This window comes from Cinclus cinclus, unplaced genomic scaffold, assembly GCF_963662255.1.
Source record: "Cinclus cinclus unplaced genomic scaffold, bCinCin1.1 SCAFFOLD_36, whole genome shotgun sequence".
Lineage (NCBI taxonomy): Eukaryota > Metazoa > Chordata > Aves > Passeriformes > Cinclidae > Cinclus > Cinclus cinclus.
In genome coordinates, this window is record NW_026912055.1 from 597,612 (window position 1) to 667,187 (window position 69,576).

Below are 69,576 nucleotides of genomic sequence, written 5' to 3' on the forward strand. Positions count from 1 at the left end.
CCACCCCATCCCTTGTCTGTCTGTCTGTCTGTCTGTCTGTCTGTCTGCCCGTCCCCAAAGGGCCGCAGCCCCGGGCTGAGCTCGGCGGCAGTGCTGCCGCCTTGTGGGCACAGCGCGGTACTGCAGCCGTCGCCTGTCTCGGATGCAGCCCCACAGCGAGCAGTCCGCAGCAGAAGTGTGAAAGCTGGGATCCTTTGACTTCTGCAGGGGACTTCATTTTCTTTTCCTCTTCTTCTCTTCCAGGACCGGAGAAATGGTTCCACTCCTCCCATCTTTGCCAAAAGCTGTGGTGTTTGAGGAGCCAGAGCCAAGGTGCCTTCAGCACCAGGGCTCTGCACTGGGGGGCTCCCGGTCCTGACCGCGCAGGGTTCCCCTTTTCCTCCCCGCTGGGATGAAGTGTCTATGGAATCTGGGATCTGGGTGAAACTGCAGCTCTGCTGGTATCCAGGGACGTGAGGTTCCGGGGGACTGCGTTTCCCTGTGGCTTTCCAGGTCGGCAGCAGCCGGAGGAAATGGGGTGCCAGAGCCGTGCCCCATCAGGCCGTGTTTGCCTCTGAGGAACAGAGAGTCCGGGCTGAGGTGAGATTGCCGGGAGTGCTTGGATGGATGAGCCGTGCGGGGAACGGGGAGCTCGGAATCGCAGCTGCTGCTGGATCCATTGCCTTAGGTCTGCTCCGTCTGTGTCTGTGCCAAGTGGGATTTGTGCTGGGGAGAGAGGTGCTGTGGGGAGCCAAAGGTGGAGTAAATCCTCTGTGGGGATGGGCAGCGAAGGACTGAGTAGCAGGGGAAGGAGAGGATTTCTAAAGGATACGACTGTTTCTGCCAAGAGCGGGGTGGAGCAGCGATGGGGGTGGTTGGGTTTGGCCTGGGCTCTGTTATTCTTGGTGCCATTTTAAAATTCTGTCGTGTGATTTACTGTGCGGGAGCTTTCGAACGAGAGCTGACAGAAATGTAGGTTAAGGCTTGGAAGTTGGGTCCATTGACTGCAGCAGCTCGCCGAGGCTGGAGGACTGGGGTGATGGCTGCTCCCAGGAAAGGTCACTTATTTATTGATACTGTGTCACATTTCCCTCAGCCCGGAATGGCTGTGAGTTTGTGCTCTTCTCAGTGGGGGATTGGAGAAGGTTTTGGCTGTAATTAGCAGTCGGAGAAAAATCCTGCTAAATAAAAGTGTCTCACCTCTGTCCCCCCTAAGTTATCCCAGTTTGTCCCAGCTTGGAGCTGCGCAGAAGTCAGGCAGGGGAAATGACCTCAGGGATACAGCTGTCAGTTCCAAGGCAGCGAGAGAAGATGTAGCAGCCAAGGGCAGGGGAGGGGAAAGGTTTCAGAAAGCATTTCTGTGGTGTAATGAATGCCAATTTCTGCTTGCCCAGGGAGAAGAGGACGAACTCCCAGCCATTCAGGCCTGACAGTCCCCTGCAGCGAGGGCATACACTGGAAGAGTTCAGGGTCGAAGACAAGGCTGAGGGAAAATCCAGGGTATTTATAAGGGATGATGGGAGGTGGGTCCAGGGTGAGAATCCAGTGGGTAAAGGGAAAAGTGGTGTAAGGGAGGAGTAATACAGGGCAGGGGCCGATAAGGTAGGATGGGTGGAACAGTGCAGTGAACATAAACCAGTGGGGGGGGCGGGGGGGTACAGGGATACAAGAACTTTCCAGAGCTGGGAGGAGACAAGGGATGACATAACTGGGAATAGAGGCAACCAATGGGAAATGAGGGTTATAAAGCTTTACCTTAAAGCTTTGCCATAAAGAATTTTTAAAACCTTTGACAACCTTCTTAGGAGCTATTCTAAACTTAAACAAATGCCCTCCAAGGTCTGGGGCCATGGGCCAACTCCTCACCCAAAACACTGGTCTGGCTTGGCATGTTAGTCAGTCCAATTCCTACACTGGGCCTCTGCATGATATTCGCCCAGAAGCTGCCTTTCAAGGACTGAAGTGGAACAAAAAGTATAAAAGAAATGTCATTCCCAGAGGGAAAACAGTTTCATTTCTCTTGTGTCTACTTTTTTTTTTTTTTTTAACAGTTACCTCAAAATTCCCGGATCCAGAACAGCTACTCTGAGTTTTGGTAGAGATTCCAAAGCGGGATACAGTAGATTTCAAAGTACACCTTGGAAAATCAATCGTTTGTCTGCAGCATGCAGCATGTAGGTGTGATGTCTGTAACTGGTCTTAGTTGATGCAGAGGTACTTGGAAAAAAACGTTTAATCTTTCATCTCTCCCCACCTGCATTCTTCCTAAGTGTACTTTTTATTCAGCAGGACTCGGATGAGAGAGAGAGAGAGAGAGAGAGAGGGAGGAACTCTCTTCACATCAGCGTCAAAGGAAAAAGTGTTCAGCGACTTACAGTCCTAGTGACTGTTCTGTGTAAAAGCAGGATTGTTTTGCCATCAGACCTTGCGTGCCGTACCAGTCTGTGCGTTAACAGGTGCCTAAGAAAGGTCAAAAGGGAATAACTCCATGTCGTTCACTCGTGTGAATCTTGGTGGGGAGCAGAGGCGAGAGTGAACTGCAGTGAGGGGGAGGTTACTGAAGCCCCAGTTTGTTTCCAGCGAGCGTGGTGTTGTGGTGTTCAAAGTTACAGGTGCCTGCTGGCCTGGAGCTGGATACTTCTGCCTCTGCTTTCTTTGGGGGTTGATGATTCCTTATGTTTATGTTGGTGTGCCAGCATCTTAGATACTGACGACTCTTTCTCCTCTCAGTGTCTTCTCCCATGTGCTTATTTAGCTGCTTAGCTAAAGGATTTGTCTAATGGTAGTTAAGGAATTCAGGTGCAGACTCCAACAGGACAGTCGTAGCTGCAGATGAATCTCTTTAATGCTATCATCGAACCCCAGCATGGTTATTGCTCCCAGTTTTCCTTGTGGAAATGTGAAACAGGAATTCATGGGTTCTTCCTGCATGACTGAAGGTGTGTCCCACAGGATGCTTTTGTGCAAGCATAGGAGGATGTACAGCAAACATTTTTACTGCAGTGTTTTCCCCGTTGCCTGGTTCCAGGAGAGCAGAGCTCACTGTTCGTGCAGCAGACAGGTTTATCCAAGTGCTGGCTCAGTGGCTCCATGGTGAAATCATGTACTGCCTCTGGGCTTCAGAGTGTCATGTGCAGAGATTCGCTTTTAACACGACTTGAGTTAAAATTCCTCTAAGAACTAATCAGTCCAAGATCCATTCCACTACCGCTTTTTCATGTTCTTGTTTCACTTTTTCCTGTTTGTGTTTCACATCAGTTCTTTTCATCTCTGATTCCTTCACGGCACTTAGACCCCATCTTAATTTCAGGGAAGATATTTGGATGCAAATGAAGTTTTAATTGGGATGCTTTTCTAACTACTCTCCCTCCAGGAGAGCTGCCTCAGCCTGGATGAGTGTGAGGGTACCCAGCTCTCCTTTAGGGCTGGGAGCACGGCAGGGTGCAGAGCTCATGGTGAATCTTGTTTCAACACTGTCAATACCAAAAGATGTTAGAACACAGTCCTTGAAGGAATAACGTACAAAAGTCTACTGCAAGCCTAGGGACAAGCTGTCCTTCTTAAAGATGTGCACTGATGGATGTTTTGTCAAACCCCTCTGGGGACGGAATGTGTGCCAAAAGCTTGGTTAACCCCTTGTCTTCTGCTGCTAGGGCAGCGTCTTAGCCCAGGTCTCGGGGGCTGTGTGGAGGTTGCTCCCTGGAGCAGGGTCCCCCCGTGAGGAGGAGCCAGAGATTGGGTCACTGGAGCAGGTAAGGATCTGTTTCCATTTAGTCCTTGTTTTTGCTGGCTTTAACGTCACGGCTGCAGCGTTCCTTCGGACCTTGTGCCCCGCAGCAGCAGTTCCAGCTGCTGAGCTGGGTGGGGAGCCGTTCTGGGCTGGGGCTTTCAGCCTCCCGGGCGTCCATTGAAATCAGCCCTTTGTTTGATTTCCTTCAGTCTCTGGGGTTTGCCACCCTCGGTGCCACGGGACCGAGCTGTGCGAAGGCTCGATCCCGTCGGTCCAAAGTCCTGGGCAGCGTTTCCAGCAGCAGGGGCTGGAGGCATCGGGGGCTGCCTTTGGAGCCTTGTTCTCCCCTTGGCTTTTACAGAGGGTGCCAGACTCTGCCCTTAAGGATCCAGTGTTGCTTTTGGACGTTGATCCTGCAGCTGGACAGGTCAGGTAACAGGGATTAGAGTCAGTTCTTGGGCCCAGCGCGGGTCTTGTCCCACAAAGAGCACTCTGGTGCCAGGGGGCTTCCTGGGGGCACTGGGCTGGTGTTAGCATCTTCTCTCTTATCTTTTGCATGATGTGATTGTCCCTTGATGTGAGAAGGCAGAAAATGAGGCAGGAGGGGGAGCTCGTTTTGTTTTTGTGAACTCCAGGCTTGGGGCAGCTGCAGGGCACTTTGGTTTGAAAAAAGGCTGCCCCGACACAGTGAACTTGACCCTCTCTTGGGCACTTTGGGATCCCTCTGTGCCGCTCTTTCCCCCGATCCTTCACCTGCGAGGTGTGGGCTCAGAATCAGCTGCCCCTGCTGGACGGGTTTTTACATGTACAAATTAATTTTGTTAGAGAAGCCGTCAGGTGTAATGAGAATGTATGGAAAACAGGTGGTTGGTACACTAGCTGATACACTTTCTTCTTCATTTCTTTAACCTGTTCTTAAAAGAAGCCCTAAACTGGAAAACTGAATTGGGGGGGGGGGGGGGGGGGATGGGGGGATGGGGGGATGTTCAGGAGGTGCTTTTCATTTCTTTTGAAGTGTTGCTTTGGATTTTGGTATGTCAAGTGACACCAACAAAAGAAGATTGGAGGAACCGAGCTTCGGGACTCTGCAGTTAATTCTTTTAATGTGTTTGTGTGGGTGCAGAAAATGCCAAATCCCAAAGCAATTCTCTTACCTGTAACGTGAAGTGCAACAACATCTTTAAAGCCAAGTGCCCGGTGTGGGGTTCTCACGCAGGTTTTTATGGTCTGAAGGTTTTTCTTGCGTCCCAAAAGCCACAAGGAACCTGTCAGAAGCCGGCCTGCATTGCATATGTGGGATTTCAATTGGCTCTTGGATTCTTCCCTGCAACCTTCTCTGGAGTTTTTGTGCCAGAGGGGCTCCGACCCCAGAGCCGTACGGGGGGGGGGGTGCGTTGCCTTGATAGATGGGAATGAGATTGGCCAAGTCTGTCAGGAAAGGAAAACCATCCCCGAGGTTTGTTTGGCCAAAGATGGACCATGAAGACACCCGTACTGGCACTGGGTGTGAGCGCTGATGCTTTTGGGTGGTGTGGTGCCTGTGGCCCCTCAGAAGTCAGGGCGAGGCTGAAGGAGGGAGGGAAGCTGCCACAGCTGCAGGGGAGGGAAGTGCTGGCTGTTCCCAACTGCTTGGTGCAGAATTGGGAGAAGTGGGAGAGGAGCTTTCCTCCTTCTTTCTCTCCATCACTGGGCACGAAGAATATTAGGATGAAGCTGCACTAAGCTGTGTCATTTGTGGGCTGTTGACCGGTTGTTGCTTTTTCTGGCTTTTTCATGTATTTCCAGGCGGTGCAGTGAGGAGCAAGTTGCTGGCTTACGTGATTTCTGAGTGACCTGTCACAGAAACGGGCATCTGTGTGTGCAGGTGCTTCCTGGCAAATCCAGATGTGACGTGGAAATCCTAAGGGAGGAGTTCCAGCCTTGACCACGCGTGACACAGGCTTGTGGAAATGGAAATGGCCTTGGCAGAAGAGCAGCTGTGAGGTGAAGCAGGACTGCAATACAGGTAAGCAGAAGAACCAGGTGAGGTGTTACTTGTTGGTCCTGCGTGCACCTCGTGCCTCTGCCTGCTGCCAACACTTGGTGCTGCAGCTCCACAGAGCCCATTTCAGTGTTTGTTGGGTTTGATTTTTGCGGTCAGTTCCTGTAAACAACTCCCCTGCTTTACCTGACCCATCCCTGGGGTGTGGTCCAGGACTCACCCTTACCCTGGAGGAATTCTCTGCTCCCCTGGAGAGGGGCTGAAGGCCGGGCTTATGAGCAGAGGGAAAACAACCAAACCGTGGGCACTGTGTCCTGGATGCATGCAGCACCACGTGTTTTTTTCCAAGTTCCCAGCCCTGATGAATGTAAACAAGAAAATGCCTGTTCCTTGACTTGTCCAGCTCTCCCCCCTGCATCCCCTGCCCTTATCCCTTGCGTGCCAAGGTCCTGCATCTCCCTGGCTCTCCAGCTGCAGCCCACCTTGTCCTGCCTGTGGCTGAGAAAATATGGGCTGAGATTTTTTTTTAGCAGCTACCCATTCATTTAAAGAGCACAAAGAGCATACAGTGCAGAGAGTCTTTCGGAAAGACATCCAAAGTAGGGACTCTGCTTTTCCTGTAGTTCTCCTTCCTGTTTTCACCTGGGCTGGAAGGATGGGCATGGCCTGTATGTACCATATGAAAGTGATGTTACTAAATTTGTCCAGAAGTTCTGATGATGATGCTTGTTCCTCATTTTTTGACAGAAAACATTCTCATTTTGCCTTTCCCACATTGTTTCCAGGTGCTGCCCAGGGGGGACATCTGTGGCCTCAGACAGCGATGGCCTTGGAGCAAGGGGAGCCTTTGCACAGCTCACCTGCAGAGCTCAGGTGGATGGGACAGGATTGGTGTGGCCTGAGAAGTCCTGAACAGCTGTGTCTGTGTTCTGCAGTGCCTTGAAACCTTTCTCTGTCAGGTTTTGGAGGGGTTTCTCTTTAGGATTTCTTGTGATGCAGCACCCCGGGTGTCCCTTTGTGCAAAGTCCAGTGGTGAAGGAGGATTGAGTGAGTGACAAGTGGGGTCTGGCATGAAAATGGTTCTGTTAAAATGGAGCAAAGACTGCAATAAGAAAAACGAGCATCCCTTTACTGTCTGAAAGGGTTAGGAATAAAAATGCTGGAGAAGGGCACTTTTATATTTGAATTGGTGTCACCTGTCTTGGATCAAGCCCCACAGTGAGCAATCCAGATCAGAAGTGTGTAAGCTGGGATCCTTTGACTTCTGCAGGGGACTTCATTTTCTTTTCTTCTTCTTCTCTTCCAGGACCGGAGAAATGGTTGTGGAATTATTAGATGGCTTTTGTTAGATGCAGGTTTTATTTTTTCGGAAGTTTTTTTACTGCAGCCCTTTTAAGATGGTTTTCAATAATACAGTGTATAGTTTTATATTGTTTGTAGGTGGCATATGATAAGAGATGTTGTCTAGTTAATGCTGTATCTTTTAGTTTAGGTGTTGATAAGGTTTTTCTTGAGTTGAGTTTTGTTTTTGTGTGGTTTTTTTTTTTTTTTTGGTGGGGTCTTGTTTCTAAAGGATGCGTTGCTAAGGTTTCTGATGGTGTTAGGGGCTGTAGCGTAAAGCATAGGGCTGGTTTTCAGTTATTTTGTGATGGCTTTTATTATTGTGAGTATTCAGTGTTTGTTTTGGGGGTTTGAGGTAATGTCATGTAGCTGATTTATTTGTTTTTTACTCTTATAATTGGGATATTATATGGGTTATGTTATTTATATTGGCTTGTTATTATATCAAAGGGGTTTTATGTGTTTGGTTTGTTTGATTAGTAGTGTATGTTTTATTAGTTTTATTATTATATCATTGGGCTTTTGTTTATTAGCAGTATATGTTTTATAGTTGCAGATAATACGGGAGATATTGTTTATGGTTATATTTATCTTTTGGTTTTGTGTTTATCTGTAGGTGGTATTTGTGTATTGATGGTTTGAGACATAATGGGTTGATTGAGCTTGGAGTTAACTTCTTTTGGCGTAGTTAATTTAGGTTTATTTGTGCAATTTTTATTTTTGGGTTTGATTGGTTTGTTTGTTGTTTTGGTGTTTTTTATTATTTTTATTTTTTGGGAACATGGATATTTATAGAGTGGATTATTTTAGGTAGGTTTTTTTTTTACTGTAGTGGTTTTTTTTTTTTTTTAATATTTTAGTGCTTTTAGGTTCTTGTAATGTTGTCAATTAGTTTGGGTTTTTATATTTCTTTGGTTTTTTTGGAATGTTTAGGGTCAGTTGCCTTGTTCTGAGTTAAATAAGATGGTTTGATTTATTTTTTGTAGTAGTTCTTGTGATTTGTTATGAGGGTTTCTATACAGTTTTATTTCTGTTTCATATTTAGGATGTGATGGGAATTGTTAGTGACAAGAGTGTAGTGTGTTTCTTTTTTTATTGCTGGTAGTGGGTTGTATGGTGTAGGTTTTGTATTTTGCAGAGTATTTTTTGCTTTTATTTAGTGAGATCCAAGTTTTTGGTTTTAGGTTCATTTGTAATTATTTTCACCTCTTTGGGGATTTAGATTTTTGGTGTGAGTGCCCTGCCTGATGACAGTAATTGGTTGATTTCATGTGGTATTGGTGGCATGGTGGGTAGAGGGCATTTTTGTTTTGACTATTAATTTTAATATTGGTAGATGGGATAGTAGGAGGATTTGTGTTTTAGTGTTGATTGGTTTTGAGGTGGTTTGGATTTTTTGATAACTTAAGGTGTTTTGTGAGCTGGTGGATGTTTTATGCTCTTGGTAGGAACATGATGCTGTTTTCTCGAGTGTATCCTTAGGAAGTGGATTTTTTCATTAGGTTTTTTGTTTGTTTTTCACGGTAAAATGTGTTTTTAGGAGAACTTGGGTAACTTTAAATATATTTTTGTTGAAGTTTTTTGTGTACTGTAGATGATGTGGAGTTTTCTTTTAGTGTAATTTGTATATAATCTGTGGTAGCCAGTAGGATTGTGTTTTTAGTTTTGGGGTAGTTGTTTTTAGATGTATTGTACGTTTGTTTGGTGAAGGTAAATTGAGGTTTGTGTTGGGCTGTTGGAGGAACAGAGAAAAATGCTTTGGCCATGTTAATACGAGTGTGCAATTCAGTTTGGATTTTAGTTTGTATTGGAGTTTTAATACATTTGGTTCTGTGTTGTGTAATGGTGGAGTTCTTTAAGGAATGATAGCTGGTAGTAGTTTATTTTCTGTATGTTGGTGTATAGGTTGAATGGGGTTGTTGAAGGGCGTGTGGGTTTTGTTGCTTAGTTTTGGGTTTTGAGTTACGGAGTATTTTGTGGATGGGACAAGTATCTTGAGTTGGGTGCTGTTGGTAGTGTCTTGTTGAGGGGGTAATTGGTATTTGTTAGGGTTTTTTAAAGTAGCTTTATTACAGTTGTTTGGTAGTTGAGCTAAGGTGTTGATTTGTTTTCTCTTGGTTTGGCAGTAGATATATAAAATGCTTATTTGAGTTTTGAGGGCTTCTGGAACATTTGTACTGGAAGAGATTTAGAGTGTTTAGAATGCTTCACTTTTTGGGTTTGTTATAATGGGATTTAAATACTTCTCTAGCTACTTTGTTAGGTTTTATTACAGTTAAATATTGTGCTTCCTTGATTTAGATATTAACAGATATGGGATTAGTTTTTCTATGTCGTGATGGCTTTAGTGTGTGCTGTGTATGAGTGTTGACAAAGGTTTTATTGTTTCGGGTGTCCCTTTGTGCAAAGTCCAGTGGTGAAGGAGGATTGAGTGAGTGACAAGTGGGGCCTGGCATGAAAATGGTTCTGTTAAAATGGAGCAAAGACTGCAATAAGAAAAATGAGCATTCATTTTAATGTCTGAAAGGGTTAGGAACAAAAATGCTGGAGAGGGGCACTTTTATATTTGAATTGGTGTCACCTGTCTTGGATCAAGCCCCACAGCGAGCAGTCCAGATCAGAAGTGTGAAAGCTGGGATCCTTTGACTTCTGCAGGGGACTTCATTTTCTTTTCCTCTTCTTCTCTTCCAGGACCAGAGAAATGGTTCCACTCCTCCCATCTTTGCCAAAAGCTGTGCTGTTTGAGGAGCCAGAGCCAAGAGGCTTCAGCACCAGGGCTCTGCACTGGAGGGCTCCCGGTCCTGCCCCCGCAGGGTTCCCCTTTTCCTCCCCGCTGGGATGAAGTGTCTATGGAATCTGGGATCTGGGTGAAACTGCAGCTCTGCTGGTATCCAGGGACGTGAGGTTCCGGGGGACTGCGTTTCCCTGTGGCTTTCCAGGTCGGCAGCAGCCGGAGGAAATGGGGTGCCAGAGCCGTGCCCCATCAGGCCGTGTTTGCCTCTGAGGAACAGAGAGTCCGGGCTGAGGTGAGATTGCCAGGAGTGCTTGGATGGATGAGCCGTGCGGGGAACGGGGAGCTCGGAATCGCAGCTGCTGCTGGATCCATGGCCTTAGGTCTGCTCCGTCTGTGTCTGTGCCAAGTGGGATTTGTGCTGGGGAGAGAGGTGCTGTGGGGAGCCAAAGGTGGAGTAAATCCTCTGTGGGGATGGGCAGCGAAGGACTGAGTAGCAGGGGAAGGAGAGGATTTCTAAAGGATACGACTGTTTCTGCCAAGAGCGGGGTGGAGCAGCGATGGGGGTGGTTGGGTTTGGCCTGGGCTCTGTTATTCTTGGTGCCATTTTAAAATTCTGTCGTGTGATTTACTGTGCGGGAGCTTTCGAACGAGAGCTGACGGAAATGTAGGTTAAGCCTTGGAAGTTGGGTCCATTGACTGCAGCAGCTCGCCGAGGCTGGAGGACTGGGGTGATGGCTGCTCCCAGGAAAGGTCACTTATTTATTGATACTGTGTCACATTTCCCTCAGCCCGGAATGGCTGTGAGTTTGTGCTCTTCTCAGTGGGGGATTGGAGAAGGTTTTGGCTGTAATTAGCAGTCGGAGAAAAATCCTGCTAAATAAAAGTGTCTCACCTCTGTCCCCCCTAAGTTATCCCAGTTTGTCCCAGCTTGGAGCTGCGCAGAAGTCAGGCAGGGGAAATGACCTCAGGGATACAGCTGTCAGTTCCAAGGCAGCGAGAGAAGATGTAGCAGCCAAGGGCAGGGGAGGGGAAAGGTTTCAGAAAGCATTTCTGTGGTGTAATGAATGCCAATTTCTGCTTGCCCAGGGAGAAGAGGACGAACTCCCAGCCATTCAGGCCTGACAGTCCCCTGCAGCGAGGGCATACACTGGAAGAGTTCAGGGTCGAAGACAAGGCTGAGGGAAAATCCAGGGTATTTATAAGGGATGATGGGAGGTGGGTCCAGGGTGAGAATCCAGTGGGTAAAGGGAAAAGTGGTGTAAGGGAGGAGTAATACAGGGCAGGGGCCGATAAGGTAGGATGGGTGGAACAGTGCAGTGAACATAAACCAGTGGGGGGGGCGGGGGGGTACAGGGATACAAGAACTTTCCAGAGCTGGGAGGAGACAAGGGATGACATAACTGGGAATAGAGGCAACCAATGGGAAATGAGGGTTATAAAGCTTTACCTTAAAGCTTTGCCATAAAGAATTTTTAAAACCTTTGACAACCTTCTTAGGAGCTATTCTAAACTTAAACAAATGCCCTCCAAGGTCTGGGGCCATGGGCCAACTCCTCACCCAAAACACTGGTCTGGCTTGGCATGTTAGTCAGTCCGATTCCTACACTGGGCCTCTGCATGATATTCGCCCAGAAGCTGCCTTTCAAGGACTGAAGTGGAACAAAAAGTATAAAAGAAATGTCATTCCCAGAGGGAAAACAGTTTCATTTCTCTTGTGTCTACTTTTTTTTTTTTTTTTAACAGTTACCTCAAAATTCCCGGATCCAGAACAGCTACTCTGAGTTTTGGTAGAGATTCCAAAGCGGGATACAGTAGATTTCAAAGTACACCTTGGAAAATCAATCGTTTGTCTGCAGCATGCAGCATGTAGGTGTGATGTCTGTAACTGGTCTTAGTTGATGCAGAGGTACTTGGAAAAAAACGTTTAATCTTTCATCTCTCCCCACCTGCATTCTTCCTAAGTGTACTTTTTATTCAGCAGGACTCGGATGAGAGAGAGAGAGAGAGAGAGAGAGGGAGGAACTCTCTTCACATCAGCGTCAAAGGAAAAAGTGTTCAGCGACTTACAGTCCTAGTGACTGTTCTGTGTAAAAGCAGGATTGTTTTGCCATCAGACCTTGCGTGCCGTACCAGTCTGTGCGTTAACAGGTGCCTAAGAAAGGTCAAAAGGGAATAACTCCATGTCGTTCACTCGTGTGAATCTTGGTGGGGAGCAGAGGCGAGAGTGAACTGCAGTGAGGGGGAGGTTACTGAAGCCCCAGTTTGTTTCCAGCGAGCGTGGTGTTGTGGTGTTCAAAGTTACAGGTGCCTGCTGGCCTGGAGCTGGATACTTCTGCCTCTGCTTTCTTTGGGGGTTGATGATTCCTTATGTTTATGTTGGTGTGCCAGCATCTTAGATACTGACGACTCTTTCTCCTCTCAGTGTCTTCTCCCATGTGCTTATTTAGCTGCTTAGCTAAAGGATTTGTCTAATGGTAGTTAAGGAATTCAGGTGCAGACTCCAACAGGACAGTCGTAGCTGCAGATGAATCTCTTTAATGCTATCATCGAACCCCAGCATGGTTATTGCTCCCAGTTTTCCTTGTGGAAATGTGAAACAGGAATTCACGGGTTCTTCCTGCATGACTGAAGGTGTGTCCCACAGGATGCTTTTGTGCAAGCATAGGAGGATGTACAGCAAACATTTTTACTGCAGTGTTTTCCCCGTTGCCTGGTTCCAGGAGAGCAGAGCTCACTGTTCGTGCAGCAGACAGGTTTATCCAAGTGCTGGCTCAGTGGCTCCATGGTGAAATCATGTACTGCCTCTGGGCTTCAGAGTGTCATGTGCAGAGATTCGCTTTTAACACGACTTGAGTTAAAATTCCTCTAAGAACTAATCAGTCCAAGATCCATTCCACTACCGCTTTTTCATGTTCTTGTTTCACTTTTTCCTGTTTGTGTTTCACATCAGTTCTTTTCATCTCTGATTCCTTCACGGCACTTAGACCCCATCTTAATTTCAGGGAAGATATTTGGATGCAAATGAAGTTTTAATTGGGATGCTTTTCTAACTACTCTCCCTCCAGGAGAGCTGCCTCAGCCTGGATGAGTGTGAGGGTACCCAGCTCTCCTTTAGGGCTGGGAGCACGGCAGGGTGCAGAGCTCATGGTGAATCTTGTTTCAACACTGTCAATACCAAAAGATGTTAGAACACAGTCCTTGAAGGAATAACGTACAAAAGTCTACTGCAAGCCTAGGGACAAGCTGTCCTTCTTAAAGATGTGCACTGATGGATGTTTTGTCAAACCCCTCTGGGGACGGAATGTGTGCCAAAAGCTTGGTTAACCCCTTGTCTTCTGCTGCTAGGGCAGCGTCTTAGCCCAGGTCTCGGGGGCTGTGCGGAGGTTGCTCCCTGGAGCAGGGTCCCCCCGTGAGGAGGAGCCAGAGATTGGGTCACTGGAGCAGGTAAGGATCTGTTTCCATTTAGTCCTTGTTTTTGCTGGCTTTAACGTCACGGCTGCAGCGTTCCTTCGGACCTTGTGCCCCGCAGCAGCAGTTCCAGCTGCTGAGCTGGGTGGGGAGCCGTTCTGGGCTGGGGCTTTCAGCCTCCCGGGCGTCCATTGAAATCAGCCCTTTGTTTGATTTCCTTCAGTCTCTGGGGTTTGCCACCCTCGGTGCCACGGGACCGAGCTGTGCGAAGGCTCGATCCCGTCGGTCCAAAGTCCTGGGCAGCGTTTCCAGCAGCAGGGGCTGGAGGCATCGGGGGCTGCCTTTGGAGCCTTGTTCTCCCCTTGGCTTTTACAGAGGGTGCCAGACTCTGCCCTTAAGGATCCAGTGTTGCTTTTGGACGTTGATCCTGCAGCTGGACAGGTCAGGTAACAGGGATTAGAGTCAGTTCTTGGGCCCAGCGCGGGTCTTGTCCCACAAAGAGCACTCTGGTGCCAGGGGGCTTCCTGGGGGCACTGGGCTGGTGTTAGCATCTTCTCTCTTATCTTTTGCATGATGTGATTGTCCCTTGATGTGAGAAGGCAGAAAATGAGGCAGGAGGGGGAGCTCGTTTTGTTTTTGTGAACTCCAGGCTTGGGGCAGCTGCAGGGCACTTTGGTTTGAAAAAAGGCTGCCCCGACACAGTGAACTTGACCCTCTCTTGGGCACTTTGGGATCCCTCTGTGCCGCTCTTTCCCCCGATCCTTCACCTGCGAGGTGTGGGCTCAGAATCAGCTGCCCCTGCTGGACGGGTTTTTACATGTACAAATTAATTTTGTTAGAGAAGCCGTCAGGTGTAATGAGAATGTATGGAAAACAGGTGGTTGGTACACTAGCTGATACACTTTCTTCTTCATTTCTTTAACCTGTTCTTAAAAGAAGCCCTAAACTGGAAAACTGAATTGGGGGGGGGGGGATGGGGGATGGGGGGATGTTCAGGAGGTGCTTTTCATTTCTTTTGAAGTGTTGCTTTGGATTTTGGTATGTCAAGTGACACCAACAAAAGAAGATTGGAGGAACCGAGCTTCGGGACTCTGCAGTTAATTCTTTTAATGTGTTTGTGTGGGTGCAGAAAATGCCAAATCCCAAAGCAATTCTCTTACCTGTAACGTGAAGTGCAACAACATCTTTAAAGCCAAGTGCCCGGTGTGGGGTTCTCACGCAGGTTTTTATGGTCTGAAGGTTTTTCTTGCGTCCCAAAAGCCACAAGGAACCTGTCAGAAGCCGGCCTGCATTGCATATGTGGGATTTCAATTGGCTCTTGGATTCTTCCCTGCAACCTTCTCTGGAGTTTTTGTGCCAGAGGGGCTCCGACCCCAGAGCCGTACGGGGGGGGGGGTGCGTTGCCTTGATAGATGGGAATGAGATTGGCCAAGTCTGTCAGGAAAGGAAAACCATCCCCGAGGTTTGTTTGGCCAAAGATGGACCATGAAGACACCCGTACTGGCACTGGGTGTGAGCGCTGATGCTTTTGGGTGGTGTGGTGCCTGTGGCCCCTCAGAAGTCAGGGCGAGGCTGAAGGAGGGAGGGAAGCTGCCACAGCTGCAGGGGAGGGAAGTGCTGGCTGTTCCCAACTGCTTGGTGCAGAATTGGGAGAAGTGGGAGAGGAGCTTTCCTCCTTCTTTCTCTCCATCACTGGGCACGAAGAATATTAGGATGAAGCTGCACTAAGCTGTGTCATTTGTGGGCTGTTGACCGGTTGTTGCTTTTTCTGGCTTTTTCATGTATTTCCAGGCGGTGCAGTGAGGAGCAAGTTGCTGGCTTACGTGATTTCTGAGTGACCTGTCACAGAAACGGGCATCTGTGTGTGCAGGTGCTTCCTGGCAAATCCAGATGTGACGTGGAAATCCTAAGGGAGGAGTTCCAGCCTTGACCACGCGTGACACAGGCTTGTGGAAATGGAAATGGCCTTGGCAGAAGAGCAGCTGTGAGGTGAAGCAGGACTGCAATACAGGTAAGCAGAAGAACCAGGTGAGGTGTTACTTGTTGGTCCTGCGTGCACCTCGTGCCTCTGCCTGCTGCCAACACTTGGTGCTGCAGCTCCACAGAGCCCATTTCAGTGTTTGTTGGGTTTGATTTTTGCGGTCAGTTCCTGTAAACAACTCCCCTGCTTTACCTGACCCATCCCTGGGGTGTGGTCCAGGACTCACCCTTACCCTGGAGGAATTCTCTGCTCCCCTGGAGAGGGGCTGAAGGCCGGGCTTATGAGCAGAGGGAAAACAACCAAACCGTGGGCACTGTGTCCTGGATGCATGCAGCACCACGTGTTTTTTTCCAAGTTCCCAGCCCTGATGAATGTAAACAAGAAAATGCCTGTTCCTTGACTTGTCCAGCTCTCCCCCCTGCATCCCCTGCCCTTATCCCTTGCGTGCCAAGGTCCTGCATCTCCCTGGCTCTCCAGCTGCAGCCCACCTTGTCCTGCCTGTGGCTGAGAAAATATGGGCTGAGATTTTTTTTTAGCAGCTACCCATTCATTTAAAGAGCACAAAGAGCATACAGTGCAGAGAGTCTTTCGGAAAGACATCCAAAGTAGGGACTCTGCTTTTCCTGTAGTTCTCCTTCCTGTTTTCACCTGGGCTGGAAGGATGGGCATGGCCTGTATGTACCATATGAAAGTGATGTTACTAAATTTGTCCAGAAGTTCTGATGATGATGCTTGTTCCTCATTTTTTGACAGAAAACATTCTCATTTTGCCTTTCCCACATTGTTTCCAGGTGCTGCCCAGGGGGGACATCTGTGGCCTCAGACAGCGATGGCCTTGGAGCAAGGGGAGCCTTTGCACAGCTCACCTGCAGAGCTCAGGTGGATGGGACAGGATTGGTGTGGCCTGAGAAGTCCTGAACAGCTGTGTCTGTGTTCTGCAGTGCCTTGAAACCTTTCTCTGTCAGGTTTTGGAGGGGTTTCTCTTTAGGATTTCTTGTGATGCAGCACCCCGGGTGTCCCTTTGTGCAAAGTCCAGTGGTGAAGGAGGATTGAGTGAGTGACAAGTGGGGTCTGGCATGAAAATGGTTCTGTTAAAATGGAGCAAAGACTGCAATAAGAAAAACGAGCATCCCTTTACTGTCTGAAAGGGTTAGGAATAAAAATGCTGGAGAAGGGCACTTTTATATTTGAATTGGTGTCACCTGTCTTGGATCAAGCCCCACAGTGAGCAATCCAGATCAGAAGTGTGTAAGCTGGGATCCTTTGACTTCTGCAGGGGACTTCATTTTCTTTTCTTCTTCTTCTCTTCCAGGACCGGAGAAATGGTTGTGGAATTATTAGATGGCTTTTGTTAGATGCAGGTTTTATTTTTTCGGAAGTTTTTTTACTGCAGCCCTTTTAAGATGGTTTTCAATAATACAGTGTATAGTTTTATATTGTTTGTAGGTGGCATATGATAAGAGATGTTGTCTAGTTAATGCTGTATCTTTTAGTTTAGGTGTTGATAAGGTTTTTCTTGAGTTGAGTTTTGTTTTTGTGTGTTTTTTTTTTTTTTTGGTGGGGTCTTGTTTCTAAAGGATGCGTTGCTAAGGTTTCTGATGGTGTTAGGGGCTGTAGCGTAAAGCATAGGGCTGGTTTTCAGTTATTTTGTGATGGCTTTTATTATTGTGAGTATTCAGTGTTTGTTTTGGGGGTTTGAGGTAATGTCATGTAGCTGATTTATTTGTTTTTTACTCTTATAATTGGGATATTATATGGGTTATGTTATTTATATTGGCTTGTTATTATATCAAAGGGGTTTTATGTGTTTGGTTTGTTTGATTAGTAGTGTATGTTTTATTAGTTTTATTATTATATCATTGGGCTTTTGTTTATTAGCAGTATATGTTTTATACTTGCAGATAATACGGGAGATATTGTTTATGGTTATATTTATCTTTTGGTTTTGTGTTTATCTGTAGGTGGTATTTGTGTATTGATGGTTTGAGACATAATGGGTTGATTGAGCTTGGAGTTAACTTCTTTTGGCGTAGTTAATTTAGGTTTATTTGTGCAATTTTTATTTTTGGGTTTGATTGGTTTGTTTGTTGTTTTGGTGTTTTTTATTATTTTTATTTTTTGGGAACATGGATATTTATAGAGTGGATTATTTTAGGTAGGTTTTTTTTTTACTGTAGTGGTTTTTTTTTTTTTTAATATTTTAGTGCTTTTAGGTTCTTGTAATGTTGTCAATTAGTTTGGGTTTTTATATTTCTTTGGTTTTTTTGGAATGTTTAGGGTCAGTTGCCTTGTTCTGAGTTAAATAAGATGGTTTGATTTATTTTTTGTAGTAGTTCTTGTGATTTGTTATGAGGGTTTCTATACAGTTTTATTTCTGTTTCATATTTAGGATGTGATGGGAATTGTTAGTGACAAGAGTGTAGTGTGTTTCTTTTTTTATTGCTGGTAGTGGGTTGTATGGTGTAGGTTTTGTATTTTGCAGAGTATTTTTTGCTTTTATTTAGTGAGATCCAAGTTTTTGGTTTTAGGTTCATTTGTAATTATTTTCACCTCTTTGGGGATTTAGATTTTTGGTGTGAGTGCCCTGCCTGATGACAGTAATTGGTTGATTTCATGTGGTATTGGTGGCATGGTGGGTAGAGGGCATTTTTGTTTTGACTATTAATTTTAATATTGGTAGATGGGATAGTAGGAGGATTTGTGTTTTAGTGTTGATTGGTTTTGAGGTGGTTTGGATTTTTTGATAACTTAAGGTGTTTTGTGAGCTGGTGGATGTTTTATGCTCTTGGTAGGAACATGATGCTGTTTTCTCGAGTGTATCCTTAGGAAGTGGATTTTTTCATTAGGTTTTTTGTTTGTTTTTCACGGTAAAATGTGTTTTTAGGAGAACTTGGGTAACTTTAAATATATTTTTGTTGAAGTTTTTTGTGTACTGTAGATGATGTGGAGTTTTCTTTTAGTGTAATTTGTATATAATCTGTGGTAGCCAGTAGGATTGTGTTTTTAGTTTTGGGGTAGTTGTTTTTAGGTGTATTGTACGTTTGTTTGGTGAAGGTAAATTGAGGTTTGTGTTGGGCTGTTGGAGGAACAGAGAAAAATGCTTTGGCCATGTTAATACGAGTGTGCAATTCAGTTTGGATTTTAGTTTGTATTGGAGTTTTAATACATTTGGTTCTGTGTTGTGTAATGGTGGAGTTCTTTAAGGAATGATAGCTGGTAGTAGTTTATTTTCTGTATGTTGGTGTATAGGTTGAATGGGGTTGTTGAAGGGCGTGTGGGTTTTGTTGCTTAGTTTTGGGTTTTGAGTTACGGAGTATTTTGTGGATGGGACAAGTATCTTGAGTTGGGTGCTGTTGGTAGTGTCTTGTTGAGGGGGTAATTGGTATTTGTTAGGGTTTTTTAAAGTAGCTTTATTACAGTTGTTTGGTAGTTGAGCTAAGGTGTTGATTTGTTTTCTCTTGGTTTGGCAGTAGATATATAAAATGCTTATTTGAGTTTTGAGGGCTTCTGGAACATTTGTACTGGAAGAGATTTAGAGTGTTTAGAATGCTTCACTTTTTGGGTTTGTTATAATGGGATTTAAATACTTCTCTAGCTACTTTGTTAGGTTTTATTACAGTTAAATATTGTGCTTCCTTGATTTAGATATTAACAGATATGGGATTAGTTTTTCTATGTCGTGATGGCTTTAGTGTGTGCTGTGTATGAGTGTTGACAAAGGTTTTATTGTTTCGGGTGTCCCTTTGTGCAAAGTCCAGTGGTGAAGGAGGATTGAGTGAGTGACAAGTGGGGTCTGGCATGAAAATGGTTCTGTTAAAATGGAGCAAAGACTGCAATAAGAAAAATGAGCATTCATTTTAATGTCTGAAAGGGTTAGGAACAAAAATGCTGGAGAGGGGCACTTTTATATTTGAATTGGTGTCACCTGTCTTGGATCAAGCCCCACAGCGAGCAGTCCAGATCAGAAGTGTGAAAGCTGGGATCCTTTGACTTCTGCAGGGGACTTCATTTTCTTTTCCTCTTCTTCTCTTCCAGGACCAGAGAAATGGTTCCACTCCTCCCATCTTTGCCAAAAGCTGTGCTGTTGGAGGAGCCAGAGCCAAGGTGCCTTCAGCACCAGGGCTCTGCACTGGGGGGCTCCCGGTCCTGACCGCGCAGGGTTCCCCTTTTCCTCCCCGCTGGGATGAAGCGTCTATGGAATCTGGGATCTGGGTGAAACTGCAGCTCTGCTGGTATCCAGGGACGTGAGGTTCCGGGGGACTGCGTTTCCCTGTGGCTTTCCAGGTCGGCAGCAGCCGGAGGAAATGGGGTGCCAGAGCCGTGCCCCATCAGGCCGTGTTTGCCTCTGAGGAACAGAGAGTCCGGGCTGAGGTGAGATTGCCAGGAGTGCTTGGATGGATGAGCCGTGCGGGGAACGGGGAGCTCGGAATCGCAGCTGCTGCTGGATCCATGGCCTTAGGTCTGCTCCGTCTGTGTCTGTGCCAAGTGGGATTTGTGCTGGGGAGAGAGGTGCTGTGGGGAGCCAAAGGTGGAGTAAATCCTCTGTGGGGATGGGCAGCGAAGGACTGAGTAGCAGGGGAAGGAGAGGATTTCTAAAGGATACGACTGTTTCTGCCAAGAGCGGGGTGGAGCAGCGATGGGGGTGGTTGGGTTTGGCCTGGGCTCTGTTATTCTTGGTGCCATTTTAAAATTCTGTCGTGTGATTTACTGTGCGGGAGCTTTCGAACGAGAGCTGACAGAAATGTAGGTTAAGCCTTGGAAGTTGGGTCCATTGACTGCAGCAGCTCGCCGAGGCTGGAGGACTGGGGTGATGGCTGCTCCCAGGAAAGGTCACTTATTTATTGATACTGTGTCACATTTCCCTCAGCCCGGAATGGCTGTGAGTTTGTGCTCTTCTCAGTGGGGGATTGGAGAAGGTTTTGGCTGTAATTAGCAGTCGGAGAAAAATCCTGCTAAATAAAAGTGTCTCACCTCTGTCCCCCCTAAGTTATCCCAGTTTGTCCCAGCTTGGAGCTGCGCAGAAGTCAGGCAGGGGAAATGACCTCAGGGATACAGCTGTCAGTTCCAAGGCAGCGAGAGAAGATGTAGCAGCCAAGGGCAGGGGAGGGGAAAGGTTTCAGAAAGCATTTCTGTGGTGTAATGAATGCCAATTTCTGCTTGCCCAGGGAGAAGAGGACGAACTCCCAGCCATTCAGGCCTGACAGTCCCCTGCAGCGAGGGCATACACTGGAAGAGTTCAGGGTCGAAGACAAGGCTGAGGGAAAATCCAGGGTATTTATAAGGGATGATGGGAGGTGGGTCCAGGGTGAGAATCCAGTGGGTAAAGGGAAAAGTGGTGTAAGGGAGGAGTAATACAGGGCAGGGGCCGATAAGGTAGGATGGGTGGAACAGTGCAGTGAACATAAACCAGTGGGGGGGGCGGGGGGGTACAGGGATACAAGAACTTTCCAGAGCTGGGAGGAGACAAGGGATGACATAACTGGGAATAGAGGCAACCAATGGGAAATGAGGGTTATAAAGCTTTACCTTAAAGCTTTGCCATAAAGAATTTTTAAAACCTTTGACAACCTTCTTAGGAGCTATTCTAAACTTAAACAAATGCCCTCCAAGGTCTGGGGCCATGGGCCAACTCCTCACCCAAAACACTGGTCTGGCTTGGCATGTCAGTCAGTCCGATTCCTACACTGGGCCTCTGCATGATATTCGCCCAGAAGCTGCCTTTCAAGGACTGAAGTGGAACAAAAAGTATAAAAGAAATGTCATTCCCAGAGGGAAAACAGTTTCATTTCTCTTGTGTCTACTTTTTTTTTTTTTTTTAACAGTTACCTCAAAATTCCCGGATCCAGAACAGCTACTCTGAGTTTTGGTAGAGATTCCAAAGCGGGATACAGTAGATTTCAAAGTACACCTTGGAAAATCAATCGTTTGTCTGCAGCATGCAGCATGTAGGTGTGATGTCTGTAACTGGTCTTAGTTGATGCAGAGGTACTTGGAAAAAAACGTTTAATCTTTCATCTCTCCCCACCTGCATTCTTCCTAAGTGTACTTTTTATTCAGCAGGACTCGGATGAGAGAGAGAGAGAGAGAGAGAGAGAGGGAGGAACTCTCTTCACATCAGCGTCAAAGGAAAAAGTGTTCAGCGACTTACAGTCCTAGTGACTGTTCTGTGTAAAAGCAGGATTGTTTTGCCATCAGACCTTGCGTGCCGTACCAGTCTGTGCGTTAACAGGTGCCTAAGAAAGGTCAAAAGGGAATAACTCCATGTCGTTCACTCGTGTGAATCTTGGTGGGGAGCAGAGGCGAGAGTGAACTGCAGTGAGGGGGAGGTTACTGAAGCCCCAGTTTGTTTCCAGCGAGCGTGGTGTTGTGGTGTTCAAAGCTACAGGTGCCTGCTGGCCTGGAGCTGGATACTTCTGCCTCTGCTTTCTTTGGGGGTTGATGATTCCTTATGTTTATGTTGGTGTGCCAGCATCTTAGATACTGACGACTCTTTCTCCTCTCAGTGTCTTCTCCCATGTGCTTATTTAGCTGCTTAGCTAAAGGATTTGTCTAATGGTAGTTAAGGAATTCAGGTGCAGACTCCAACAGGACAGTCGTAGCTGCAGATGAATCTCTTTAATGCTATCATCGAACCCCAGCATGGTTATTGCTCCCAGTTTTCCTTGTGGAAATGTGAAACAGGAATTCATGGGTTCTTCCTGCATGACTGAAGGTGTGTCCCACAGGATGCTTTTGTGCAAGCATAGGAGGATGTACAGCAAACATTTTTACTGCAGTGTTTTCCCCGTTGCCTGGTTCCAGGAGAGCAGAGCTCACTGTTCGTGCAGCAGACAGGTTTATCCAAGTGCTGGCTCAGTGGCTCCATGGTGAAATCATGTACTGCCTCTGGGCTTCAGAGTGTCATGTGCAGAGATTCGCTTTTAACACGACTTGAGTTAAAATTCCTCTAAGAACTAATCAGTCCAAGATCCATTGCACTACCGCTTTTTCATGTTCTTGTTTCACTTTTTCCTGTTTGTGTTTCACATCAGTTCTTTTCATCTCTGATTCCTTCACGGCACTTAGACCCCATCTTAATTTCAGGGAAGATATTTGGATGCAAATGAAGTTTTAATTGGGATGCTTTTCTAACTACTCTCCCTCCAGGAGAGCTGCCTCAGCCTGGATGAGTGTGAGGGTACCCAGCTCTCCTTTAGGGCTGGGAGCACGGCAGGGTGCAGAGCTCATGGTGAATCTTGTTTCAACACTGTCAATACCAAAAGATGTTAGAACACAGTCCTTGAAGGAATAACGTACAAAAGTCTACTGCAAGCCTAGGGACAAGCTGTCCTTCTTAAAGATGTGCACTGATGGATGTTTTGTCAAACCCCTCTGGGGACGGAATGTGTGCCAAAAGCTTGGTTAACCCCTTGTCTTCTGCTGCTAGGGCAGCGTCTTAGCCCAGGTCTCGGGGGCTGTGTGGAGGTTGCTCCCTGGAGCAGGGTCCCCCCGTGAGGAGGAGCCAGAGATTGGGTCACTGGAGCAGGTAAGGATCTGTTTCCATTTAGTCCTTGTTTTTGCTGGCTTTAACGTCACGGCTGCAGCGTTCCTTCGGACCTTGTGCCCCGCAGCAGCAGTTCCAGCTGCTGAGCTGGGTGGGGAGCCGTTCTGGGCTGGGGCTTTCAGCCTCCCGGGCGTCCATTGAAATCAGCCCTTTGTTTGATTTCCTTCAGTCTCTGGGGTTTGCCACCCTCGGTGCCACGGGACCGAGCTGTGCGAAGGCTCGATCCCGTCGGTCCAAAGTCCTGGGCAGCGTTTCCAGCAGCAGGGGCTGGAGGCATCGGGGGCTGCCTTTGGAGCCTTGTTCTCCCCTTGGCTTTTACAGAGGGTGCCAGACTCTGCCCTTAAGGATCCAGTGTTGCTTTTGGACGTTGATCCTGCAGCTGGACAGGTCAGGTAACAGGGATTAGAGTCAGTTCTTGGGCCCAGCGCGGGTCTTGTCCCACAAAGAGCACTCTGGTGCCAGGGGGCTTCCTGGGGGCACTGGGCTGGTGTTAGCATCTTCTCTCTTATCTTTTGCATGATGTGATTGTCCCTTGATGTGAGAAGGCAGAAAATGAGGCAGGAGGGGGAGCTCGTTTTGTTTTTGTGAACTCCAGGCTTGGGGCAGCTGCAGGGCACTTTGGTTTGAAAAAAGGCTGCCCCGACACAGTGAACTTGACCCTCTCTTGGGCACTTTGGGATCCCTCTGTGCCGCTCTTTCCCCCGATCCTTCACCTGCGAGGTGTGGGCTCAGAATCAGCTGCCCCTGCTGGACGGGTTTTTACATGTACAAATTAATTTTGTTAGAGAAGCCGTCAGGTGTAATGAGAATGTATGGAAAACAGGTGGTTGGTACACTAGCTGATACACTTTCTTCTTCATTTCTTTAACCTGTTCTTAAAAGAAGCCCTAAACTGGAAAACTGAATTGGGGGGGGGGGGGGGGGGGATGGGGGGATGTTCAGGAGGTGCTTTTCATTTCTTTTGAAGTGTTGCTTTGGATTTTGGTATGTCAAGTGACACCAACAAAAGAAGATTGGAGGAACCGAGCTTCGGGACTCTGCAGTTAATTCTTTTAATGTGTTTGTGTGGGTGCAGAAAATGCCAAATCCCAAAGCAATTCTCTTACCTGTAACGTGAAGTGCAACAACATCTTTAAAGCCAAGTGCCCGGTGTGGGGTTCTCACGCAGGTTTTTATGGTCTGAAGGTTTTTCTTGCGTCCCAAAAGCCACAAGGAACCTGTCAGAAGCCGGCCTGCATTGCATATGTGGGATTTCAATTGGCTCTTGGATTCTTCCCTGCAACCTTCTCTGGAGTTTTTGTGCCAGAGGGGCTCCGACCCCAGAGCCGTACGGGGGGGGGGGGGGGGGGGTGCGTTGCCTTGATAGATGGGAATGAGATTGGCCAAGTCTGTCAGGAAAGGAAAACCATCCCCGAGGTTTGTTTGGCCAAAGATGGACCATGAAGACACCCGTACTGGCACTGGGTGTGAGCGCTGATGCTTTTGGGTGGTGTGGTGCCTGTGGCCCCTCAGAAGTCAGGGCGAGGCTGAAGGAGGGAGGGAAGCTGCCACAGCTGCAGGGGAGGGAAGTGCTGGCTGTTCCCAACTGCTTGGTGCAGAATTGGGAGAAGTGGGAGAGGAGCTTTCCTCCTTCTTTCTCTCCATCACTGGGCACGAAGAATATTAGGATGAAGCTGCACTAAGCTGTGTCATTTGTGGGCTGTTGACCGGTTGTTGCTTTTTCTGGCTTTTTCATGTATTTCCAGGCGGTGCAGTGAGGAGCAAGTTGCTGGCTTACGTGATTTCTGAGTGACCTGTCACAGAAACGGGCATCTGTGTGTGCAGGTGCTTCCTGGCAAATCCAGATGTGACGTGGAAATCCTAAGGGAGGAGTTCCAGCCTTGACCACGCGTGACACAGGCTTGTGGAAATGGAAATGGCCTTGGCAGAAGAGCAGCTGTGAGGTGAAGCAGGACTGCAATACAGGTAAGCAGAAGAACCAGGTGAGGTGTTACTTGTTGGTCCTGCGTGCACCTCGTGCCTCTGCCTGCTGCCAACACTTGGTGCTGCAGCTCCACAGAGCCCATTTCAGTGTTTGTTGGGTTTGATTTTTGCGGTCAGTTCCTGTAAACAACTCCCCTGCTTTACCTGACCCATCCCTGGGGTGTGGTCCAGGACTCACCCTTACCCTGGAGGAATTCTCTGCTCCCCTGGAGAGGGGCTGAAGGCCGGGCTTATGAGCAGAGGGAAAACAACCAAACCGTGGGCACTGTGTCCTGGATGCATGCAGCACCACGTGTTTTTTTCCAAGTTCCCAGCCCTGATGAATGTAAACAAGAAAATGCCTGTTCCTTGACTTGTCCAGCTCTCCCCCCTGCATCCCCTGCCCTTATCCCTTGCGTGCCAAGGTCCTGCATCTCCCTGGCTCTCCAGCTGCAGCCCACCTTGTCCTGCCTGTGGCTGAGAAAATATGGGCTGAGATTTTTTTTTAGCAGCTACCCATTCATTTAAAGAGCACAAAGAGCATACAGTGCAGAGAGTCTTTCGGAAAGACATCCAAAGTAGGGACTCTGCTTTTCCTGTAGTTCTCCTTCCTGTTTTCACCTGGGCTGGAAGGATGGGCATGGCCTGTATGTACCATATGAAAGTGATGTTACTAAATTTGTCCAGAAGTTCTGATGATGATGCTTGTTCCTCATTTTTTGACAGAAAACATTCTCATTTTGCCTTTCCCACATTGTTTCCAGGTGCTGCCCAGGGGGGACATCTGTGGCCTCAGACAGCGATGGCCTTGGAGCAAGGGGAGCCTTTGCACAGCTCACCTGCAGAGCTCAGGTGGATGGGACAGGATTGGTGTGGCCTGAGAAGTCCTGAACAGCTGTGTCTGTGTTCTGCAGTGCCTTGAAACCTTCCTCTGTCAGGTTTTGGAGGGGTTTCTCTTTAGGATTTCTTGTGATGCAGCACCCCGGGTGTCCCTTTGTGCAAAGTCCAGTGGTGAAGGAGGATTGAGTGAGTGACAAGTGGGGTCTGGCATGAAAATGGTTCTGTTAAAATGGAGCAAAGACTGCAATAAGAAAAATGAGCATTCATTTTAATGTCTGAAAGGGTTAGGAATAAAAATGCTGGAGAGGGGCACTTTTATATTTGAATTGGTGTCACCTGTCTTGGATCAAGCCCCACAGTGAGCAATCCAGATCAGAAGTGTGTAAGCTGGGATCCTTTGACTTCTGCAGGGGACTTCATTTTCTTTTCTTCTTCTTCTCTTCCAGGACCGGAGAAATGGTTGTGGAATTATTAGATGGCTTTTGTTAGATGCAGGTTTTATTTTTTCGGAAGTTTTTTTACTGCAGCCCTTTTAAGATGGTTTTCAATAATACAGTGTATAGTTTTATATTGTTTGTAGGTGGCATATGATGAGAGATGTTGTCTAGTTAATGCTGTATCTTTTAGTTTAGGTGTTGATAAGGTTTTTCTTGAGTTGAGTTTTGTTTTTGTGTGGTTTTTTTTTTTTTTGTGGGGTCTTGTTTCTAAAGGATGCGTTGCTAAGGTTTCTGATGGTGTTAGGGGCTGTAGCGTAAAGCATAGGGCTGGTTTTCAGTTATTTTGTGATGGCTTTTATTATTGTGAGTATTCAGTGTTTGTTTTGGGGGTTTGAGGTAATGTCATGTAGCTGATTTATTTGTTTTTTACTCTTATAATTGGGATATTATATGGGTTATGTTATTTATATTGGCTTGTTATTATATCAAAGGGGTTTTATGTGTTTGGTTTGTTTGATTAGTAGTGTATGTTTTATTAGTTTTATTATTATATCATTGGGCTTTTGTTTATTAGCAGTATATGTTTTATACTTGCAGATAATACGGGAGATATTGTTTATGGTTATATTTATCTTTTGGTTTTGTGTTTATCTGTAGGTGGTATTTGTGTATTGATGGTTTGAGACATAATGGGTTGATTGAGCTTGGAGTTAACTTCTTTTGGCGTAGTTAATTTAGGTTTATTTGTGCAATTTTTATTTTTGGGTTTGATTGGTTTGTTTGTTGTTTTGGTGTTTTTTATTATTTTTATTTTTTGGGAACATGGATATTTATAGAGTGGATTATTTTAGGTAGGTTTTTTTTTTACTGTAGTGGTTATTTTTTTTTTTTTAATATTTTAGTGCTTTTAGGTTCTTGTAATGTTGTCAATTAGTTTGGGTTTTTATATTTCTTTGTTTTTTGGAATGTTTAGGGTCAGTTGCCTTGTTCTGAGTTAAATAAGATGGTTTGATTTATTTTTTGTAGTAGTTCTTGTGATTTGTTATGAGGGTTTCTATACAGTTTTTTATTTCTGTTTCATATTTAGGATGTGATGGGAATTGTTAGTGACAAGAGTGTAGTGTGTTTCTTTTTTTATTGCTGGTAGTGGGTTGTATGGTGTAGGTTTTGTATTTTGCAGAGTATTTTTTGCTTTTATTTAGTGAGATCCAAGTTTTTGGTTTTAGGTTCATTTGTAATTATTTTCACCTCTTTGGGGATTTAGATTTTTGGTGTGAGTGCCCTGCCTGATGACAGTAATTGGTTGATTTCATGTGGTATTGGTGGCATGGTGGGTAGAGGGCATTTTTGTTTTGACTATTAATTTTAATATTGGTAGATGGGATAGTAGGAGGATTTGTGTTTTAGTGTTGATTGGTTTTGAGGTGGTTTGGATTTTTTGATAACTTAAGGTGTTTTGTGAGCTGGTGGATGTTTTATGCTCTTGGTAGGAACACGGTGCTGTTTTCTCGAGTGTATCCTTAGGAAGTGGATTTTTTCATTAGGTTTTTTGTTTGTTTTTCACGGTAAAATGTGTTTTTAGGAGAACTTGGGTAACTTTAAATATATTTTTGTTGAAGTTTTTTGTGTACTGTAGAGGATGTGGAGTTTTCTTTTAGTGTAATTTGTATATAATCTGTGGTAGCCAGTAGGATTGTGTTTTTAGTTTTGGGGTAGTTGTTTTTAGGTGTATTGTACGTTTGTTTGGTGAAGGTAAATTGAGGTTTGTGTTGGGCTGTTGGAGGAACAGAGAAAAATGCTTTGGCCATGTTAATACGAGTGTGCAATTCAGTTTGGATTTTAGTTTGTATTGGAGTTTTAATACATTTGGTTCTGTGTTGTGTAATGGTGGAGTTCTTTAAGGAATGATAGCTGGTAGTAGTTTATTTTCTGTATGTTGGTGTATAGGTTGAATGGGGTTGTTGAAGGGCGTGTGGGTTTTGTTGCTTAGTTTTGGGTTTTGAGTTACGGAGTATTTTGTGGATGGGACAAGTATCTTGAGTTGGGTGCTGTTGGTAGTGTCTTGTTGAGGGGGTAATTGGTATTTGTTAGGGTTTTTTAAAGTAGCTTTATTACAGTTGTTTGGTAGTTGAGCTAAGGTGTTGATTTGTTTTCTCTTGGTTTGGCAGTAGATATATAAAATGCTTATTTGAGTTTTGAGGGCTTCTGGAACATTTGTACTGGAAGAGATTTAGAGTGTTTAGAATGCTTCACTTTTTGGGTTTGTTATAATGGGATTTAAATACTTCTCTAGCTACTTTGTTAGGTTTTATTACAGTTAAATATTGTGCTTCCTTGATTTAGATATTAACAGATATGGGATTAGTTTTTCTATGTCGTGATGGCTTTAGTGTGTGCTGTGTATGAGTGTTGACAAAGGTTTTATTGTTTCGGGTGTCCCTTTGTGCAAAGTCCAGTGGTGAAGGAGGATTGAGTGAGTGACAAGTGGGGCCTGGCATGAAAATGGTTCTGTTAAAATGGAGCAAAGACTGCAATAAGAAAAATGAGCATTCATTTTAATGTCTGAAAGGGTTAGGAACAAAAATGCTGGAGAGGGGCACTTTTATATTTGAATTGGTGTCACCTGTCTTGGATCAAGCCCCACAGCGAGCAGTCCAGATCAGAAGTGTGAAAGCTGGGATCCTTTGACTTCTGCAGGGGACTTCATTTTCTTTTCCTCTTCTTCTCTTCCAGGACCAGAGAAATGGTTCCACTCCTCCCATCTTTGCCAAAAGCTGTGCTGTTTGAGGAGCCAGAGCCAAGAGGCTTCAGCACCAGGGCTCTGCACTGGAGGGCTCCCGGTCCTGCCCCCGCAGGGTTCCCCTTTTCCTCCCCGCTGGGATGAAGCGTCTATGGAATCTGGGATCTGGGTGAAACTGCAGCTCTGCTGGTATCCAGGGACGTGAGGTTCCGGGGGACTGCGTTTCCCTGTGGCTTTCCAGGTCGGCAGCAGCCGGAGGAAATGGGGTGCCAGAGCCGTGCCCCATCAGGCCGTGTTTGCCTCTGAGGAACAGAGAGTCCGGGCTGAGGTGAGATTGCCAGGAGTGCTTGGATGGATGAGCTGTGCGGGGAACGGGGAGCTCGGAATCGCAGCTGCTGCTGGATCCATGGCCTTAGGTCTGCTCCGTCTGTGTCTGTGCCAAGTGGGATTTGTGCTGGGGAGAGAGGTGCTGTGGGGAGCCAAAGGTGGAGTAAATCCTCTGTGGGGATGGGCAGCGAAGGACTGAGTAGCAGGGAAAGGAGAGGATTTCTAAAGGATACGACTGTTTCTGCCAAGAGCGGGGTGGAGCAGCGATGGGGGTGGTTGGGTTTGGCCTGGGCTCTGTTATTCTTGGTGCCATTTTAAAATTCCGTCGTGTGATTTACTGTGCGGGAGCTTTCGAACGAGAGCTGACAGAAATGTAGGTTAAGCCTTGGAAGTTGGGTCCATTGACTGCAGCAGCTCGCCGAGGCTGGAGGACTGGGGTGATGGCTGCTCCCAGGAAAGGTCACTTATTTATTGATACTGTGTCACATTTCCCTCAGCCCGGAATGGCTGTGAGTTTGTGCTCTTCTCACTGGGGGATTGGAGAAGGTTTTGGTGTAATTAGAAATTGGAGAAAAATCCCGTTGACAGTCTCACCTCTGTCCCCCTTTAAGTTATCCCAGTTTGTCCCAGCTTGGAGCTGCACAGAAATCAGGCAGGGGAAATGACATCAGGGATACAGCTGTCAGTTCCAAGGCAGAGAGAGGAAATGTAGCAGCAAAGGACAGGGGAGGGGAAAGGTTTCAGAAAGCATTTCTGTGGTGTAATGAATGCCAATTTCTGCTTGCCCAGGGAGAAGAGGACGAACTCCCAGCCATTCAGGCCTGACAGTCCCCTGCAGCGAGAGCTCAGCACGCATCCCCAGAGGCAAGTCCAGCAGGAGAAAGAAGGAAAAAAGGTGATTTCTTTTGCTTGCAAGTCCTTTCCAGTTCTGAAAGCCCAGCCAACATTTGCTCTTGATTGTGGTCGGGTGAAGCACGAGCAGCGGGCACGGGTCGTGCCGTGGATGGAGCCGCAAAGCCCGGGGTCATTGAGAGGGGACACGAGAGGTGTTTGTGTAGGAAAATGCCGAGGGGATGTCCAGGGGAGCGAGGAGGCATTTCTGAGGGGATTGCCGAGGGAGGTGAAGGGAGCCCGGCAGAGAATTTCTCTGGGAAATTTCTGCGAGGGCCCTGGGGAGCGCAGCCAGGGCTCTCCAGGGCTAGCAGGCAGGGCTGAGCCCTCGGGACTCTGCGTGTCCTCCTTCCCTGGCAGCAGCCGGCGAGGAAGGGAGGAGAGGTTCCGTGTGGGATGAGGCCCACGGGAGAAAGCGAGCAGGGGAGCGGCCTGGGGCTGGAGAGGGGCAGGAGAAAGGCAAAGGGACCTCGCTGGGGTCACAGAATGGACACTTGGATGAGCAGTGCAGGTGAGGAGTGGATCGGAGTTCACCTGCAGGGAAAGAGGGAGGGGATCTTTTGGAGGGAGAGGCTGAGGCAATAATGAGTTCGCAGTCCTCGGCCCAAGCTGTGTTTGCACAAAGTGGGAGCAGAGGTGAAGGGCGATCCAAAGGCAGCCCTGCTTGTCCTCTGACTTGTTTATAAGTTTTAATGTTTCATTTTGCAGCTTCTGTAAATATTAAAAAAAAATGAGAACAAGAGCATTAATGAGGTTCCTGGCAGTCCATTACAGTGTTGTCACAGAATTCATAACAGTTTTGAGTAATGCAATTCTTTATTCGGATTAGTCATTGTGTGAGATTTGGGGTTTATCTGGATTTTGAAGCCCTCATGGTGGCCCTGATACTGCTCAGGAGCTGGTAGGAAAAGCAGAGTCAGAGCTCCTGGCAGGCACAGGCTGTTATCCCCCAGAGTGGATTGTGGAGGAATTGTTTGGGACTTGGATTCTCCCCGTGGGTGATGCCAGTTGCTGTGACTTGTATAATTCCATACATTTGACTCCCAAAACTTCCCAGCCCAGGGGCTTGAGCCGACAGGGGAGCACGAACATTGTTCTTTGTGCAGTGCCCAGATTTGGGGCTAACTGATGGGAACTAGCAAAGCTGACAGTGATCCCATAGCCCCAAATTCCCTGCTCAATTCCCACTGCCATAACCTCCCAGTGCTTCATGGAGTGTGGCCATGCCCAGGCAGAGCTGCCCCTTGAACGCCAGCTGTGCCAAGAAACCAGCAGAGCTTCCAAGGAAGCTCAGCAGCATCGGGACAGGGACAGGTGTGTATGCCAAAGAATTTCCCGTTTAAAACCCTCATCCCAACCCCACCCATGTCCCTTGGGGGCACTTGACAGGGTTGCCTGGAATTCAGCTGATTTGACCCCCCCTTGAGCTCAGGCTCCAGGTGAGATTTTCAAGCAGGAGAAGGCAGAGGCCAGAAGCATTCGCAGCCCATGCCGAGGCAGCCCCTGTGCCCACGGGAGAACATCTCTCCCTGCAGAATCTCAGTTCCTTTCAGAGCCTCAGCAGTGGCCTCTGCAAGTTCTTTTCCCTCAGGAAAGGCTGCACATCCCTGCCTTCAGCACACCTCCAGTGGGAGCCACCTGTGAGAAAGCTTTCCATCCCTTCTGCACTTCCAGCTGGCTCCCTGAACAACTCCCACCTTCATCCAAAAAAAAAACAAAAAAAACCTTCATCCCAGCCAAACCTTTGATTTTAAGGCATCTCTGGAGGGTAGTGCTTGGGATCTGATATGTGTGAGGGCAGATTGCCTTGGCTTTAATGCTGCTGCTGCTGCTGCATGGATGATGGCCTCAGGCTGGAAGGGAAGGGATTGGGGGTGGCCGGGACAGACCCGGCAGCTGCGTGGGAGCTCTGGGAGGTGGGAACGGGGAATTGCTGTCCGAGCCCCTCTGCAAGCGGCCCGTGCTGCCATCAGCAGGAAATGCCAGCTGTTCCCGGCGGTGCTTTTGGGCTGTCAGTGGTCTCTGTCCGGGCTGAAGCATCTCCAGGTACCTGTTCAGAGCAGCCCCCGGCCCAGGATCTGCAGGCAGCCCTCGAGCCGCGTCCGTGCCGGCGCTGGCCGGGCGCCCCGGCGCCCTTCCCCAGGGTGTGTGCTCGGCACAGGCAGGACACTGCAGGCACAGCCCAAGGACGAGAGGTGCCGGTTCCCTTTCAGGTCCCTCCTGGCCTCCTCCTGCCCCGAGTTCCCTGACAGCTGGGACACACAGAAACACCAAGGAACGTTGCTGGCAGCAAGCAGGAGACACAGAGGCCTCTGTACAGCTCTGGGCCAGAAAAGCAGCCCCAGCTTCAGCAGCTGCCATCGTTTTGGCCTGGCAATACTCACCTGCAGGAACTGTTCTATTTACTTGAGAGTCAGATTTTAGGATGCCTCTCAACTCCAGTATATCCTCAATATATCCCGTGATCTGGAAGTAAAGGGGAAAATTCTCAGCTGAATTTTAATAAAGGAAGTTTTACCATTACGGAGCCTTTTTTTTTTTTTTTTTTTTTTTTTTTGCGTTGCAAAGCAAGGGGGAGGGGAAGCATCTCACCTGGCAGGTGTTGGAGAAGCAGCCCGAGTGGAACCGGGCCGGGCCCCCGCCGAGCAGCTCCTCCCACCCACGGTGATCCAGCCCCTCTCGTTCCACAGGGGTGCGGCCGGTGGGAGCCCCACGGCTGGGCGGACACGGGGAAGGGGGATCCAGGAGCTGCTCTCCTCCGGGGGCTCCGCACACCTGCGGGATGAGGACACCGGGAGCGGCGGGACTTGGGGTTGCCGGGGTGGCACGGCGTTCCCCGTGCCCCGGCCGGTTCCAGCCGCGCTCCGGCGTCTGCACCGGGAGATTCCGCCGCCGTTCTCCCGGGCACGGTTACCGGCAGAGCCCCGGCTCCCTGCGGCCGCAGCGGGATCACGGCCCGAGTCCCACGGCCGCTGCGGCCGGAGCAGGAGCGGCAGCGCCGGGCTCGGCCCCGGCGCCCGTCCCGGGGCGGCTCCTGCTGCCCGCGGCGATCCCGATGCCGATGCCGGTCCTGCGATCCGCACCCGGCCAGCCCAGGGAGAGGCGGCACCGCTCGGAACCCCCAGCGGACCCCGACAAGACCCAGAGCCGAGCCCTGGCCCCCCCCCAGCCCGAGCACGTCGGGCTCCGCGCAGCGCCGGGAGCGGCCCCTGGGTTGGGATCGGCGCAGCGCTCCGAGCGATGATCCCACCGCATCCCGAGAGGAACATCCGCGTACGGAGCGGGGCGGGAGCGGCTCGGCCGCAATTGAAGGGCGCGGGCGGGGCGGGGCCCCGGGGGGGGGGCGGCACCTGCCCAGGTGTGCGGGGCCCCAGAGCGCCTGCGCGGGGCGGGGCTGAGGGGATTTAAACCGCGGGGGAGAGGCCGGCGGAGCCATTTGCTCCTCGGCGCTCGGGAGGGGAGGTGCTGCCCGAGCCGGGCTCTACAGCTCTTTTCCTTTGTGTTTCTTTTCTTTATTACTTCTTTTTCTCTGTATTTCTTCTTTCTCCCCTCCCTTCCTCCCCTCCCCTACCCCCCTCCTCCCTCCCCCCCCCTACCCCCCCCCCTCCCTCTCCCCCCTAGCCCTCCCCTCCCTCCCCCCCCGGCCCGGCTCCCCCCATCCCGGTACCCCTCATGCCCCTACTCGCCCTACCCTACCCCCAAGTTGTCCCGCTCTTCCTTCCACCCTTGCTTCCCCTCAATCCTGGCTCCTGCTGCCCCCTCTCCGTTTCCCCTCTCCCCCAGTCTACCGCCGCCCCATTCTCTCCCACCTTCCTTCAATCCTCCGCCTCCTTCGTCCGCTCTCCCGTTCCTACCACTCCATCTTCCCCTCTCCCTGCTGCCCTGCACACCCCGACACCCTCACCTGCCCTCTCCCCTTGGCTCACCCACCCCGACCAGCCCCTCTGCCCCCCTATTCCTACCCTCCATCCCCCCTTTCCCTCTGTCTTTTCCCCGCAGCCGCGGGGTTCGGGGTGCCGGATAATAAAGCCCGGAGGGCCGGAGCCGGCGCCCCTCCCTTGAGTCCCCCAAAAGGGCCGGAGCCGCAGAGAGCGGCTCCCCCCAGCAGATTCCAACACTGCCCTACACTGCCGGGGTTCCGGTTTTCCCTACATCACACTGGGGGGGGTGGGGTGGGGGTGCGGGCTGGGGGTCGGGGTGGGCCCCCTCCTCAGGAGGGGGTGCTGGGATGGGGTTGGGGGGTGTTTGGGATGGACCCCCTCGATAGGAGGGGGTCCTGGGGGGAGGGCGGGTTAGGGTGGGGGGGCGGGGGGTGGGAGGGGTCCCCTCCGGAGGAGGGGCCCCTGGGGGGGGGGGGGCGGGGGTGGGAGGGGTCCCCTCCGGAGGAGGGGCCCCTGGGGGGGGGGGGCGGGGGTGGGAGGGGTCCCCTCCGGAGGAGGGGCCCCTGGGGAGGGGCGGGGGGCGGGCCCCCCTCCGGAGGGGGGGGGTCCGGGGTGGGAGGGGCTGGGGGGGGGTTCGCCTCCCCCGACCCCTCCCATCCCGGACCCTCCCCTCCGGACGGGATCTGCTCCCCGGGCCCTCCCCAGGACCCCCTCCTCAGGACGGGATCCCCGGGGGGAGGGGTGGGTTGGCGGGGAACAGGTGGGGACGTCACGTCACTCTGCAGTGTGAACACACATTTAAAAGAAATAAAATAACACACCAGACACCCCTCCCCACCTGACCCCCCACCCACCCTCCCTCCCCCCCGCCCCCCGGGGGTCCCGTCCGGAGGGGAGGGTCCGGGATGGAAGGGGTCGGGGGAGGCGAACCCCCCCAGCCCCTCCCACCCCGGACCCCCCCCTCCGGAGGGGGCCCGCCCCCCGCCCCTCCCCAGGGGCCCCTCCTCCGGAGGGGACCCCTCCCACCCCCGCCCCTCCCCAGGGGCCCCTCCTCCGGAGGGGACCCCTCCCACCCCCGCCCCCCCCAGGGGCCCCTCCTCCGGAGGGGACCCCTCCCACCCCCCGCCCCCCACCCTAACCCGCCCTCCCCCCAGGACCCCCTCCTATCGAGGGGGTCCATCCCAAACACCCCCCAACCCCATCCCAGCACCCCCTCCTGAGGAGGGGGCCCACCCCGACCCCCAGCCCGCACCCCCACCCCACCCCCCCCAGTGTGATGTAGGGAAAACCGGAACCCCGGCAGTGTAGGGCAGTGTTGGAATCTGCTGGGGGGAGCCGCTCTCTGCGGCTCCGGCCCTTTTGGGGGACTCAAGGGAGGGGCGCCGGCTCCGGCCCTCCGGGCTTTATTATCCGGCACCCCGAACCCCGCGGCTGCGGGGGAAAAGACAGAGGGAAAGGGGGGATGGAGGGTAGGAATAGGGGGGCAGAGGGGCTGGTCGGGGTGGGCGAGCCAAGGGGAGAGGGCAGGTGAGGGTGTCGGGGTGTGCAGGGCAGCAGGGAGAGGGGAAGATGGAGTGGTAGGAACGGGAGAGTGGACGAAGGAGGCGGAGGATTGAAGGAAGGTGGGAGAGAATGGGGCGGCGGTAGACTGGGGGAGAGGGGAAACGGAGAGGGGGCAGCGGGAGCCAGGATTGAGGGGAAGCAAGGGTGGAAGGAAGAGCGGGACAACTTGGGGGTAGGGTAGGGCGAGTAGGGGCATGAGGGGTACCGGGATGGGGGGAGCCGGGCCGGGGGGGGAGGGAGGGGAGGGCTAGGGGGGAGAGGGAGGGGGGGGGTAGGGGGGGGGGAGGGAGGAGGGGGGTAGGGGAGGGGAGGAAGGGAGGGGAGAAAGAAGAAATACAGAGAAAAAGAAGTAATAAAGAAAAGAAACACAAAGGAAAAGAGCTGTAGAGCCCGGCTCGGGCAGCACCTCCCCTCCCGAGCGCCGAGGAGCAAATGGCTCCGCCGGCCTCTCCCCGCGGTTTAAATCCCCTCAGCCCCGCCCCGCGCAGGCGCTCTGGGGCCCCGCACACCTGGGCAGGTGCCGCCCCCCCCCGGGGCCCCGCCCCGCCCGCGCCCTTCAATTGCGGCCGAGCCGCTCCCGCCCCGCTCCGTACGCGGATGTTCCTCTCGGGATGCGGTGGGATCATCGCTCGGAGCGCTGCGCCGATCCCAACCCAGGGGCCGCTCCCGGCGCTGCGCGGAGCCCGACGTGCTCGGGCTGGGGGGGGGCCAGGGCTCGGCTCTGGGTCTTGTCGGGGTCCGCTGGGGGTTCCGAGCGGTGCCGCCTCTCCCTGGGCTGGCCGGGTGCGGATCGCAGGACCGGCATCGGCATCGGGATCGCCGCGGGCAGCAGGAGCCGCCCCGGGACGGGCGCCGGGGCCGAGCCCGGCGCTGCCGCTCCTGCTCCGGCCGCAGCGGCCGTGGGACTCGGGCCGTGATCCCGCTGCGGCCGCAGGGAGCCGGGGCTCTGCCGGTAACCGTGCCCGGGAGAACGGCGGCGGAATCTCCCGGTGCAGACGCCGGAGCGCGGCTGGAACCGGCCGGGGCACGGGGAACGCCGTGCCACCCCGGCAACCCCAAGTCCCGCCGCTCCCGGTGTCCTCATCCCGCAGGTGTGCGGAGCCCCCGGAGGAGAGCAGCTCCTGGATCCCCCTTCCCCGTGTCCGCCCAGCCGTGGGGCTCCCACCGGCCGCACCCCTGTGGAACGAGAGGGGCTGGATCACCGTGGGTGGGAGGAGCTGCTCGGCGGGGGCCCGGCCCGGTTCCACTCGGGCTGCTTCTCCAACACCTGCCAGGTGAGATGCTTCCCCTCCCCCTTGCTTTGCAACGCAAAAAAAAAAAAAAAAAAAAAAAAAAAAAAAAAAAAAGGGCTCTGTAATGGTAAAACTTCCTTTATTAAAATTCAGCTGAGAATTTTCCCCTTTACTTCTAGATCACGGGATATATTGAGGATATACTGGAGTTGAGAGGCATCCTAAAATCTGACTCTCAAGTAAATAGAACAGTTCCTGCAGGTGAGTATTGCCAGGCCAAAACGATGGCAGCTGCTGAAGCTGGGGCTGCTTTTCTGGCCCAGAGCTGTACAGAGGCCTCTGTGTCTCCTGCTCGCTGCCAGCAACGTTCCTTGGTGTTTCTGTGTGTCCCAGCTGTCAGGGAACTCGGGGCAGGAGGAGGCCAGGAGGGACCTGAAAGGGAACCGGCACCTCTCGTCCTTGGGCTGTGCCTGCAGTGTCCTGCCTGTGCCGAGCACACACCCTGGGGAAGGGCGCCGGGGCGCCCGGCCAGCGCCGGCACGGACGCGGCTCGAGGGCTGCCTGCGGATCCTGGGCCGGGGGCTGCTCTGAACAGGTACCTGGAGATGCTTCAGCCCGGACAGAGACCACTGACAGCCCAAAAGCACCGCCGGGAACAGCTGGCATTTCCTGCTGATGGCGGCACGGGCCGCTTGCAGAGGGGCTCGGACAGCAATTCCCCGTTCCCACCTCCCAGAGCTCCCACGCAGTCCCACGCAGCTGCCGGGTCTGTCCCGGCCACCCCCAATCCCTTCCCTTCCAGCCTGAGGCCATCATCCATGCAGCAGCAGCATTAAAGCCAAGGCAATCTGCCCTCACACATATCAGATCCCAAGCACTACCCTCCAGAGATGCCTTAAAATCAAAGGTTTGGCTGGGATGAAGGTTTTTTTTGTTTTTTTTTTTTGGATGAAGGTGGGAGTTGTTCAGGGAGCCAGCTGGAAGTGCAGAAGGGATGGAAAGCTTTCTCACAGGTGGCTCCCACTGGAGGTGTGCTGAAGGCAGGGATGTGCAGCCTTTCCTGAGGGAAAAGAACTTGCAGAGGCCACTGCTGAGGCTCTGAAAGGAACTGAGATTCTGCAGGGAGAGATGTTCTCCCGTGGGCACAGGGGCTGCCTCGGCATGGGCTGCGAATGCTTCTGGCCTCTGCCTTCTCCTGCTTGAAAATCTCACCTGGAGCCTGAGCTCAAGGGGGGGTCAAATCAGCTGAATTCCAGGCAACCCTGTCAAGTGCCTCCAAGGGACATGGGTGGGGTTGGGATGAGGGTTTTAAACGGGAAATTCTTTGGCATACACACCTGTCCCTGTCCCGATGCTGCTGAGCTTCCTTGGAAGCTCTGCTGGTTTCTTGGCACAGCTGGCGTTCAAGGGGCAGCTCTGCCTGGGCATGGCCACGCTCCATGAAGCACTGGGAGGTTATGGCAGTGGGAATTGAGCAGGGAATTTGGGGCTATGGGATCACTGTCAGCTTTGCTAGTTCCCATCAGTTAGCCCCAAATCTGGGCACTGCACAAAGAACAATGTTCGTGCTCCCCTGTCGGCTCAAGCCCCTGGGCTGGGAAGTTTTGGGAGTCAAATGTATGGAATTATACAAGTCACAGCAACTGGCATCACCCACGGGGAGAATCCAAGTCCCAAACAATTCCTCCACAATCCACTCTGGGGGATAACAGCCTGTGCCTGCCAGGAGCTCTGACTCTGCTTTTCCTACCAGCTCCTGAGCAGTATCAGGGCCACCATGAGGGCTTCAAAATCCAGATAAACCCCAAATCTCACACAATGACTAATCCGAATAAAGAATTGCATTACTCAAAACTGTTATGAATTCTGTGACAACACTGTAATGGACTGCCAGGAACCTCATTAATGCTCTTGTTCTCATTTTTTTTTAATATTTACAGAAGCTGCAAAATGAAACATTAAAACTTATAAACAAGTCAGAGGACAAGCAGGGCTGCCTTTGGATCGCCCTTCACCTCTGCTCCCACTTTGTGCAAACACAGCTTGGGCCGAGGACTGCGAACTCATTATTGCCTCAGCCTCTCCCTCCAAAAGATCCCCTCCCTCTTTCCCTGCAGGTGAACTCCGATCCACTCCTCACCTGCACTGCTCATCCAAGTGTCCAGTCTGTGACCCCAGCGAGGTCCCTTTGCCTTTCTCCTGCCCCTCTCCAGCCCCAGGCCGCTCCCCTGCTCGCTTTCTCCTGTGGGCCTCATCCCACACGGAGCCTCTCCTCCCTTCCTCGCCGGCTGCTGCCAGGGAAGGAGGACACGCAGAGTCCCAAGGGCTCAGCCCTGCCTGCTAGCCCTGGAGAGCCCTGGCTGCGCTCCCCAGGGCCCTCGCAGAAATTTCCCAGAGAAATTCTCTGCCGGGCTCCCTTCACCTCCCTCGGCAATCCCCTCAGAAATGCCTCCTCGCTCCCCTGGACATCCCCTCGGCATTTTCCTACACAAACACCTCTCGTGTCCCCTCTCAATGACCCCGGGCTTTGCGGCTCCATCCACGGCACGACCCGTGCCCGCTGCTCGTGCTTCACCCGACCACAATCAAGAGCAAATGTTGGCTGGGCTTTCAGAACTGGAAAGGACTTGCAAGCAAAAGAAATCACCTTTTTTCCTTCTTTCTCCTGCTGGACTTGCCTCTGGGGATGCGTGCTGAGCTCTCGCTGCAGGGGACTGTCAGGCCTGAATGGCTGGGAGTTCGTCCTCTTCTCCCTGGGCAAGCAGAAATTGGCATTCATTACACCACAGAAATGCTTTCTGAAACCTTTCCCCTCCCCTGTCCTTTGCTGCTACATTTCCTCTCTCTGCCTTGGAACTGACAGCTGTATCCCTGATGTAATTTCCCCTGCCTGATTTCTGTGCAGCTCCAAGCTGGGACAAACTGGGATAACTTAAAGGGGGACAGAGGTGAGACTGTCAACGGGATTTTTCTCCAATTTCTAATTACACCAAAACCTCCTCCAATTCCCCAGTGAGAAGAGCACAAACTCACAGCCATTCCGGGCTGGCAGTCACTGAGGGAAATGTGACACAGTATCAATAAATAAGTGACCTTTCCTGGGAGCAGCCATCACCCCAGTCCTCCAGCCTCGGCGAGCTGCTGCAGTCAATGGACCCAACTTCCAAGGCTTAACCTACATTTCTGTCAGCTCTCGTTCGAAAGCTCCCGCACAGTAAATCACACGACAGAATTTTAAAATGGCACCAAGAATAACAGAGCCCAGGCCAAACCCAACCACCCCCATCGCTGCTCCACCCCGCTCTTGGCAGAAACAGTCGTATCCTTTAGAAATCCTCTCCTTCCCCTGCTACTCAGTCCTTCGCTGCCCATCCCCACAGAGGATTTACTCCACCTTTGGCTCCCCACAGCACCTCTCTCCCCAGCACAAATCCCACTTGGCACAGACACAGACGGAGCAGACCTAAGGCCATGGATCCAGCAGCAGCTGCGATTCCGAGCTCCCCGTTCCCCGCACGGCTCATCCATCCAAGCACTCCTGGCAATCTCACCTCAGCCCGGACTCTCTGTTCCTCAGAGGCAAACACGGCCTGATGGGGCACGGCTCTGGCACCCCATTTCCTCCGGCTGCTGCCGACCTGGAAAGCCACAGGGAAACGCAGTCCCCCGGAACCTCACGTCCCTGGATACCAGCAGAGCTGCAGTTTCACCCAGATCCCAGATTCCATAGACACTTCATCCCAGCGGGGAGGAAAAGGGGAACCCTGCGGGGGCAGGACCGGGAGCCCCCCAGTGCAGAGCCCTGGTGCTGAAGGCACCTTGGCTCTGGCTCCTCAAACAGCACAGCTTTTGGCAAAGATGGGAGGAGTGGAACCATTTCTCCGGTCCTGGAAGAGAAGAAGAGGAAAAGAAAATGAAGTCCCCTGCAGAAGTCAAAGGATCCCAGCTTTCACACTTCTGCTGCGGACTGCTCACTGTGGGGCTGCATCCGAGACAGGCGACGGCTGCAGTACCGCGCTGTGCCCACAAGGCGGCAGCACTGCCGCCGAGCTCAGCCCGGGGCTGTGGCGCTTTGGGGACGGGCAGACAGACAGACAGACACAGACAGACAAGGGATGGGGTGGGGGGGGGATGAAACAACGAGATCCATCCCTTCAGGAAATCCCCCTGAATGAATGCACCAAAATAAACCCCAGCCAAAACTAAAGAAAGCCTTCCTCTAACAAAATGAAAACAAACAAAAATTTTTCATGTATTCTACGGCCACCCCTCCCTAGGAATGTCCTGGCACCCGTGGGTCCCTCTGGGGGAGGGCACCCAGCACGCCCCCCCCCCCCCCCCCGCCCCATTCCCCACTCCCCTGCTCCTGCCCCGCAGCGTGGCTCCCTCTGCCGGGGACCTCGGGCTGCCCCGAAACACATCGGAGCCCCCCGAGTCTCCACCCCGTCCCCCCCTCAGCCTTCTTCCCTCACCCCCAAAATGAAGGCACAGAACCGCTCCAGCTGCCCTGGACGGCAGCACGGCCCTTGATGGGAACCCTTCCCACGGGTCCATGCCCCCAAAAAGGGACCCTGCTGGCACAAGGAAAGGGGTGGGGGGCAGCCCCCAGGAGGGCTAAAGTTCCTCCCCAGCCCCGCAGACACAGAGGACACGAGGCAGAGAGTGGCAGCAGAGAGGACACAGGAAAGAAAATGAAGATCGGGGTGCAGGATGAAATGGAGGAAAAAAAAATAGAAAACAAAACCACAAAAAAGGGATGCTAGATGGGCAGCACGAGAGAGGGATTAAAAAAGAACAGGGGCAGCGAACGGGACACAAGGATCCTGGGGGAAACAATGGCACGGGGAGCACCACAGAGCCACAGGGAACAGAACGGGAACACGAGTGAGGCACGGAGAAGGACAGACAAAAAGACGGAGTCCCAAACACACAGCAAGGACGCAGGGACACAGAGACAAAAAGGGAAACCAGGACCGGGAGACAGGAATCGACCACGCCACGTGCTCGGGAGGGTAAAGACGGGCACGGAGCGGCACGGGGACGGGGACAGAAAAGGCACGGCCAGCAGGACAGAGGCTCACCAAGAGAGCGTGCAGTCAGGGAGCAGCACTGGGCAGCAGTCAGACTGGGCAGGGCTCCTCTAGGACAAAAATATTTACAGTTAGAAGCCATTCCCTCCCTGGCATCTCATTTCTATTGAACCTCCCCAGAAGTGACTTCCTATCACGAGCAATGTGCAGTCCTGGCTTCTCCCCGCCCAGGATTTGGACAGGGGACCTGGGCACAGCACCCACTAGTGAGTCAGTGGAACACATCCCAGGTGACACTTCAAGGGATCTCCTTCTGGCACTGCATGTTTGCAGATCTGGGCTGGCACGTTCAACTCCCCTCATGGCCACATTCAAGAACAACTGACCACATTTGGCAGAGAATTCCCAAGAAAACTCAGGTGCCATCAGTGAGCAGAAAATCCTTCGGGGTTTAGTTCCATCTCTCACCTGCTCCCAGTGGAGGGAAGATGGGCTTTAGTCACACATCACAGCCGCAGTGATGGAGCGGGGCTTTTTTATTCTAAAATGTAATGAAAGGTAATAAAAATAAACCAGGTCTGAGAGAAATGCCTTTTAAAGCCATTAAAGCTTTTTAAAGCCAAGGAGACCATCACCATGCCCGAGTTCAGTCTCCTATTCCTACTGGTTTTGGTATCAGCAAATCCATCAGGCTCTTTTCAGAACTAGTGCTTCATATCAACTAAACCTCTGGCTCCTCTTTATTTGCACTTACAGCCCCTTGCAGGAAGCTCTGCAGCCTTTTTTCCCCCATCCTGCATTGGAGGGAGGAGGGATATTAGTGACACACGCATGCACAAACAATCCTTCTGGCTCTTCAAAAAGTTCAAATCGCCTGTAATAAAATTGATACCAAGTAATATTGAGTCTCAGACTGTTCAAGAAAAGGGAAAGTGGAGCTTTCATGTCCCACTGAGTGCTGCTGAATAAAACCTTCCCCGTGAGCTTGCACACAGTAATAACATTTTTTGGACCAAACCAAAGTAAGAGTTTTTTGACCAAACAACTTAGGTCTGTGTGAGCACACTTTTTCCTTTGATGCTGATGGGAACAGAGATCCTTTCTCTCACCTGAGTGCTGCTGAATAAAACGTACACCTAGGAAGAATGCAGGTGGGGAGAGATGAAAGGGTCAACTTGCTCCAAAGTACATCTTGCAGTACATAGGACAGAAGCACACACTACTGAAACATTGTATCCAGAACCACAGGAACAGCGGGCTCGGAATTCTCAGCAGCTGCTCCCTTTCGCTACTTCAAGGACTTTCCCAGCCAGGGAACCCAGCCGGGGCTCCCGGCTAGAAAGGGCACCTTTGCCATAAAATGCCATGGAAACCTGCTCCAAACCAGCGCTGCAGCTGCTGCCGCCAGCTGAAAGGGGGGGGGGGGGCTGGAATTGTGCCTGGGAATTCTCCCGTGCCCGCTCTCCCCCCCCGCCCCATCCTTGCGCCCCTCTCACCTTTCCGGCAGAGAGAGCAGCTGCCTCCTCCTGCGGGCTGCTCCCGGCTGCGGGCAGGGCGATGGCTCCGGGAGCTGGGCGACCGCTCTTCCTTCGTCGATGCTTTCCCCGGGCGGGAGCGGACCCGGGCGGCGCGGAGAGGAGCGGCGGGACGGGAGTCGCTCTCCGCGACGGCGGCCGTGGAAGGAGCCCGGCAGAGAGAGAGGGGCGGAGCCGCCGCTGCCTGTCGGCGCCCGCCGGGCTCCCGCGCGTCCGCGGCGCCGCTGAGCCCACAGCCCGTGTGGGCACGATGGGAAACGCCGCGCAAAATCGCGCCGGGGGGGAGGGATCGGCGTCGGCGTCGCGCGCAGGCAATGCAGTCGACACCCCGTGGGGGTCCTTTTTTTCCCCGCCCCTTTTTGCCGCCCTATGCAGAAGGTCGGGCGAGTGACGGTTGAGTCGCCATCTTGGGAGGGTCGAGATGCAATTTCCGCCCTTCCCTGCCGCCATCTTTGGTACTGGCAGAAGCCATTTCCGGTGCCTCCGCCATCTTTGTTTAGGGAGGCGAATAAGAAGGCCCCCTACATTGGCGATTCTTGAACTCGCCTGCCTGAATCCGGCCCCGAAACCGATCCCGCGTTCTCGGCGCGATTTTCCGTCGCCTTTTACGCGGTGCGGACGGGGGCGGACTGGTCAGCGGTGCTGGAAATGGCTCGTGGGACAGGCGGCGGGAGAGCGCGCCATCGGCGTCGGGGGTCGGATTCAGGCAGGCGACTTCTATAGACACCATTATCTGGGGCTTTACAGTTACCACGACAACGCTGGCAACGCACCGGAAGTGGCTTCTGCCAGGACCAAACATGGCGCCAGTAAGGGCGGAAATTGCAGCGTGCCACTCCCAAGATGGCGACTCGGCCATCGCTCACCCGACCTTCTACATAGGACGGCAAAAAAAGGGCGGGAAAAAAAGGACACACCCCACCCCCCCCACCCCCCCCCCCTTCAGCGTATCTCTGCCGGGGTCCTATTGCGTCCGCCGTCCCGAGCGTCGCATCGGTCCCAGTGGAACGGCATCGTCACCTTGGGCCCTCCGCCATCTTGAGAAGGTCACGCGCACCATTTCGCGCCCCACCGCCCTCCCGCAGCAGCGCCGAGGAGGAGCCGGTCGCCGCTTCGGGGCACGGCTGCAGTACCGCGCTGTGTCCACAAGGCGGCAGCACTGCCCGGGCTCCGGCTCCGGGCACGGCTGCAGTACCGATCTCTTACCACAAGGCGGCAGCACTGCGGCCGAGCTCAGCCCGGGGCTGCGGCTCTTTGGGGACACGGGGGACACAGACAGAGAGACAGACACACAGACAGAGAGACAGACACACAGACAGAGAGACAGACACACAGACAGAGAGACAGGGAGACACACAGACAGAGAGACAGACACACACAGACAGAGAGACAGACACACACAGACAGAGAGACACAGACACACACAGACAGAGAGACAGACACACACAGACAGAGAGACAGACACACAGACAGAGAGACAGACACAAACAGACAGAGAGACAGACACACAGACAGAGAGACAGACACAAACAGACAGAGAGACAGACACACACAGACAGAGAGACAGACACACACAGACCGAGAGACAGACACACAGACAGAGAGACAGACACACACAGACAGAGAGACAGGGAGACACACACACACAGAGACAGACACATAGACAGAGAGACAGACACACACAGACAGAGAGACAAGGGGCCAAAAAACATCGAGGTCCCTCCCTTTAAAAAATCCTACTAAACGAATGCCCCCCAAAAAACCCCGACCCAAACTAAAAAATCCCTGCCATGAACAAATTAAAAAAAAAACCAAACCCATTAGCTATATATATATATATATATATGTTTGTTAATAATTAATTTATATTCATAATCAATACCTATTTTTGGATACTGAATTTAATGTTTATTGGCATCAATTACAACATGGGTACAATATTATTTTTATTAAGAAATCTTTATATTACTAACATTTGTATTTTATGTGTGTGTATATATCTATATAAACACACACACACACACACACACACACACGTTTATATATTCTGTATCTTTACATTTTTATATTATTTATGGAAAAGCCCGGCCTCTAACAAAACAGAAAACTAAAACCCCTTTATTTTAAAACTATATTTCAATTTTTTTTTCTATTTATATTTGGCATACTTACGTGGAATTCATTTATCCATATAGTCTACACATTATAAACCAGACACAGAGGACACGAGGCAGAAGTTGGGTCTTGACTTTTTCTTCCTGTGCAAAATTGCCACCTCACAGAGCCAACTTGCCTGTGGCCTGACCGGGGATTTTACACACAAAAATTCCAGATGGTCGAGGATTTCTCCCACACCAAAGCTGCCCCTTTCTCCAAACGTGGCTGCCATTGGAGTGCCAAACGTGCCCTCCAAAATGACATCTGCCAAGTGGGCGCTGGACTTTTCCTTCCTGTGAAAATTGCCACCTTATAGAGCCAACTTGCCTGTGACCTGACCGGGGATTTTACACACAAAAATTCCAGATGGTCGAGGATTTCTCCCAGACCAAAGCTGCCCCTTTCTCCAAACCTGGCTGCCATTGGAGTGCCAAACGTGCCCTCCAAAATGACATCTGCCAAGTTGGGTCTTGACTTTTGGTCCTGTGGAAAAGTACCACCATACACAGCCAATTTGCCTGTGGCCTGACCAGGGATTTTACACACAAAAATTCCAGATGGTCGAGGATTTCTCCCAGACCAAAGCTGCCCCTTTCTCCAAACCTGGCTGCCATTTGAGTGCCAAACGTGCCCTCCAAAATGACATCTGCCAAGTTGGGTCTTGACTTTTTCTTCCTGTGCAAAAGTGCCACCTTACAGATCCAACTTGTCTGTGGCCTGACCAGGGATTTTACACACAAAAATTCCAGATGGTCGAGGATTTCTCCCAGACCAAAGCTGCCCCTTTCTCCAAACCTGGCTGCCATTGGAGTGCCAAACGTGCCCTCCAAAATGACATCTGCCAAGTTGGGTCTTGACTTTGTGTTCCTGTGAAAAAGTGCCACCATACACAGCCAATTTATCTGTGGCCTGACCAGGGATTTTACACACAAAAATTCAAGATGGTCAAGGATTTCTCCCAGACCAAAGCTGCCCCTTTCTCCAAACCTGGCTGCCATTGGAGTGCCAAACGTGCCCTCCAAAATGACATCTGCCAAGTGGGAGCTGGACTTTTCCTTCCTGTGCACAAATTGCCACCTTACAGAGCCAACTTGCCTGTGGCCTGACTGGGGACTTTACACATAAAAACTCCAGATGGTCGAGATTTCTCCCAGACCAAAGCTGCCCTTTTCTCCAAACCTGGCTGCCATTTGAGTGCCAAACGTGCCCTCCAAAATGACATCTGCCAAGTTGGGTCTTGACTTTTTCTTCCTGTGCAAAATTGCCACCTTAACAGAGCCAACTTGCCTGTGGCCTGACCAGGGATTTTACACACAAAAATTCCAGATGGTCGTGGATTTCTCCCAGACCAAAGCTGCCCCTTTCTCCAAACCTGGCTGCCATTGGAGTGCCAAACGTGCCCTCCAAAATGACATCTGGCAAGTTGGGTCTTGACTTTTTCTTCCTGTGCAAAAGTGCCACCTTACAGAGCCAACTTGCCTGTGGCCTGACCGGGGATTTTACACACAAAAATTCCAGATGGTCGAGGATTTCTCCCAGACCAAAGCTGCCCCTTTCTCCAAACCTGGCTGCCATTTGAGTGTCAAACGTGCCCTCCAAAATGACATCTGCCAAGTGGGCTCTGGACTTTTCCTTCCTGTGAAAATTGCCACCATACAGAGCCAACTTGCCGGTGGCCTGACCGGCGACTTCACACACAAAAATTCCAGATGGTCGAGGATTTCTCCCAGACCAAAGCTGCCCCTTTCTCCAAACCTGGCTGCCATTGGAGTGCCAAACGTGCCCTCCAAAATGACATCTGCCAAGTGGGAGCTGGACTTTTCCTTCCTGTGAAAATTGCCACCTAACAGAGCCAACTTGCCTGTGGCCTGACTGGGGACTTTACACATAAAAACTCCAGATGGTCGAGATTTCTCCCAGACCAAAGCTGCCCCTTTCTCCAAACCTGGCTGCCATTTGAGTGCCAAACGTGCCCTCCAAAATGACATCTGCCAAGTTGGGTCTTGACTTTTTCTTCCTGTGCAAAATTGCCACCTTAACAGAGCCAACTTGCCTGTGGCCTGACCAGGGATTTTACACACAAAAATTCCAGATGGTCGAGGATTTCTCCCAGACCAAAGCTGCCCCTTTCTCCAAACCTGGCTGCCATTGGAGTGCCAAACGTGCCCTCCAAAATGACATCTGCCAAGTGGGCGCTGGACTTTTCCTTCCTCTGCAAATTGCCACCTTACAGATCCAACTTGCCTGTGACCTGACCGGGGATTTTACACACAAAAATTCCAGATGGTCGAGGATTTCTCCCAGACCAAAGCTGCCACTTTCTCCAAACCTGGCTGCCATTGGAGTATCAAACGTGCCCTCCAAAATGACATCTGCCAAGTGGGCGCTGGAATTTTTCTTCCTGTGCAAAAGTGCCACCTTACAGAGCCAACTTGCCTGTGGCCTGACAGGGATATTATACACAAAAATTCCAGATGGTCGAGGATTTCTCCCAGAGCAAAGCTGCCCCTTTCTCCAAACCTGGCTGCCATTGGAGTGCCAAACGTGCCCTCCAAAATGACATCTGCCAAGTGGGAGCTGGACTTTTCCTTCCTGTGAAAATTGCCACCTTACAGAGCCAACTTGCCTGTGGCCTGACTGGGGACTTTACACATAAAAACTCCAGATGGTCGAGATTTCTCCCAGACCAAAGCTGCCCTTTTCTCCAAACCTGGCTGCCATTGGAGTGCCAAACGTGCCCTCCAAAATGACATCTGCCAAGTTGGGTCTTGACTTTTGGTCCTGTGGAAAAGTACCACCATACACAGCCAATTTGCCTGTGGCCTGACCAGGGATTTTACACACAAAAATTCCAGATGGTCAAGGATTTCTCCCAGACCAAAGCTGCCCCTTTCTCCAAACCTGGCTGCCATTTGAGTGCCAAACGTGCCCTCCAAAATGACATCTGCCAAGTTGGGTCTTGACTTTTTCTTCCTGTGCAAAATTGCCACCTTAACAGAGCCAACTTGCCTGTGGCCTGACCAGGGATTTTACACACAAAAATTCCAGATGGTCGAGGATTTCTCCCAGACCAAAGCTGCCCCTTTCTCCAAACCTGGCTGCCATTTGAGTGTCAAACGTGCCCTCCAAAATGACATCTGCCAAGTGGGCTCTGGACTTTTCCTTCCTGTGAAAATTGCCACCATACAGAGCCAACTTGCCGGTGGCCTGACCGGGGACTTCACACACAAAAATTCCAGATGGTCGAGGATTTCTCCCAGACCAAAGCTGCCCCTTTCTCCAAACCTGGCTGCCATTTGAGTGCCAAACGTGCCCTCCAAAATGACATCTGGCAAGTGGGCGCTGGACTTTTCCTTCCTGTGAAAATTGCCACCTTACAGAGCCAACTTGCCTGTGGCCTGACCGGGGATTTTACACACAAAAATTCCAGATGGTCGAGGATTTCTCCCAGACCAAAGATGCCTCTTTCTCCACACCTGGCTGTCATTTGAGTGCAAAACGTGCCCTCCAAAATGACATCTGGCAAGTTGGGTCTTGACTTTTTCTTCCTGTGCAAAAGTGCCACCTTACAGAGCCAACTTGTCTGTGGCCTGACTGGGGATTTTACACACAAAAAATCCAGATGGTCGAGGATTTCTCCCAGACCAAAGCTGCCCCTTTCTCCAAACCTGGCTGCCATTTGAGTGCCAAACGTGCCCTCCAAAATGACATCTGGCAAGTTGGGTCTTGACTTTGTCTTCCTGTGCAAAAGTGCCACCTTACAGAGCCAACTTGCCTGTGGCCTGACTGGGGGTTTTACACACAAAAATTCCAGATGGTCGAGGATTTCTCCCAGACCAAAGCTGCCCCTTTCTCCAAACCTGGCAGCCATTTGAGTGCCAAACCTGCCCTCCAAAATGACATCTGCCAAGTGGGCGCTGGACTTTTCCTTCCTGTGAAAATTGCCACCTTACAGAGCCAACTTGCCTGTGGCCTGACCAGGGATTTCACACAATAAAATTCCAGATGGTCGAGGATTTCTCCCAGACCAAAGATGCCTATTTCTCCACAACTGGCTGTCATTTGAGTGCAAAACGTGCCCTCCAAAATGACATCTGGCAAGTTGGGTCTTGACTTTGTCTTCCTGTGCAAAAGTGCCACCATACACAGCCAATTTGCCTGTGGCCTGACCAGGGATTTTACACACAAAAATTCCAGATGGTCAAGGATTTCTCCCAGACCAAAGCTGCCCCTTTCTCCAAACCTGGCTGCCATTGGAGTGCCAAACGTGCCCTCCAAAATGACATCTGCCAAGTGGGCGCTGGACTTTTCCTTCCTGTGAAAATTGCCACCTTATAGAGCCAACTTGCCTGTGACCTGACCGGGGATTTTACACACAAAAATTCCAGATGGTCGAGGATTTCTCCCAGACCAAAGACGCCTCTTTCTCCAAACCTGGCTGCCATTTGAGTGCCAAACGTGCCCTCCAAAATGACATCTGGCAAGTGGGCGCTGGACTTCTGCTTCCTGTGAAAATTCCCACCTTAACAGAGCCAACTTGCCTGTGGCCTGACCAGGGATTTTACACACAAAAATTCCAGATGGTCAAGGATTTCTCCCAGACCAAAGCTGCCCCTTTCTCCAAACCTGGCTGCCATTTGAGTGCCAAACGTGCCCTCCAAAATGACATCTGCCAAGTTGGCGCTGGACTTTTCCTTCCTGTGCACAAATTGCCACCTTAACAGAGCCAACTTGCCTGTGGCCTGACCAGGGATTTTACACACAAAAATTCCAGATGGTCGAGGATTTCTCCCAGACCAAAGCTGCCCCTTTCTCCAAACCTGGCTGCCATTTGAGTGCCAAACGTGCCCTCCAAAATGACATCTGCCAAGTGGGCTCTGGACTTTGTCTTCCTGTTCAAATTGCCACCTTACAGAGCCAACTTGCCTGTGGCCTGACCGGGGATTTTACACACAAAAATTCCAGATGGTCGAGGATTTCTCCCAGACCAAAGCTGCCCCTTTCTCCAAACCTGGCTGCCATTGGAGTGCCAGACGTGCTCTCCAAAATGACATCTGGCAAGTTGGGTCTTGATTTTGTCTTCCTGCGCAAAAGTGCCACCTTACAGAGCAAAACTTGCCTGTGGCCTGACCAGGGATTTTACACAATAAAATTCCAGATGGTCGAGGATTTCTCCCAGACCAAAGCTGCCCCTTTCTACAAACCTGGCAGCCATTTGAGTGCCAAACGTGCCCTCCAAAATGACATCTGCCAAGTTGGGTCTTGACTTTTTCTTCCTGTGCAAAAGTGCCACCTTACAGAGCCAACTTGCCTGTGGCCTGACCGGGGATTTTACACACAAAAATTCCAGATGGTCGAGGATTTCTCCCAGACCAAAGCTGCCCCTTTCTCCAAATCTGGCAGCCATTTGAGTGCCAAACATGCCCTCCAAAATGACATCTGCCAAGTGGGCTCAGGACTTTTTATTCCTGGGCAAAAGTGCCACCTTACAGAGACAACTTGTCTGTGGCGTGACCAGGGATTTTACACACAAAAATTCCAGATGGTCAAGGATTTCTCCCAGACCAAAGCTGCCCCTTTCTCCAAACCTGGCTGCCATTTGAGTGTCAAACGTGCCCTCCAAAATGACATCTGCCAAGCTGGGTCTTGACTTTTGGTCCTGTGGAAAAGTACCACCATACACAGCCAATTTTCCTGTGGCCTGACCAGGGATTTTACACACAAAAATTCCAGATGGTCGAGGATTTCTCCCAGACCAAAGCTGCCTCTTTCTCCAAACCTGGCTGCCATTGGAGTGCCAAACGTGCCCTCCAAAATGACATCTGGCAAGTTGGGTCTTGACTTTTTCTTCCTGTGCAAAAGTGCCACCTTACAGATCCAACTTGTCTGTGGCCTGACCAGGGATTTTACACACAAAAATTCCAGATGGTCGAGGATTTCTCCCAGAGCAAAGCTGCCCCTTTCTCCAAACCTGGCTGCCATTGGAGTGCCAGACGTGCTCTCCAAAATGACATCTGGCAAGTTGGGTCTTGATTTTGTCTTCCTGCGCAAAAGTGCCACCTTACAGAGCAAAACTTGCCTGTGGCCTGACCAGGGATTTTACACAATAAAATTCCAGATGGTCGAGGATTTCTCCCAGACCAAAGCTGCCCCTTTCTACAAACCTGGCAGCCATTTGAGTGCCAAACATGCCCTCCAAAATGACATCTGCCAAGTGGGCTCAGGACTTTTTATTCCTGGGCAAAAGTGCCACCTTACAGAGACAACTTGTCTGTGGCGTGACCAGGGATTTTACACACAAAAATTCCAGATGGTCAAGGATTTCTCCCAGACCAAAGCTGCCCCTTTCTCCAAACCTGGCTGCCATTTGAGTGCCAAACGTGCCCTCCAAAATGACATCTGCCAAGTTGGGTCTTGACTTTGTGTTCCTGTGAAAAAGTGCCACCATACACAGCCAATTTATCTGTGGCCTGACCAGGGATTTTACACACAAAAATTCCAGATGGTCAAGGATTTCTCCCAGACCAAAGCTGCCCCTTTCTCCAAACCTGGCTGCCATTTGAGTGCCAAACGTGCCCTCCAAAATGACATCTGCCAAGTTGGGTCTTGACTTTTTCTTCCTGTGCAAAATTGCCACCTTAACAGAGCCAACTTGCCTGTGGCCTGACCAGGGATTTTACACACAAAAATTCCAGATGGTCGAGGATTTCTCCCAGACCAAAGCTGCCCCTTTCTCCAAACCTGGCTGCCATTTGAGTGTCAAACGTGCCCTCCAAAATGACATCTGCCAAGTGGGCTCTGGACTTTTCCTTCCTGTGAAAATTGCCACCATACAGAGCCAACTTGCCGGTGGCCTGACCGGGGACTTCACACACAAAAATTCCAGATGGTCGAGGATTTCTCCCAGACCAAAGCTGCCCCTTTCTCCAAACCTGGCTGCCATTTGAGTGCCAAACGTGCCCTCCAAAATGACATCTGGCAAGTGGGCGCTGGACTTTTCCTTCCTGTGAAAATTGCCACCTTACAGAGCCAACTTGCCTGTGGCCTGACCGGGGATTTTACACACAAAAATTCCAGATGGTCGAGGATTTCTCCCAGACCAAAGATGCCTCTTTCTCCACACCTGGCTGTCATTTGAGTGCAAAACGTGCCCTCCAAAATGACATCTGGCAAGTTGGGTCTTGACTTTTTCTTCCTGTGCAAAAGTGCCACCTTACAGAGCCAACTTGTCTGTGGCCTGACTGGGGATTTTACACACAAAAAATCCAGATGGTCGAGGATTTCTCCCAGACCAAAGCTGCCCCTTTCTCCAAACCTGGCTGCCATTTGAGTGCCAAACGTGCCCTCCAAAATGACATCTGGCAAGTTGGGTCTTGACTTTGTCTTCCTGTGCAAAAGTGCCACCTTACAGAGCCAACTTGCCTGTGGCGTGACTGGGGGTTTTACACACAAAAATTCCAGATGGTCGAGGATTTCTCCCAGACCAAAGCTGCCCCTTTCTCCAAACCTGGCAGCCATTTGAGTGCCAAACCTGCCCTCCAAAATGACATCTGCCAAGTGGGCGCTGGACTTTTCCTTCCTGTGAAAATTGCCACCTTACAGAGCCAACTTGCCTGTGGCCTGACCAGGGATTTCACACAATAAAATTCCAGATGGTCGAGGATTTCTCCCAGACCAAAGATGCCTATTTCTCCACAACTGGCTGTCATTTGAGTGCAAAACGTGCCCTCCAAAATGACATCTGGCAAGTTGGGTCTTGACTTTGTCTTCCTGTGCAAAAGTGCCACCATACACAGCCAATTTGCCTGTGGCCTGACCAGGGATTTTACACACAAAAATTCCAGATGGTCAAGGATTTCTCCCAGACCAAAGCTGCCCCTTTCTCCAAACCTGGCTGCCATTGGAGTGCCAAACGTGCCCTCCAAAATGACATCTGCCAAGTGGGCGCTGGACTTTTCCTTCCTGTGAAAATTGCCACCTTATAGAGCCAACTTGCCTGTGACCTGACCGGGGATTTTACACACAAAAATTCCAGATGGTCGAGGATTTCTCCCAGACCAAAGACGCCTCTTTCTCCAAACCTGGCTGCCATTTGAGTGCCAAACGTGCCCTCCAAAATGACATCTGGCAAGTGGGCGCTGGACTTCTGCTTCCTGTGAAAATTCCCACCTTAACAGAGCCAACTTGCCTGTGGCCTGACCAGGGATTTTACACACAAAAATTCCAGATGGTCAAGGATTTCTCCCAGACCAAAGCTGCCCCTTTCTCCAAACCTGGCTGCCATTTGAGTGCCAAACGTGCCCTCCAAAATGACATCTGCCAAGTTGGCGCTGGACTTTTCCTTCCTGTGCACAAATTGCCACCTTACAGAGCCAACTTGCCTGTGGCCTGACCAGGGATTTTACACACAAAAATTCCAGATGGTCGAGGATTTCTCCCAGACCAAAGCTGCCCCTTTCTCCAAACCTGGCTGCCATTTGAGTGCCAAACGTGCCCTCCAAAATGACATCTGCCAAGTGGGCTCTGGACTTTGTCTTCCTGTTCAAATTGCCACCTTACAGAGCCAACTTGCCTGTGGCCTGACCGGGGATTTTACACACAAAAATTCCAGATGGTCGAGGATTTCTCCCAGACCAAAGCTGCCCCTTTCTCCAAACCTGGCTGCCATTGGAGTGCCAGACGTGCTCTCCAAAATGACATCTGGCAAGTTGGGTCTTGATTTTGTCTTCCTGCGCAAAAGTGCCACCTTACAGAGCAAAACTTGCCTGTGGCCTGACCAGGGATTTTACACAATAAAATTCCAGATGGTCGAGGATTTCTCCCAGACCAAAGCTGCCCCTTTCTACAAACCTGGCAGCCATTTGAGTGCCAAACGTGCCCTCCAAAATGACATCTGCCAAGTTGGGTCTTGACTTTTTCTTCCTGTGCAAAAGTGCCACCTTACAGAGCCAACTTGCCTGTGGCCTGACCGGGGATTTTACACACAAAAATTCCAGATGGTCGAGGATTTCTCCCAGACCAAAGCTGCCCCTTTCTCCAAATCTGGCAGCCATTTGAGTGCCAAACATGCCCTCCAAAATGACATCTGCCAAGTGGGCTCAGGACTTTTTATTCCTGGGCAAAAGTGCCACCTTACAGAGACAACTTGTCTGTGGCGTGACCAGGGATTTTACACACAAAAATTCCAGATGGTCAAGGATTTCTCCCAGACCAAAGCTGCCCCTTTCTCCAAACCTGGCTGCCATTTGAGTGCCAAAAGTGCCCTCCAAAATGACATCTGGCAAGTGGGCGCTGGACTTCTGCTTCCTGTGAAAATTGCCACCTTACAGAGCCAACTTGCCTGTGGCCTGACCAGGGATTTTACACACAAAAATTCCAGATGGTCGAGGATTTCTCCCAGACCAAAGATGCCTCTTTCTCCACACCTGGCTGCCATTGGAGTGCCAAACGTGCCCTCCAAAATGACATCTGGCAAGTTGGGTTTTGACTTTTTCTTCCTGTGCAAAAGTGCCGCCTTACAGAGCCAACTTGCCTGTGGCCTGACCAGGGATTTTACACACAAAAATTCCAGATGGTCAAGGATTTCTCCCAGACCAAAGCTGCCCCTTTCTCCAAACCTGGCTGCCATTTGAGTGCCAAACGTGCCCTCCAAAATGACATCTGCCAAGTGGGCGCTGGAATTTTCCTTCCTGTGAAAATTGCCACCATACAGAGCCAACTTGCCTGTTGCCTGACCAGGGATTTTACACACAAAAATTCCAGATGGTCGAGGATTTCTCCCAGAGCAAATCTGCCCCTTTCTCCAAACCTGGCTGCCATTTGAGTGCCAAACGTGCCCTCCAAAATGACATCTGCCAAGTGGGCGCTGGACTTTTCCTTCCGGTGATAATTGCCACCTTATAGAGCCAACTTGCCTGTGACCTGACCGGGGATTTTACACACAAAAATTCCAGATGGTCGAGGATTTCTCCCAGACCAAAGCTGCCCCTTTCTCCAAACCTGGCTGCCATTTGAGTGTCAAACGTGCCCTCCAAAATGACATCTGCCAAGCTGGGTCTTGACTTTTGGTCCTGTGGAAAAGTACCACCATACACAGCCAATTTTCCTGTGGCCTGACCAGGGATTTTACACACAAAAATTCCAGATGGTCGAGGATTTCTCCCAGACCAAAGCTGCCTCTTTCTCCAAACCTGGCTGCCATTGGAGTGCCAAACGTGCCCTCCAAAATGACATCTGGCAAGTTGGGTCTTGACTTTTTCTTCCTGTGCAAAAGTGCCACCTTACAGATCCAACTTGTCTGTGGCCTGACCAGGGATTTTACACACAAAAATTCCAGATGGTCGAGGATTTCTCCCAGAGCAAAGCTGCCCCTTTCTCCAAACCTGGCTGCCATTGGAGTGCCAGACGTGCTCTCCAAAATGACATCTGGCAAGTTGGGTCTTGATTTTGTCTTCCTGCGCAAAAGTGCCACCTTACAGAGCAAAACTTGCCTGTGGCCTGACCAGGGATTTTACACAATAAAATTCCAGATGGTCGAGGATTTCTCCCAGACCAAAGCTGCCCCTTTCTACAAACCTGGCAGCCATTTGAGTGCCAAACGTGCCCTCCAAAATGACATCTGGCAAGTTGGGTCTTGACTTTTTCTTCCTGTGCAAAAGTGCCACCTTACAGAGCCAACTTGCCTGTGGCCTGACCGGGGATTTTACACACAAAAATTCCAGATGGTCGAGGATTTCTCCCAGACCAAAGCTGCCCCTTTCTCCAAATCTGGCAGCCATTTGAGTGCCAAACATGCCCTCCAAAATGACATCTGCCAAGTGGGCTCAGGACTTTTTATTCCTGGGCAAAAGTGCCACCTTACAGAGACAACTTGTCTGTGGCGTGACCAGGGATTTTACACACAAAAATTCCAGATGGTCAAGGATTTCTCCCAGACCAAAGCTGCCCCTTTCTCCAAACCTGGCTGCCATTTGAGTGCCAAAAGTGCCCTCCAAAATGACATCTGGCAAGTGGGCGCTGGACTTCTGCTTCCTGTGAAAATTGCCACCTTACAGAGCCAACTTGCCTGTGGCCTGACCGGGGATTTTACACACAAAAATTCCAGATGGTCGAGGATTTCTCCCAGACCAAAGATGCCTCTTTCTCCACACCTGGCTGCCATTGGAGTGCCAAACGTGCCCTCCAAAATGACATCTGGCAAGTTGGGTTTTGACTTTTTCTTCCTGTGCAAAAGTGCCGCCTTACAGAGCCAACTTGCCTGTGGCCTGACCAGGGATTTTACACACAAAAATTCCAGATGGTCAAGGATTTCTCCCAGACCAAAGCTGCCCCTTTCTCCAAACCTGGCTGCCATTTGAGTGCCAAACGTGCCCTCCAAAATGACATCTGCCAAGTGGGCTCTGGACTTTTCCTTCCTGTGCACAAATTGCCACCTTACAGAGCCAACTTGCCTGTGGCCTGACCAGGGATTTTACACACAAAAATTCCAGATGGTCGAGGATTTCTCCCAGACCAAAGCTGCCCCTTTCTACAAACCTGGCAGCCATTTGAGTGCCAAACGTGCCCTCCAAAATGACATCTGCCAAGTGGGCGCTGGAATTTTCCTTCCTGTGAAAATTGCCACCTTACAGAGCCAACTTGCCTGTTGCCTGACCAGGGATTTTACACACAAAAATTCCAGATGGTCGAGGATTTCTCCCAGACCAAAGCTGCCCCTTTCTCCAAACCTGGCTGCCATTGGAGTGCCAGACGTGCTCTCCAAAATGACATCTGGCAAGTTGGGTCTTGATTTTGTCTTCCTGCGCAAAAGTGCCAACTTACAGAGCAAAACTTGCCTGTGGCCTGACCAGGGATTTTACACAATAAAATTCCAGATGGTCGAGGATTTCTCCCAGACCAAAGCTGCCCCTTTCTACAAACCTGGCAGCCATTTGAGTGCCAAACGTGCCCTCCAAAATGACATCTGCCAAGTTGGGTCTTGACTTTTTCTTCCTGTGCAAAAGTGCCACCTTACAGAGCCAACTTGCCTGTGGCCTGACCGGGGATTTTACACACAAAAATTCCAGATGGTCGAGGATTTCTCCCAGACCAAAGCTGCCCCTTTCTCCAAATCTGGCAGCCATTTGAGTGCCAAACATGCCCTCCAAAATGACATCTGCCAAGTGGGCTCAGGACTTTTTATTCCTGGGCAAAAGTGCCACCTTACAGAGACAACTTGTCTGTGGCGTGACCAGGGATTTTACACACAAAAATTCCAGATGGTCAAGGATTTCTCCCAGACCAAAGCTGCCCCTTTCTCCAAACCTGGCTGCCATTTGAGTGCCAAAAGTGCCCTCCAAAATGACATCTGGCAAGTGGGCGCTGGACTTCTGCTTCCTGTGAAAATTGCCACCTTACAGAGCCAACTTGCCTGTGGCCTGACCGGGGATTTTACACACAAAAATTCCAGATGGTCGAGGATTTCTCCCAGACCAAAGATGCCTCTTTCTCCACACCTGGCTGCCATTGGAGTGCCAAACGTGCCCTCCAAAATGACATCTGGCAAGTTGGGTTTTGACTTTTTCTTCCTGTGCAAAAGTGCCGCCTTACAGAGCCAACTTGCCTGTGGCCTGACCAGGGATTTTACACACAAAAATTCCAGATGGTCAAGGATTTCTCCCAGACCAAAGCTGCCCCTTTCTCCAAACCTGGCTGCCATTTGAGTGCCAAACGTGCCCTCCAAAATGACATCTGCCAAGTGGGCTCTGGACTTTTCCTTCCGGTGCACAAATTGCCACCTTACAGAGCCAACTTGCCTGTGGCCTGACCAGGGATTTTACACACAAAAATTCCAGATGGTCGAGGATTTCTCCCAGACCAAAGATGCCCCTTTCTCCAAACCTGGCTGCCATTTGAGTGCCAAACGTGCCCTCCAAAATGACATCTGGCAAGTGGGCTCTGGACTTTGTCTTCCTGTGCAAATTGCCACCTTACAGAGCCTACTTGGCTGTGGCCTGACCGGGGATTTTACACACAAAAATTCCAGATGGTCGAGGATTTCTCCCAGACCAAAGCTGCCCCTTTCTCCAAACCTGGCTGCCATTTGAGTGCCAAACGTGCTCTCCAAAATGACATCTGGCAAGTTGGGTCTTGATTTTGTCTTCCTGCGCAGAAGTGCCACCTTACAGAGCCAACTTGCCTGTGGCCTGACCAGGGATTTTACACAATAAAATTCCAGATGGTCGAGGATTTCTCCCAGACCAAAGCTGCCCCTTTCTACAAACCTGGCAGCCATTTGAGTGCCAAACGTGCCCTCCAAAATGACATCTGCCAAGTGGGCGCTGGAATTTTCCTTCCTGTGAAAATTGCCACCTTACAGAGCCAACTTGCCTGTTGCCTGACCAGGGATTTTACACACAAAAATTCCAGATGGTCGAGGATTTCTCCCAGACCAAAGCTGCCCCTTTCTCCAAACCTGGCTGGCATTTGAGTGTCAAACGTGCCCTCCAAAATGACATCTGCCAAGTGGGCTCTGGACTTTTCCTTCCTGTGAAAATTGCCACCATACAGAGCCAACTTGCCGGTGGCCTGACCGGGGACTTCACACACAAAAATTCCAGATGGTCGAGGATTTCTCCCAGACCAAAGCTGCCCCTTTCTCCAAACCTGGCTGCCATTTGAGTGCCAAACGTGCCCTCCAAAATGACATCTGGCAAGTGGGCGCTGGACTTTTCCTTCCTGTGAAAATTGCCACCTTACAGAGCCAACTTGCCTGTGGCCTGACCGGGGATTTTACACACAAAAATTCCAGATGGTCGAGGATTTCTCCCAGACCAAAGATGCCTCTTTCTCCACACCTGGCTGTCATTTGAGTGCAAAACGTGCCCTCCAAAATGACATCTGGCAAGTTGGGTCTTGACTTTTTCTTCCTGTGCAAAAGTGCCACCTTACAGAGCCAACTTGTCTGTGGCCTGACTGGGGATTTTACACACAAAAATTCCAGATGGTCGAGGATTTCTCCCAGACCAAAGCTGCCCCTTTCTCCAAACCTGGCTGCCATTTGAGTGCCAAACGTGCCCTCCAAAATGACATCTGGCAAGTTGGGTCTTGACTTTGTCTTCCTGTGCAAAAGTGCCACCTTACAGAGCCAACTTGCCTGTGGCGTGACTGGGGGTTTTACACACAAAAATTCCAGATGGTCGAGGATTTCTCCCAGACCAAAGCTGCCCCTTTCTCCAAACCTGGCAGCCATTTGAGTGCCAAACCTGCCCTCCAAAATGACATCTGCCAAGTGGGCGCTGGACTTTTCCTTCCTGTGAAAATTGCCACCTTACAGAGCCAACTTGCCTGTGGCCTGACCAGGGATTTCACACACAAAAATTCCAGATGGTCGAGGATTTCTCCCAGACCAAAGATGCCTATTTCTCCACAACTGGCTGTCATTTGAGTGCAAAACGTGCCCTCCAAAATGACATCTGGCAAGTTGGGTCTTGACTTTGTCTTCCTGTGCAAAAGTGCCACCATACACAGCCAATTTGCCTGTGGCCTGACCAGGGATTTTACACACAAAAATTCCAGATGGTCAAGGATTTCTCCCAGACCAAAGCTGCCCCTTTCTCCAAACCTGGCTGCCATTGGAGTGCCAAACGTGCCCTCCAAAATGACATCTGCCAAGTGGGCGCTGGACTTTTCCTTCCGGTGATAATTGCCACCTTATAGAGCCAACTTGCCTGTGACCTGACCGGGGATTTTACACACAAAAATTCCAGATGGTCGAGGATTTCTCCCAGACCAAAGACGCCTCTTTCTCCAAACCTGGCTGCCATTTGAGTGCCAAACGTGCCCTCCAAAATGACATCTGCCAAGTGGGCGCTGGACTTCTGCTTCCTGTGAAAATTGCCACCTTAACAGAGCCAACTTGCCTGTGGCCTGACCAGGGATTTTACACACAAAAATTCCAGATGGTCAAGGATTTCTCCCAGACCAAAGCTGCCCCTTTCTCCAAACCTGGCTGCCATTTGAGTGCCAAACGTGCCCTCCAAAATGACATCTGCCAAGTGGGCTCTGGACTTTTCCTTCCTGTGCACAAATTGCCACCTTACAGAGCCAACTTGCCTGTGGCCTGACCAGGGATTTTACACACAAAAATTCCAGATGGTCGAGGATTTCTCCCAGACCAAAGCTGCCCCTTTCTCCAAACCTGGCTGCCATTGGAGTGCCAGACGTGCTCTCCAAAATGACATCTGGCAAGTTGGGTCTTGATTTTGTCTTCCTGCGCAAAAGTGCCACCTTACAGAGCAAAACTTGCCTGTGGCCTGACCAGGGATTTTACACAATAAAATTCCAGATGGTCGAGGATTTCTCCCAGACCAAAGCTGCCTCTTTCTACAAACCTGGCAGCCATTTGAGTGCCAAACGTGCCCTCCAAAATGACATCTGCCAAGTGGGCGCTGGAATTTTCCTTCCTGTGAAAATTGCCACCTTACAGAGCCAACTTGCCTGTTGCCTGACCAGGGATTTTACACACAAAAATTCCAGATGGTCGAGGATTTCTCCCAGAGCAAATCTGCCCCTTTCTCCAAACCTGGCTGCCATTGGAGTGCCAAACGTGCCCTCCAAAATGACATCTGCCAAGTGGGCGCTGGACTTTTCCTTCCTCTGCAAATTGCCACCTTACAGATCCAACTTGCCTGTGACCTGACCGGGGATTTTACACACAAAAATTCCAGATGGTCGAGGATTTCTCCCAGACCAAAGCTGCCACTTTCTCCAAACCTGGCTGCCATTGGAGTGCCAAACGTGCCCTCCAAAATGACATCTGGCAAGTTGGGTCTTGACTTTTTCTTCCTGTGCAAAAGTGCCACCTTACAGAGCAAACTTGCCTGTGGCCTGACCAGGGATATTACGCACAAAAATTCCAGATGGTCGAGGATTTCTCCCAGACCAAAGCTGCCTCTTTCTCCACACCTGGCTGCCATTTGAGTGCCAAACGTGCCCTCCAAAATGACATCTGCCAAGTGGGCGCTGGACTTTTCCTTCCGGTGATAATTGCCACCTTATAGAGCCAACTTGCCTGTGACCTGACCGGGGATTTTACACACAAAAATTCCAGATGGTCGAGGATTTCTCCCAGACCAAAGCTGCCCCTTTCTCCAAACCTGGCTGCCATTTGAGTGTCAAACGTGCCCTCCAAAATGACATCTGCCAAGCTGGGTCTTGACTTTTGGTCCTGTGGAAAAGTACCACCATACACAGCCAATTTTCCTGTGGCCTGACCAGGGATTTTACACACAAAAATTCCAGATGGTCGAGGATTTCTCCCAGACCAAAGCTGCCCCTTTCTCCAAACCTGGCTGCCATTTGAGTGCCAAACGTGCCCTCCAAAATGACATCTGGCAAGTTGGGTCTTGACTTTTTCTTCCTGTGCAAAAGTGCCACCTTACAGATCCAACTTGTCTGTGGCCTGACCAGGGATTTTACACACAAAAATTCCAGATGGTCGAGGATTTCTCCCAGAGCAAAGCTGCCCCTTTCTCCAAACCTGGCTGCCATTGGAGTGCCAGACGTGCTCTCCAAAATGACATCTGGCAAGTTGGGTCTTGATTTTGTCTTCCTGCGCAAAAGTGCCACCTTACAGAGCAAAACTTGCCTGTGGCCTGACCAGGGATTTTACACAATAAAATTCCAGATGGTCGAGGATTTCTCCCAGACCAAAGCTGCCCCTTTCTACAAACCTGGCAGCCATTTGAGTGCCAAACGTGCCCTCCAAAATGACATCTGGCAAGTTGGATCTTGACTTTTTCTTCCTGTGCAAAAGTGCCACCTTACAGAGCCAACTTGCCTGTGGCCTGACCGGGGATTTTACACACAAAAATTCCAGATGGTCGAGGATTTCTCCCAGACCAAAGCTGCCCCTTTCTCCAAATCTGGCAGCCATTTGAGTGCCAAACATGCCCTCCAAAATGACATCTGCCAAGTGGGCTCAGGACTTTTTATTCCTGGGCAAAAGTGCCACCTTACAGAGACAACTTGTCTGTGGCGTGACCAGGGATTTTACACACAAAAATTCCAGATGGTCAAGGATTTCTCCCAGACCAAAGCTGCCCCTTTCTCCAAACCTGGCTGCCATTTGAGTGCCAAACGTGCCCTCCAAAATGACATCTGGCAAGTGGGCGCTGGACTTCTGCTTCCTGTGAAAATTGCCACCTTACAGAGCCAACTTGCCTGTGGCCTGACCGGGGATTTTACACACAAAAATTCCAGATGGTCGAGGATTTCTCCCAGAACAAAGATGCCGCTTTCTCCACACCTGGCTGCCATTGGAGTGCCAAACGTGCCCTCCAAAATGACATCTGGCAAGTTGGGTTTTGACTTTTTCTTCCTGTGCAAAAGTGCCGCCTTACAGAGCCAACTTGCCTGTGGCCTGACCAGGGATTTTACACACAAAAATTCCAGATGGTCAAGGATTTCTCCCAGACCAAAGCTGCCCCTTTCTCCAAACCTGGCTGCCATTTGAGTGCCAAACGTGCCCTCCAAAATGACATCTGCCAAGTGGGCTCTGGACTTTTCCTTCCTGTGCACAAATTGCCACCTTACAGAGCCAACTTGCCTGTGGCCTGACCAGGGATTTTACACACAAAAATTCCAGATGGTCGAGGATTTCTCCCAGACCAAAGCTGCCCCTTTCTCCAAACCTGGCTGCCATTGGAGTGCCAAACGTGCCCTCCAAAATGACATCTGGCAAGTGGGCTCTGGACTTTGTCTTCCTGTGCAAATTGCCACCTTACAGAGCCTACTTGGCTGTGGCCTGACCGGGGATTTTACACACAAAAATTCCAGATGGTCGAGGATTTCTCCCAGACCAAAGCTGCCCCTTTCTCCAAACCTGGCTGCCATTTGAGTGCCAAACGTGCCCTCCAAAATGACATCTGCCAAGTGGGCGCTGGACTTTTCCTTCTGGTGATAATTGCCACCTTATAGAGCCAACTTGCCTGTGACCTGACCGGGGATTTTACACACAAAAATTCCAGATGGTCGAGGATTTCTCCCAGACCAAAGCTGCCCCTTTCTCCAAACCTGGCTGCCATTTGAGTGTCAAACGTGCCCTCCAAAATGACATCTGCCAAGCTGGGTCTTGACTTTTGGTCCTGTGGAAAAGTACCACCATACACAGCCAATTTTCCTGTGGCCTGACCAGGGATTTTACACACAAAAATTCCAGATGGTCGAGGATTTCTCCCAGACCAAAGCTGCCTCTTTCTCCAAACCTGGCTGCCATTGGAGTGCCAAACGTGCCCTCCAAAATGACATCTGGCAAGTTGGGTCTTGACTTTTTCTTCCTGTGCAAAAGTGCCACCTTACAGATCCAACTTGTCTGTGGCCTGACCAGGGATTTTACACACAAAAATTCCAGATGGTCGAGGATTTCTCCCAGAGCAAAGCTGCCCCTTTCTCCAAACCTGGCTGCCATTGGAGTGCCAGACGTGCTCTCCAAAATGACATCTGGCAAGTTGGGTCTTGATTTTGTCTTCCTGCGCAAAAGTGCCACCTTACAGAGCAAAACTTGCCTGTGGCCTGACCAGGGATTTTACACAATAAAATTCCAGATGGTCGAGGATTTCTCCCAGACCAAAGATGCCTCTTTCTCCACACCTGGCTGCCATTGGAGTGCCAAACGTGCCCTCCAAAATGACATCTGGCAAGTTGGGTTTTGACTTTTTCTTCCTGTGCAAAAGTGCCGCCTTACAGAGCCAACTTGCCTGTGGCCTGACCAGGGATTTTACACACAAAAATTCCAGATGGTCAAGGATTTCTCCCAGACCAAAGCTGCCCCTTTCTCCAAACCTGGCTGCCATTTGAGTGCCAAACGTGCCCTCCAAAATGACATCTGCCAAGTGGGCTCTGGACTTTTCCTTCCTGTGCACAAATTGCCACCTTACAGAGCCAACTTGCCTGTGGCCTGACCAGGGATTTTACACACAAAAATTCCAGATGGTCGAGGATTTCTCCCAGACCAAAGCTGCCCCTTTCTCCAAACCTGGCTGCCATTTGAGTGCCAAACGTGCCCTCCAAAATGACATCTGGCAAGTGGGCTCTGGACTTTGTCTTCCTGTGCAAATTGCCACCTTACAGAGCCTACTTGGCTGTGGCCTGACCGGGGATTTTACACACAAAAATTCCAGATGGTCGAGGATTTCTCCCAGACCAAAGCTGCCCCTTTCTCCAAACCTGGCTGCCATTGGAGTGCCAGACGTGCTCTCCAAAATGACATCTGGCAAGTTGGGTCTTGATTTTGTCTTCCTGCGCAGAAGTGCCACCTTACAGAGCAAAACTTGCCTGTGGCCTGACCAGGGATTTTACACAATAAAATTCCAGATGGTCGAGGATTTCTCCCAGACCAAAGCTGCCCCTTTCTACAAACCTGGCAGCCATTTGAGTGCCAAACGTGCCCTCCAAAATGACATCTGCCAAGTGGGCGCTGGAATTTTCCTTCCTGTGAAAATTGCCACCTTACAGAGCCAACTTGCCTGTTGCCTGACCAGGGATTTTACACACAAAAATTCCAGATGGTCGAGGATTTCTCCCAGACCAAAGCTGCCCCTTTCTCCAAACCTGGCTGCCATTTGAGTGTCAAACGTGCCCTCCAAAATGACATCTGCCAAGTGGGCTCTGGACCTTTCCTTCCTGTGAAAATTGCCACCATACAGAGCCAACTTGCCGGTGGCCTGACCGGGGACTTCACACACAAAAATTCCAGATGGTCGAGGATTTCTCCCAGACCAAAGCTGCCCCTTTCTCCAAACCTGGCTGCCATTTGAGTGCCAAACGTGCCCTCCAAAATGACATCTGGCAAGTTGGGTCTTGACTTTGTCTTCCTGTGCAAAAGTGCCACCTTACAGAGCCAACTTGCCTGTGGCGTGACTGGGGGTTTTACACACAAAAATTCCAGATGGTCGAGGATTTCTCCCAGACCAAAGCTGCCCCTTTCTCCAAACCTGGCAGCCATTTGAGTGCCAAACCTGCCCTCCAAAATGACATCTGCCAAGTGGGCGCTGGACTTTTCCTTCCTGTGAAAATTGCCACCTTACAGAGCCAACTTGCCTGTGGCCTGACCAGGGATTTCACACACAAAAATTCCAGATGGTCGAGGATTTCTCCCAGACCAAAGATGCCTATTTCTCCACAACTGGCTGTCATTTGAGTGCAAAACGTGCCCTCCAAAATGACATCTGGCAAGTTGGGTCTTGACTTTGTCTTCCTGTGCAAAAGTGCCACCATACACAGCCAATTTGCCTGTGGCCTGACCAGGGATTTTACACACAAAAATTCCAGATGGTCAAGGATTTCTCCCAGACCAAAGCTGCCCCTTTCTCCAAACCTGGCAGCCATTTGAGTGCCAAACGTGCCCTCCAAAATGACATCTGCCAAGTGGGCGCTGGACTTTTCCTTCCTGTGAAAATTGCCACCTTATAGAGCCAACTTGCCTGTGACCTGACCGGGGATTTTACACACAAAAATTCCAGATGGTCAAGGATTTCTCCCAGACCAAAGCTGCCCCTTTCTCCAAACCTGGCTGCCATTGGAGTGCCAGACGTGCTCTCCAAAATGACATCTGGCAAGTTGGGTCTTGATTTTGTCTTCCTGCGCAAAAGTGCCACCTTACAGAGCAAAACTTGCCTGTGGCCTGACCAGGGATTTTACACAATAAAATTCCAGATGGTCGAGGATTTCTCCCAGACCAAAGCTGCCCCTTTCTACAAACCTGGCAGCCATTTGAGTGCCAAACGTGCCCTCCAAAATGACATCTGCCAAGTGGGCGCTGGAATTTTCCTTCCTGTGAAAATTGCCACCTTACAGAGCCAACTTGCCTGTTGCCTGACCAGGGATTTTACACACAAAAATTCCAGATGGTCGAGGATTTCTCCCAGAGCAAATCTGCCCCTTTCTCCAAACCTGGCTGCCATTGGAGTGCCAAACGTGCCCTCCAAAATGACATCTGCCAAGTGGGCGCTGGACTTTTCCTTCCTCTGCAAATTGCCACCTTACAGATCCAACTTGCCTGTGACCTGACCGGGGATTTTACACACAAAAATTCCAGATGGTCGAGGATTTCTCCCAGACCAAAGCTGCCACTTTCTCCAAACCTGGCTGCCATTGGAGTGCCAAACGTGCCCTCCAAAATGACATCTGGCAAGTTGGGTCTTGACTTTTTCTTCCTGTGCAAAAGTGCCACCTTACAGAGCAAACTTGCCTGTGGCCTGACCAGGGATATTACGCACAAAAATTCCAGATGGTCGAGGATTTCTCCCAGACCAAAGCTGCCTCTTTCTCCACACCTGGCTGCCATTTGAGTGCCAAACGTGCCCTCCAAAATGACATCTGCCAAGTGGGCGCTGGACTTTTCCTTCCGGTGATAATTGCCACCTTATAGAGCCAACTTGCCTGTGACCTGACCGGGGATTTTACACACAAAAATTCCAGATGGTCGAGGATTTCTCCCAGACCAAAGCTGCCCCTTTCTCCAAACCTGGCTGCCATTTGAGTGTCAAACGTGCCCTCCAAAATGACATCTGCCAAGCTGGGTCTTGACTTTTGGTCCTGTGGAAAAGTACCACCATACACAGCCAATTTTCCTGTGGCCTGACCAGGGATTTTACACACAAAAATTCCAGATGGTCGAGGATTTCTCCCAGACCAAAGCTGCCTCTTTCTCCAAACCTGGCTGCCATTGGAGTGCCAAACGTGCCCTCCAAAATGACATCTGGCAAGTTGGGTCTTGACTTTTTCTTCCTGTGCAAAAGTGCCACCTTACAGATCCAACTTGTCTGTGGCCTGACCAGGGATTTTACACACAAAAATTCCAGATGGTCGAGGATTTCTCCCAGAGCAAAGCTGCCCCTTTCTCCAAACCTGGCTGCCATTGGAGTGCCAGACGTGCTCTCCAAAATGACATCTGGCAAGTTGGGTCTTGATTTTGTCTTCCTGCGCAAAAGTGCCACCTTACAGAGCAAAACTTGCCTGTGGCCTGACCAGGGATTTTACACAATAAAATTCCAGATGGTCGAGGATTTCTCCCAGACCAAAGCTGCCCCTTTCTACAAACCTGGCTGCCATTGGAGTGCCAAACGTGCCCTCCAAAATGACATCTGGCAAGTTGGGTCTTGACTTTTTCTTCCTGTGCAAAAGTGCCACCTTACAGAGCCAACTTGCCTGTGGCCTGACCGGGGATTTTACACACAAAAATTCCAGATGGTCGAGGATTTCTCCCAGACCAAAGCTGCCCCTTTCTCCAAATCTGGCAGCCATTTGAGTGCCAAACATGCCCTCCAAAATGACATCTGCCAAGTGGGCTCAGGACTTTTTATTCCTGGGCAAAAGTGCCACCTTACAGAGACAACTTGTCTGTGGCGTGACCAGGGATTTTACACACAAAAATTCCAGATGGTCAAGGATTTCTCCCAGACCAAAGCTGCCCCTTTCTCCAAACCTGGCTGCCATTTGAGTGCCAAAAGTGCCCTCCAAAATGACATCTGGCAAGTGGGCGCTGGACTTCTGCTTCCTGTGAAAATTGCCACCTTACAGAGCCAACTTGCCTGTGGCCTGACCGGGGATTTTACACACAAAAATTCCAGATGGTCGAGGATTTCTCCCAGAACAAAGATGCCTCTTTCTCCACACCTGGCTGCCATTGGAGTGCCAAACGTGCCCTCCAAAATGACATCTGGCAAGTTGGGTTTTGACTTTTTCTTCCTGTGCAAAAGTGCCGCCTTACAGAGCCAACTTGCCTGTGGCCTGACCAGGGATTTTACACACAAAAATTCCAGATGGTCAAGGATTTCTCCCAGACCAAAGCTGCCCCTTTCTCCAAACCTGGCTGCCATTTGAGTGCCAAACGTGCCCTCCAAAATGACATCTGCCAAGTGGGCTCTGGACTTTTCCTTCCTGTGCACAAATTGCCACCTTACAGAGCCAACTTGCCTGTGGCCTGACCAGGGATTTTACACACAAAAATTCCAGATGGTCGAGGATTTCTCCCAGACCAAAGCTGCCCCTTTCTCCAAACCTGGCTGCCATTTGAGTGCCAAACGTGCCCTCCAAAATGACATCTGGCAAGTGGGCTCTGGACTTTGTCTTCCTGTGCAAATTGCCACCTTACAGAGCCTACTTGGCTGTGGCCTGACCGGGGATTTTACACACAAAAATTCCAGATGGTCGAGGATTTCTCCCAGACCAAAGCTGCCCCTTTCTCCAAACCTGGCTGCCATTGGAGTGCCAGACGTGCTCTCCAAAATGACATCTGGCAAGTTGGGTCTTGATTTTGTCTTCCTGCGCAGAAGTGCCACCTTACAGAGCAAAACTTGCCTGTGGCCTGACCAGGGATTTTACACAATAAAATTCCAGATGGTCGAGGATTTCTCCCAGACCAAAGCTGCCCCTTTCTACAAACCTGGCAGCCATTTGAGTGCCAAACGTGCCCTCCAAAATGACATCTGCCAAGTGGGCGCTGGAATTTTCCTTCCTGTGAAAATTGCCACCTTACAGAGCCAACTTGCCTGTTGCCTGACCAGGGATTTTACACACAAAAATTCCAGATGGTCGAGGATTTCTCCCAGAGCAAATCTGCCCCTTTCTCCAAACCTGGCTGCCATTTGAGTGCCAAACGTGCCCTCCAAAATGACATCTGCCAAGTGGGCGCTGGACTTTTCCTTCCTCTGCAAATTGCCACCTTACAGATCCAACTTGCCTGTGACCTGACCGGGGATTTTACACACAAAAATTCCAGATGGTCGAGGATTTCTCCCAGACCAAAGCTGCCACTTTCTCCAAACCTGGCTGCCATTGGAGTGCCAAACGTGCCCTCCAAAATGACATCTGGCAAGTTGGGTCTTGACTTTTTCTTCCTGTGCAATAGTGCCACCTTACAGAGCAAACTTGCCTGTGGCCTGACCAGGGATATTACGCACAAAAATTCCAGATGGTCGAGGATTTCTCCCAGACCAAAGCTGCCCCTTTCTCCAAACCTGGCTGCCATTTGAGTGCCAAACGTGCCCTCCAAAATGACATCTGCCAAGTGGGCTCTGGACTTTTCCTTCCTGTGCACAAATTGCCACCTTACAGAGCCAACTTGCCTGTGGCCTGACCAGGGATTTTACACACAAAAATTCCAGATGGTCGAGGATTTCTCCCAGACCAAAGCTGCCCCTTTCTCCAAACCTGGCTGCCATTTGAGTGCCAAACGTGCCCTCCAAAATGACATCTGGCAAGTGGGCTCTGGACTTTGTCTTCCTGTGCAAATTGCCACCTTA

At 50.5% G+C, this 69,576-nt stretch overlaps 4 long non-coding RNA genes across 20 annotated transcripts; 3 read left to right on the forward strand and 1 right to left on the reverse strand.

Moving 5' to 3' along the window:
• Positions 1-1,070: 1,070 nt before the first annotated feature.
• Positions 1,071-10,136, forward strand: LOC134057122 (uncharacterized). 8 transcript variants are annotated; one of them, XR_009934212.1, is made up of 5 exons: positions 1,493-2,918; positions 3,633-3,731; positions 4,071-4,136; positions 5,495-5,714; positions 6,476-10,057. It is a non-coding gene; the product is annotated as an uncharacterized LOC134057122 (long non-coding RNA). The 8 variants fall into 8 exon arrangements; XR_009934213.1 differs by having other exon boundaries at positions 1,493-2,435; XR_009934211.1 differs by adding an exon at positions 1,071-1,479 and having other exon boundaries at positions 2,031-4,136; positions 6,476-10,068.
• Positions 10,137-10,535: 399 nt separating this feature from the next.
• On the forward strand, positions 10,536-19,295 carry LOC134057134 (uncharacterized). 4 transcript variants are annotated; one of them, XR_009934243.1, is made up of 6 exons: positions 10,536-10,957; positions 11,509-11,913; positions 13,111-13,209; positions 13,549-13,614; positions 14,965-15,184; positions 15,946-19,295. It is a non-coding gene; the product is annotated as an uncharacterized LOC134057134 (long non-coding RNA). The 4 variants fall into 4 exon arrangements; XR_009934242.1 differs by lacking the exon at positions 10,536-10,957 and having other exon boundaries at positions 10,971-11,631; positions 11,747-11,913; positions 15,946-19,292; XR_009934241.1 differs by lacking the exon at positions 10,536-10,957 and having other exon boundaries at positions 10,971-11,913; positions 13,397-13,614; positions 15,946-19,292.
• Positions 19,296-20,003: 708 nt separating this feature from the next.
• Positions 20,004-28,996, forward strand: LOC134057131 (uncharacterized). 7 transcript variants are annotated; one of them, XR_009934236.1, is made up of 6 exons: positions 20,004-20,425; positions 20,977-21,866; positions 22,581-22,679; positions 23,019-23,084; positions 24,443-24,662; positions 25,424-28,985. It is a non-coding gene; the product is annotated as an uncharacterized LOC134057131 (long non-coding RNA). The 7 variants fall into 7 exon arrangements; XR_009934238.1 differs by lacking the exon at positions 20,004-20,425 and having other exon boundaries at positions 20,439-21,866; positions 25,424-25,511; positions 28,670-28,996; XR_009934237.1 differs by lacking the exon at positions 20,004-20,425 and having other exon boundaries at positions 20,439-21,099; positions 21,212-21,866; positions 25,424-28,984.
• Positions 28,997-38,476: 9,480 nt separating this feature from the next.
• Positions 38,477-40,345, reverse strand: LOC134057137 (uncharacterized). The gene is made up of 2 exons (XR_009934252.1): positions 40,122-40,345; positions 38,477-39,323 (listed from the first exon to the last, which is right to left on the reverse strand). It is a non-coding gene; the product is annotated as an uncharacterized LOC134057137 (long non-coding RNA).
• Between the last annotated feature and the right edge of the window lie 29,231 nt (positions 40,346-69,576).